The 72,089-nt window shown below is 36.5% G+C and overlaps 3 protein-coding genes across 4 annotated transcripts; 2 read left to right on the plus strand and 1 right to left on the minus strand.

The window, feature by feature from the left end:
- Positions 1-6,106: 6,106 nt before the first annotated feature.
- On the plus strand, positions 6,107-17,490 carry Rbm12b (RNA binding motif protein 12B). Its single transcript, XM_047529719.1, is given in 3 exon segments — positions 6,107-6,325; positions 9,857-11,255; positions 11,257-17,490. Coding segments are annotated over 2 exon segments (2,853 nt in total). The 5' UTR covers positions 6,107-6,325; positions 9,857-9,884; the 3' UTR covers positions 12,739-17,490.
- Positions 16,309-37,371, minus strand: Cibar1 (CBY1 interacting BAR domain containing 1). Its single transcript, XM_047529733.1, has 9 exons — positions 37,122-37,371; positions 36,354-36,588; positions 34,037-34,105; positions 33,156-33,257; positions 30,722-30,727; positions 29,071-29,175; positions 23,640-23,753; positions 18,579-18,698; positions 16,309-17,275 (listed from the first exon to the last, which is right to left on the minus strand). Exons 1-9 carry the CDS (start codon positions 37,145-37,147, stop codon positions 17,186-17,188), a joined length of 867 nt encoding a protein of 288 aa, XP_047385689.1. The 5' UTR covers positions 37,148-37,371; the 3' UTR covers positions 16,309-17,185.
- Positions 36,733-38,253, plus strand: LOC124967437 (translation initiation factor IF-2-like). Of its 2 annotated transcripts, none has more exons than XM_047529746.1 (2): positions 36,733-37,475; positions 37,610-38,253. In XM_047529746.1, exons 1-2 carry the CDS (start codon positions 36,924-36,926, stop codon positions 37,670-37,672), a joined length of 615 nt encoding a protein of 204 aa, XP_047385702.1. In that variant the 5' UTR covers positions 36,733-36,923; the 3' UTR covers positions 37,673-38,253. The 2 variants fall into 2 exon arrangements, with proteins under 2 accessions (XP_047385702.1, XP_047385707.1); XM_047529751.1 differs by having other exon boundaries at positions 36,733-37,431.
- Positions 38,254-72,089: the final 33,836 nt, after the last annotated feature.

The raw sequence follows: 72,089 nt of genomic DNA on the forward strand, positions 1-72,089 counted from the left end.
AGTGGTGGAGTACCTAGCATGTGTGAGATTTTGGGTTTGTTCAACCCTTAGCTCTGAGAAACAAAGAACTCCACTGATTTAAAATATGCAGTGTTGGAGGGTTACTGTGGCTCAAAACTGGGGGAAAAAAACTTTCCTTCTAAATATTTATTATTTGTTTTAAGCATAGAAAAATTAAAATGAGATCATTCCAACGTTTTAAAATCTTTAAATCAAATTTACAAATGCATGGACGTTGTCTTTCACAGTAAACACCCTTAGCTCGGCGTGGTGGTGGGGCCTGTAATCCCAGAGGCTCTGGAGGCTAAGGCAGGAGGACTGCAAGTTCAAAGCCAGACTCAGCAACTTAGCAAGGTTCTATGCAACTTAGTGAGACCCTGTCTTAAAATTTATAAATAAATAAACAAATAAATAAATGGCTGGGGATGTGGCTCAGTAGCTAAGCACACCCCTGGGTTCAATCCCTGGTACAATAAATAAATGAATAAGTAAAATAAACACGCTTGGAAGTTGTTAACTCCCAAATATTTTGAAATTACCTTCATAACCAGTTTATGGTCCATAAAAGAAAAATTTACTTTTTAACATTTAAATCTAACTTCTGTTTTATTGTATTTTGTATGATTGTTGTATTTTGTCTTACCCTTTCTCCCCAGTAAATTCACCTGGCATATTTTTAAGCCACCTTATTTATCAGGTGACTTTTTGCTTTTTCAAAAAGTACAGTTTTTGTAATAATGAGTTCTTTATTATGGTGTGTATAGGTAGTCTCAGTGCATGTGGAAAATGCATCTAGGAAAGTTCCATAATTATAACTATTAGTTACACATCAGTCCTTGCTCAAAAGACCAGCATTTATCCAATCACTAGTATCTGTCACAAGAAGTTTATGTTCTGAAAGAAGTTCTAAATGTTTTTGAGTAATTACTGTTTCTGCAGTAGACACTTAAAGTGGAAATCACTTATCTGAATACATATTTTAAGAAAATTTGTGAACACATAGATGTCGATGAAGACTAAGAAAGGGTGTGATCAGAATATCTGGGATTAACCTGCAAATGCTTCCTTCGGATGAGTTTTAAGTCTAGTCTTCTTTGATTAAGTACATATGGTTATATGTTCTATGGAGGGAATTAGGGCAATAATATGTATTTTTGCCTACTGTAATTAAAGTAATAAAAAGAGCTTCCATTCATAATGGGTTTCTTTGTGCCCCACACTCTGCACCATGTTAGGCACCTAACGGCATTAGTTCTTCTTCATAAGAACTTTTTTTTTTCATTATTAGGGATCAAATTCAGGGCACTTTACCACTGAGCTACATCCCCAGCTTTTTCTTTCTTTTTTTTTTTTTTAAACAGGGTCTCACTAAGTTGCAAGGCTGGCCTCAAACTTGAACTTGCAATCCTCCTGCTTCAGCCTCCCAAGTAGCTAGGTTTACAGGCATGTGTCACCACACCTGGCTCGTAATCACCTTTTGAGAAAGTACTATCTCTGCTTTGGAAAAATAGAAATGAAGTATCAAAAAATTTAAGTTTGGGGAAGTGAATGTAGAATTCACTACCCCAAAAATTGTCATCTTTGCACTGTATTAAATGGCTCCTGTATAGTGTATATTTAGAAACATTTTGGCATGTTCTCTTTGCTTTATTTTTATTTAATGAGATGATACTGCCATTGTAGCCCACATACCATGGAATTATAATCGTCTAAGACTTTGGACACCACACCTAACAAAAGAGCTAGAGAGTAGTCAAGAATTTTCCATGTATAACTTGAAATAGACAAACAGTTAAATTTGTGATGACTGTAGGTACTATAGGTTCATTTCTGTAAATTACAGGACAACAGAAAAGATTGTTAGCTAAAGCTGTTAGGCATAAATTTGAGACAGTATATAAATGGAGATTTATTTTTTGCAAGTAACCAAAGACCATGTAGTTAAGCCAGTTCATAATAGCATAATCAAAAACCAACATAAATCTTTAGGTAGGTGGCTGCTGATGTTTGTTCAATGATGTCAGATAGTCATCTCTGCAATTCTCTTGGCTCTTTTCTCTTAATCGAAGTGTGACTACTACATACCAGACCTCATAATTCAAATTTAAGATAGAAAGAAGAAAAGGAGCTGGACCAGAGACATTTTCTCTCTCTCCTTAATTGGGAAAACAAATATGTTCTCTATACTATATATTGTCCTAAACTTTTTAGACGCATCATTTCAGTATTCTCAATAACCATTTGAGCGGGAAGCAAAACTATCTTCATTTATCAGGATAGTAGACATGACTATTACCCAGTGGAAATATGAAAATGAGTTATTCATGATAATGGGAGAGACCAGGTGAATATAGTTTAAGGACAGCTTAGAAAGAAGAGCACCAAAGAAAGTAAGAGGATGGGTTTGAAGAGGATAGCTCATGCTATGAAATACCTAGTATTAGGCACTGCACCATGCCTTACCTGCAATATCAAAATTAACCTACTAAATAACCTTATGAAATATGTACTGTTATTATCTCCTTTCTATAGATGATTAAATGGAGGCAAAAATTAGAGATTAAAAAACTTACTAAATATTTAGCTTGTAATTTGTAGGCTCATACTTGGAATTCTGTTAGTTTAGCTTTGGAGGCTGCTTAAATATAGTGCTCTGCCTCCTAAGAGTATAAATGCTGCACAAAAGTGAAGGATGAGGAAAATAAAGACTCTTTGGATTTGGCAATATGATTATTAATTACCTTTTGGGTTGCAGTTTAATTACAGCAGTTGGAGTAGAAGAAAACCATAGAGCAGTAGTGAGGAAGAGCAGGAACCAGATAAAAACTATTTTGGAAGATTTGGCATTGAAATGAAAGCACAAGAAGACAGTGAGCAAAACAGAAACTTTTTTTAGGGATAAGTGCAATATGTCTGTAAGTGGGGAGGAAATAATTACTGAAGGAGAGATTTAAAGTAAAGAGAGAAATAATTGATTTTCTCTGGAGAAAGAAGGCTTCAAGGACTAAAATAGAAGAATGGGAGGAGGGAGAATCATTCTTAGAGTCTGAAAGAAAAGAGGATGAGTGAAACCCCAGGGTAAAGAGCAGAGAAGTTGAGTAAGATGTATTTTCTGTGCAATGAACATGAGTAAAAGTAGGAAATATTTCGAAGACATAGTGGCTAATTGGGAGACAATTCACTTAGAGATGAAAAATTCCAAATGAATCCTTAACTAAGTTAAACTGAACTAAGAGATGCATGATCACCAGGAAATAGAGCCTATGTGAGAACTCAGAAAGTAGTTTTTCTTGGTGGGGAGTTCAGTCATTTTTGAGACATTTATTGAGCTCTTCTATGAGATAGATATTTGTCAGAAAGAAGAGCACTTTGCCTCTGGGGCCTCATAGTATAAGCAGTAGATATGGAAACAAATCATTAAAATGTGTTGGGATAACTGCTCTTATTGAGACTGCAGATTTGAAAGATCAGTGGAAAGGTCACAGAGAAAATATTATAGAGCAGGAAAGGCAGAAGGACCAGCAGGAAAGACCCAGAGGTCTAAGAGGGCAGGCACGCTGGGGAACGACAGTTTTCTTGAGGTGTAGGTTTATATGGTCAGTGACAGGAGATGAGGTTGGAAATGAGGAAAGTAATAAAAGTGAAGGCTTATGAATGCCACATTTGTCCATAATGGTTTCAAGCTTAGAATTTTAGCCTAAGGAATAACTGACCAGATTTATACTTTAGAAAACATCCTAGAGAAAAAGTGTACAGAAACTTCTAAGTAACTGAGACCAAGTGAGGAAAGGCTGTTCATGTGGATATGAAGAGCTAGGAAAGGCAGCTGAAAACTGTAATAGCAAAATCTTTCAGGAGGGCAGGTGATGCTGCAGTTGTGGCAAAGTATCTGGGGAGGCTGAAAAGCTGTTCAGGCAGAAACACAGAATGGTCTTAGCTCAGTGTGGTCACTGTGTTTCAGGGTCTACTCTTGTATAGTTCCAGAAACTTTCTCTCTGCTCCCCCAAACGATTAGATTTTGATGTTGGTACACTAAAGGTATAAAAAACCCTGTTCAAAACCATAATACTATGTACTTATACCCAAATTACCTTGAGCTGAATTTTTTTTTACAATGGTAAAATCATCTGAGAAAGGCAGGAGGCACACTAGAAAAGACAGGCATTCACTAGTGTACTCTTTGGAGAAAATGTTTGTGAATAGAAAGGGATGGTCATCCCAGAACAATTTTTATAAGCCTGTTCAGAGGAGTGTCTTGTCTGAGTATTCTTGTCTAGGTAAGTCCTATAGTAAGTCTCATTAAGTGATGTTATTTTTGTTTTAATGGGTGAGAATACATGTATATAGCCTTAACTTTTGAGATTAGGTAACTACTCTCGTTCTATTTTCACACTTAGCAAACAACTCTAATTTGACTTCATATAGAAAGTATAAACAGACCAGAAAAGTGCTTGTTAGCCTGAGTTGATGTTGAGTTTGCTTTGCTAGTGTTTCTTCTTGTAAATGGATATTGACAATCTTGTTCATGTTTGTTTTATGGTGCTGTCCTTCAGGATCTAGAATCCTCTTCCTAATATAGAGTAATGGTCCCTGAAAACATACACCAAGGTTTAATTTGTGGATTCACCTTGTACTATCTATGTGACCTTGAACAAGCTATGTAATCCTCTATGCCTTAATTTCCCTTATCTGTAAAATAAAAAATAATACTATCTATCTCTGAAAGTAGTTTTAAGATTAAAAGGAGACAATGGACAAGCCTAGCATATAGTCAGCCCTCAATAAATAATAGCTTTTAAGGTCTGGCTCCTGAGCCTACAAGGCCAGGACTAAACCCTGAATTAACAAGGTACAAGATACCTCCTCAATGAGCCTACCTCCCCAAGGTGACATCTTGTGCTTCTCTGTGGATCACCTGACATCTGAAACAAGTCACAAGTACTTGTAATAGTCTCAGTATCATCGACACTTCTCACAATCCTAAGAGGTAGTTACTGTTATTACCATTTTAATTGAAGAAACTGAGGCACAGAGGCTGAGTGATTTGCCCAAGTGAGTAAAAGATGGCTCTCACTTAAATCATCTTTTATTCACTTTTTAAACTACCTCTTCTCTCCCAGTCATATTATTAAATTTAAGAATGGGTAATCTGCAGTAAGAGAGAATCACAACTATTTTTTCCTCCTATCTGTAACAATGTCTTTACAATGTAGTTTCTGCTTTCTTGGTGAGTTTTGATCCACCAATACACAAATTTTGTAGTTATAAACAAGATGGGTTGCTTTATTTACAAATGATAAAACCAAACACAAGGTTGTTCACCAGCTATTAAGTACAAGACATCACAGAACATGTCTATAACTAAATTTTTCATTTCTCAATTTTCAGGACTGGTTCTTCTATTCTTGTTTCAAAAATCCAGATGATGGGAACAACAAATTTATAAAGGTACTTTACAAGGTTATTAACATCTTCAAGATTGATTAAGCATGCATTTATTGAGCCTGTAGGTGTGAACTATACCTGGCAAACATCTAAGGCAGTGAAATTAATTCTGTGGCCTTTTAGAGTTTACAAGAGCCTTTCAGAAGCTTTCAAAAGTTAACACAGTAACTGCAGCACTGAAAGACAAATAAATCAGCAACTTTCCTCCCTGACATTTTTCCGTAGCTCCTGGAAAATTCGAACGTTTGATCTCTTTATTGCCACTGTAACCCACTGCAGTAGACTCCTAATTTTGTCTCTCAATTTTGCCTTCTCCAGGTCTAGGGTCCCGGATTGGCTAGAAGCTGAGCATGCGCAGAAGCTCCACAAGCCTGGGGCACCGCCTCCCTGCCCCTAACAACGGGAAGCGGGTGAGCCGGGCGCGTGCGCAGGCGCGGCCGAGGCGCCGGGGTAGTGGGTTACGCCTGGAGAGCGCATGGGCAGACAAACTGTACGTCCGTTTGTCCGGACGGGAGGGGAGAGTGGGCGCCATCTTCTCCGGGCTTACTGAGGGTTCTACCTGTTCTGTGGAGGCTGCAGCGAGGAGGAGTGCCCCAGCCCCTGGCTTTGTGTGTCCGACTCGGCAGCAGTGGTGTGTGTTTACTGCCAAGTGCGAAGCAGTCTCCCGTGGGGCGTCGGGGTGGGCAGGGTTGGCGACCGAGCCGGAGGAGCGGGGAAAGGCGGGGCCGGCGGCCGCGCCAGGATCTAGCGTAGCTGGTGCCGTTAGGGCACCCTCTCTTCTCGCTAAACACCGACTCTCCCTCTCCCGTCAGCCTCCATGTGGCGGTGCGTGTGCGCTTCCCAGTGATCTTGACACTGAAGATCGCGAAGGATCTCATAGGTATTTTTTTCTTTGCTATGTCATCGTAGTCAGTGGTGGCAGGATAACTCTGCAGGCCCTGCTCGTTAGGCTTGAGAGGGGCCAAAGCGTTTTAGTTAGATTTGAGTGCAGTCACCCAGTGGTGAGTTAGGGTGGAATGTTCGCCCTTGGGACGGCGTAAAGGAAAGGCACGGAGGTTGGGCGGTCCTGGTTAATTTGAAGGCTGATTTTGGCCGAAGGTCTTGGCGACAGCATCGGATCCCACGTAGCAACTTTGGCCTGGCGCAAAAGAAGGAAGCTCTGACCCTTGGGAGTGTGGACAAAGGCTTTGGGCTATAGAATCGATGCCTTCGGATGATTGCCGTTTGACGATGATGGATGTTTATGGGAAATCCTGTGCCCTGTGGATTCGTCTTCATTTACAGTTCCTCCTGGGGACCATGGCCTTTGGTTTTTATTTTAACCATCTACATTACAAAAGGCAGATCATCAGAAAAAAAAATTGTGGACTGGGTAGATTATTTTTTGCAGAAGTTCACGTTTAGAATTTGAATATGCTTCATCATTACTTTGGGTTTTAAGAAGTAGTCCCAGGCAAAGTAAAAGAATTTTCTCTCCTTCACCATGTCTGGAAGATGACTTTTTATTTGCCAGTTAAAATCATACGGATCTGACATAATACTCTTAAATTGAGTCCCCCTCATGTTTTCCTTTCAGTCTTGATTAGAAGCTGCACATTTCATATTGTTTAAAGTGGTGATTAAGTGGAGTGAAGCACTGGATAAAATAAGCAATTTAAAATCCGCTTGCCCTCAAATGAGCTTTTAGGGGTTCATTTCCTTTTCATAGAAGTTCTAAAAAAATCCCTGTCCTTAACCCAAAGTCACAAAAATACTTTTGCATTCATAACTAGAAAAATTTTAGGAGCAGGGTAATTTATGTTTTGCTTTTTGTGTAATGTGTTAATAGAATTTTCTGGAGAGTTTGCTTAAGAAAACAGCATATTGGAACTACTTGAAAACAACTCATTTTGAGAGCTGGTCTTTTATAGGTTGTCTCCTAGATTTGTTACTGTGGAGGGATAAATGATACATTACCCTAGTATCTCAAGGACAAGGAAGTTTATTACTTATATTTAACTGTGGCAAATTAGAACAGATTGTTTAAATAATGTGCTTGAATTGGAATTCATGGGATTTGTGCTTATGAAACTACTTAGCTAAGATTGTTTTAGTTAAAAAGATATTTAGGTAAGATAGCAAGTTAGGATATGTTATTAGAGATTTCTTGAGTTTGACTTAGTTCCTTGTAATGTCTCTAATTTTGCTTTGCTTGTAAATGAATATATGTTCTCAGGGTAAATCCCTTTTAAATTAAAAAAAAAAAAATCTGGGTACAGACAAAATGATGCTTGTTTAATGCTGCTTTGTAAAATTTAAAAAATTAAAAGTAGCCAAACCAGTTTATATAGGAGTTTTGGAATTTTAACATGGGCTAGTTTTTCAGAAGCCATTTATAGTTTTTGTTGAAGTGTTTGTTGTGGATATTGGTTTGTTGGAAAAACTAGATTTATATTTTTTTAAAAATTGTATTATGCAGATAGTAAACCTCACCAATATTTTTCAGACATAGCTTGTGCCAGAACTCAGTTAGCTTGTAGTATAATCCATTCATCTATGGATTCTTTTTAAAGGAATACCATCTTTCAGTCCTTAAGGGATATGTCCGTAGACTCTGGTGCTTAAGTAATGGGTGAAGCCAACATGTATTTACACATTAAAGACATGTTGATTACAATTATTAATTATAATTTGGCAGGTCTTAAATACTTTTTTGGTAAGACTTCATCAAGGTGTTAGCTTGGATATCCATAAAAGAATTAGATGCAATTTTTCTACAAAAATGCATGAGATTTTTCATTTGCTAATATTGGTAATCCCAATAATCCAAATTATTGAATTTGTGTTATATTTTTACATCTATACATTGTTTTCTGAGTTTCCTTAATAGAGTGCAGGATAGTGATTCAAAGTGGACTGATGATATTGGTGTGATAAGATTTATATTTAACTCAACATTCAGATCAGTTTTAATAGTTCTAGGATTATTGCATAAGGAATTTTTAATTTTAGGGTTATTGCCTTGATTATATTGGATCCTGAAATTTGGTTCTGTGTTTGGAATATAACGAACTTAAAATTGTGTCTAGTAGTATTGGTTTTGATTTATTGCTTTAAAATTTTGTTTCTGAATTTCAGGCTTTGGTGTTGTATTACTTGGTATTTATTGCATTATTTTGAACAGTGTGTTTATTTGATTTGGTCTTAGGTTTTGAGGTGGAGGAGAATGGCAAGAGAGTTGGACATAAATATGAATTAGATGTTTGGATTTTCATTGGGGGAAGTGTTGGAATATTTGTTGTTTTTAAATTGAGATTTTATTTGGATAACATTTTTGTTTTGTTTTTTTTTTTTAAAGTGGATGTAAGCAGCCAGAAGGGCTGGGGATATAGCTAGTGGTACAGTAACTCCCAGGGTTTGATCCCCAGTATGGGGTGGGGGCAGAGTGGATATAAACCTTCTGTACATCAAAATGCATAGACCTTAAGGATAGAATTCATTGAGCTTTGATAAATGTACATACCCTGTAACCATCACTGCACTTAAAATATTTAACATTTCCCTCATTCTATTTTCAATCAAGAAGTAGTATAATTTTCAGCACATTTTTATTTTAAAATACTTTGTAGATGTCTACATTTGGGTTTTGCACTTCCTTTTTGCAGAGGGATAATTAATGTTGCCTTAGAGTGCCCATAATTGCAGTTCCTTGTTTCACTTTTGATAGGTAATTCTGAAATGGATATCCTAATCAGGCATTGAGATCAATTACAGGGTTCAAAGATTAATTATATTTCATTTTCTTTCCACAGTTAAGTTGCTTTTACAGAATTAACAGGTCTCCAAGAAATAAGAACAGGTAAGACACCCAGAGTTTAAGGCTTTCACGAGGCTTGACAAAAATCATATAAAACAGAATAGTACATCTTGGTACTTATGGCTTCGTTTTGTCTAACCAGTGAAGGCCAGTGTTAGGCCACATAATATCATGAGTAGACATTATATACTGACCATAGATGGCTTTTCTAAATCTATAAAACTCATTGTGGTTGGTAAAATACTTTTAATCTCTTTCACATTTAGGAAACATGTTTTTCAGAATGAGTCTGAAAGTAGTTTGGTCTTGTTGTGAAGTAGCATTTGGCAGACTTACAAAGGACGATTTGATATTTTTGATGTTCCTATTGTATAGGATGGGTGATATGAAATGTTTCTTCAGGATAGTTGGTTTATTTGTATGTTTAGATGGATGGGAGAAAATTTATTCTTTGTTTTCTTTAAGAATTAGTTAAGATCAATATTTTTGTGAACTTGTATCTTGTTTTCATTTGTAAATGCTGAAGGAAACGGGAACCAGGTAATTATTAAGTTTAGTGTGGGTTAAGGTACTTCAAAAATAAGACTTGCTATTATGTGTACCTTTTGTCTGCAGGTCATTATTGCTGTGGTTTGAGCTCAGCATGGCTGTAGTCATCCGTTTACTGGGGCTTCCTTTTATTGCGGGGCCTGTGGATATTCGTCACTTCTTCACGGGATTGACTATTCCTGATGGAGGAGTGCATATAATTGGAGGGGAAGTAGGGGAGGCTTTTATTATTTTTGCAACAGATGAAGATGCAAGACGTGCCATAAGTCGTTCAGGAGGGTTTATCAAGGATTCATCTGTAGAGCTCTTTCTTAGTAGCAAGGCAGAAATGCAGAAGACTATAGAAATGAAAAGAACTGATCGTGTAGGAAGAGGGCGACCAGGATCTGGGGCATCAGGGGTTGGCAGCCTATCAAATTTTATTGAGGCTATGAAGGAAGAAGAAAGTAATTCTGGATATGGCTCTTCAATGAATCAAGATGCTGGGTTTCATACTAATGGTACAGGACTTGATGATTTAAGGCCAAGAAAGACAAGGCCATTGAAGGCCGAGAATCCATATTTGTTTCTACGAGGTCTGCCTTACTTAGTAAATGAAGATGATGTACGTGTCTTTTTCTCTGGCTTGTGTGTGGATGGAGTGATTTTCTTAAAACATCATGATGGCCGAAATAATGGTGATGCCATAGTAAAATTTGCTTCGTGTATTGATGCTTCAGGAGGTCTTAAGTGCCATAGAAGTTTTATGGGTTCAAGATTTATAGAAGTAATGCAGGGCTCAGAACAACAGTGGATTGAGTTTGGTGGTAATGCAGTTAAGGAGGATGAAGTCGTCATAAGATCTGAAGAACATTCTCCTCCAAGAGGAATTAATGATAGACATTTTCGAAAACGGTCTCATTCAAAATCTCCCAGAAGAACACGTTCTCGCTCCCCTCTTGGATTTTATGTTCACTTAAAAAATCTGTCGCTAAGTATTGACAAAAGAGATTTGAGAAATTTCTTTAGAGACACTGATCTGACTAATGAACAGATTAAATTTTTATATAAAGATGAAAGAAGAACACGATATGCCTTTGTGATGTTCAAGACTCTGAAAGACTATAATACTGCTCTTGGTTTACATAAGACTGTTTTACAGTATCGTCCAGTTCATATTGATCCAGTTTCTAGAAAGCAAATGCTGAAGTTCATTGAATGCTATGAGAAGAAGAGACCAGAGAAAGAGAAGCCTGGACATGTTTCACAAAAATATTCTCAAGAAAGCTATTCTGGCCAGAAGCTGTGTATATATATAAGAAATTTTCCATTCGATGTTACAAAAGTTGAAGTGCAAAAGTTCTTTGCAGACTTTTCTCTTGCAGAGGATGACATTTACTTGCTTTTTGATGACAAAGGAGTTGGTTTGGGAGAAGCACTGGTGAAATTTAAATCAGAAGAACAGGCTATTAAAGCTGAACGTTTAAAACCGAAGAAGATTCTTAGGGACCGAGGTATTGTTAAGACTTATATCTGAGGCACAAATGCAGGAGTTTGGTGTAAATTTTTCCTTGAAGTCCAGTGAGAAAATACAAGCCCGTTCAGAGTCACATGATAGAGATGACCATTCCCATTTATTTGACCCAAAAGACCCACCTATATACTCAGTGGGCCCTTCTGAAAACTTTAGGTATCAGCTAGAGGACTTGAGGCAACTAGATAACTTCAAGCATCCCCAGGGATATTTCCGACAGCCTGATAGGCGCCCTCCAGAAGACTTCAGACACTCTCCAGAAGACTTCAGATTCCCTCCGGAGGACTTCAGGCACTCCCCAGAGGGCTTTAGGCACCCTCGGGAAGAGCACTTCAGGCGGCCTCCTGAGGAAGACTTCAGGCGGCCTCGGGAGGAAGACTGGAGACGGCCTCTTGAGGAAGATTGGAGGTGGCCACCGGAGGAGGACTTCAGGCGCCCACCAGAGGAGGACTTCAGGCGCCCCTGGGAAGAAGACTTCAGGTGCCCCGTGGAGGAGGACTTCAGGCGTCCTAGGGAAGAGGACTTCAGGCAGCCCCCTGAGGAGGACTTCAGGAGACCCCCTGAGGAGGATTTCAGGCATTCCCCTGAGGAGGACTTCAGGCGGTCACCCCTGGAGCACTTCAGACGACCACCCCAGGAGCACTTCAGGCGCCCGCCCCAGGAGCACTTCAGGCGCCCGCCCCAGGAGCACTTCAGGCGCCCGCCCCAGGAGCATTTCAGGCGGCCACCCCAGGAGCACTTTAGGCGGCCACCCCAGGAGCACTTCAGGCGGCCACCTCCAGAGCATTTCAGGCGGCCACCCCCAGAGCATTTCAGGCGCTCCCGAGAGGAAGATTTCAGGCATATGCCAGACGAAGACTTCAGGGGCCCTCCAAATGAGGACTTTAGGCACCCTCCTGATGAGGACTTCAGGAGTCCCCAGGAAGAAGATTTTAGATCCCCTTCCGATGAGGATTTCAGGCAGCTCCCGGAGGAAGACCTCAGAGAAATTCCAGAGGAGGATCCTAGACTTCCTGACAATTTTAGACCTCCTGGTGAGGATTTTAGGAGCCCACCTGATGATTTTAGAAGTCATCGCCCTTTTGTGAATTTTGGTCGCCCAGAAGGTGGCAAATTTGATTTTGGAAAGCGTAATATGGGAGGTTTTCCTGAAGGGAGATTTATGCCTGATCAGAAGTTAAATTGTGGTTCAGGTAGAGTAACTCCTGTTAAGATAATGAATCTTCCATTTAAAGCTAATGTTAATGAAATTTTAGACTTTTTCCATGGTTATAGAATCATACCTGATTCAGTTTCAATACAGTATAATGAGCAAGGATTGCCTACAGGGGAAGCCATTGTAGCTATGATAAACTATAATGAAGCCATGGCTGCTATTAAAGATCTAAATGATAGGCCAGTTGGCCCCCGCAAAGTTAAGCTAATTTTGCTTTAGAGAGCATTTCTAAATTCAGAGTTTTCGTCCCACAGTATTGATGCAGTAAAATGCATTTTTTAGAAAAGTGTTTTATTTTTAGTTATATGGTGAAACATTTTAATTTTGACCTGTGCATAGAAAAACTGTAAATAGTAGAATGTGAACCTGGTTCTTTTGCTTGCAAATTGCCATTCATTTTTTTTTTTTCTAACTTAAAATTATATATGCTTTTTTTTCTTTGGTAGGGCAGTGTTCTTTAATTTTTGTTGATGTTATGGGTAAACCTCAGACTTGTATGGAGTTGTAGATGGGGAAAATACATTTTATATTCACTTTTATTTCATTCTGTAGTCAACGTATTTTACTGAAACTGTATATGGAAATGGTCAGTGACTAATTTTTCAGGTTTGGCATTTTCATTGCTACCTGCCTGCAGAATTCATGCCCTCTGGTCTGAGATATAACTGTGTTAAGGTCTCCTGTTAATTATAAATAGTTCAAAATGGACAGACTGTGAACTTGAAATTTACTTATGTAAAAAGCTTAGGGAATTCTTAAAGTTTCCATGTTCATAACTTTGCAAAGTTTTATAAAAATAAAAAAATTGCAACTGAAGAGACTTAACTAATTAACTTATTTGTATAAAAAAAAAAGAATTGCAGCTGGGTATTATGGTTTTTCAACAGCTACATTAAACTACATTTATGATGGGAGGGACCAAACATTCTAAAATATGTGTAGTTCAACGGTTTCTGCAACATCTTTTTAATCAGGTTGATAGATTAACATGAAATATTCAAAAGATAATAAAAATAAGAATGTAATTACAGGTGCAGGGGGACTCTCAGGTCTATGCTGGGAAGAATTTGATAGATGGATATAGTTTTTCTAGGAAGAAGTTACTGATGATTTATATAACTTGTATGTTTATTTTTAGGTTCTTGTTATTTTAGCTTCAAAACCTTGTGTCCAAAGACTTACTCCATATAAGATTGTAAGATTGATTTTTTACTTGGATATTTAACATTTAGTGTAGACATTTTGCAAATACTGGATTGGATTTTCTTTACCCATAGCAATTTCAATGACTGACATTTTTGGACCACTTTCTATGTGTTAGGCATGATAAGTGCTTTATATGCACGATCTCAGTATTCCCTTAGAGGTATGGGATTAATTATTTACCTCTGTTTCACAAATGAGATAATGAAGTTTAGAGAGTTAAGCAACTTGCCTGAAGTCACAGTAAGCCATGGAGCCATTTTCAACCAAAACAGACCACTGACTCGAGTGTGTTGTTTAATACTTTCACTGCCTCACTTAGTTAAGTAGTATTTTTAATTTCAGGAAGACCATGCTGGAAATATTTTTAAGGGTAAATGATATTTTCTTATCTTCATTGTCAGTTTAAAAAATGATAAAACTAGGGTGCTCAGACATTGTTAAACAAGGAGAAAGTAGCTTTAGGAGTTTTTATATATCCAGGGTTTCTCTTGGGATACTTTATATTGGCTTCTAATTCAAAATCTTTCATTTCATCCAACATGATTTGACTTTGCTTGGCCTTTCATAGTTTGTATAAATATAAAATTAATTTTCTTCAATTCCTTGATCCAGGGATTTTCCACATTGAGTAAATAAAATAATAAAATTCAAAGTTTAGGATATTATAGAGATAGACTTAAGTACTTATTCAGGTAGTACCTTTACATATCTCAGGTTAATTTTCATTGATAGAAATTCAACAGAAGCCCACTTAAATTTATGTGGTTAGTAGTGAATATTTTGTTTATTAGTAGAACAAATTACTTAATTTGGTTTTTAAAAAGCACCTCAGTGTGGCTCTTTAAACTAGGAAGTAAGGTTATAGATAGAATGATAAAACTGGAATATCTAAACCAAGCACAATAAACAAAATAGAAATCATATTTTAAATTGCTTCATGATTTTAGATGGTTAATTTTTATCAAACTTTCCTGAGGAATGGATGGAAGACTTAAACCCACTCCACATAACATTAAGCCAAAATAAAGCTTAAAGTGAAAAATCACCTAATATGCAATTGCTTTTCATACTGGGCTGGGGTGGGATGGTGGAGGTAGATGAGAGGCCAGCTATGGTAAACACAAGTTTGTATTTTGCTTTTGAAATTAAATGATGTTATCTGTAACTTAATATTTTTCAACTACATTATTAAAAGTTTATTATAGATAGCTGACTTGTACTGGTTGGGAGCCATTTTTGCCCATCTCGTTCCCACTTTGCCTCAGTGATATGTTGATAACTTAAATTGGCCATGGTAGGAGTTACTTATGCCAAATTGGTAAATGTAGCATACCAGGGCATTCCCCTCTGTCACTCCAGAGAACCAGTTTATTAGCACATCACAATTTTAAACATACAGTGTATTAAATCAATAATTGCCATTTCAAAACCAGTTTTCCTCTCTGTCCTGTCCACCAGTGTATTAGGTACACTGGAAGTAGCATATTAATTCTCTATGATGGAACCCGGTGGTATTTTGTCTTAAAGCCAGACATTTTGTCTAAAAGGTATCTAAAAAATACTAAATCATGTTTAGAAAGTAAACCGAATCCCATGATCAGGAGATAGGGAGTATATTTCTGTCAGTCAGGAGATAGGAAGTATATTTCTATCAGTTACTGAAAACATTGTTAAGTGCACTGGTTCTTGATCTACTTATTAAGTAGATGATCCTGTTGCCTCTATCTTTACATTAAGTAGCAACTGTTTAGTGGACTGCATTAGATACCGCATTTATATTTATGATGTGTAATTATATATGAATTACTATCACTTGATCAGGATGATCCTAACATTAGTATTCCTACTTTAAGAGATGAAGACCTACAGGCTAAGTAGCCTGTTGGGTTGATTACTTGCAGCAGGGAAGCTAAGAAAGGTTTTTACATTTTTAAATGTGGCTACATCTTAAGTGTTTACACAAGTAAGTGTATATAACCTTGGTTTTTGCTTCGTGGACCAATAAATGTGAAATACTTATCATCTGGCCCTTTAAGAGTAAGTATGGGGATGGGGAGATTAGCTCAGTTGGTAGAGTGCTCACAAAGCCCTGGGTTTGATCCCCAGCACTGCAAAAAAAAAAAAAAAAAAAAGAGTAAAGTATGCCAAACTAAGTTTAGTCTAAACAATGAAACTTAATTTTATACTGATGAAGGTATCTAAATTGGTAGTGTTCCTTTTCTTAGAATATTTCTTCAAGGTAGGAAGAGTATATGTTTTATTCCAGAATTATCTGTTGATTGCTTCATGAATTAGGTACAAAATGTTTTAGCTGTGCAGGTGAGGCACCTGTTGCTTAAGCAAAGTTAGTACTTAGTAAGCAGCAAGTGAAATACTATAACCCCATTTTTTCCCTCTGAACCACAACTCCAGATTTACTGAGACAATAAAAATCCAATGATAGCCTCAGTTTAACAGTATCCACTTATTTAGCATTTTAAAATGTTTTGATAATTTTCTGAAAACATTGAAATAATTTTATTAGTACTCTTCTCAAGAACCAGTACTTTGTTAAAAACAGAACCATGAATGACAAGTCAAAAAAGCTTTCTAGGAAGTCTTTATTTTTCTGTTGTAAATAACTGATTTTTCCAGTTACCACAAATGATTTTATAAATTTCATAATTTTTATGTCTGACTTGGATCCATGAAATAAAAGAGTAATTCCTCCCTAAAAGAAAGTGACTATATGTCCTTTCATTAACTTGATGACAGACTGGCAAAATTTTGGAGTTTTTAAATGATTCATGGTGTTCCAAGATAAGGCAACATTCCAACAAATTACTTGTCTTCCAAATTGCAGTACCACATATAATGATGTAGTATCATAGCACTTTTATTTTAAAACCACAATTAGGTTAGGTTTTTTTAAAGACTAAAATATAAGCTTTATGGATATTTGTAAAACCTGTTGTCATAGTGTCTCAGTACCTTTATTGTATTTGATTACATGGTTGTTGAAAACAGTAAATTTACTATCAAATGAAACATAAGGTTTTAATAAAGGTAAAAGAAAAGCTTTCTACTGAAGGCTTTGTGGAATAGAATTTGTAATCATACCTTTTCTGATGTTGAAAACAGTCTTAAAAAGAAGCTATGAGGAATTGTTAAATCTTTTGGTTTTTGTTATCTACTATTGCAGCTTCAGCTAGGTATAGTGAATCTGAAATGCTTTGAAATACATAATTTTTTTAATGGAACTTACATGAAAAAAATCACCACTAGGGTAGGGTATTGAAATGACTGGGGCATACTGTTTTTTAAAACCTTCATTTTTGGTCAGCATAAATTCCTTTAATTATTTTTCCATTTCTAGTAGGATTTCATTTTGAGGTGAAACCCATCAAGTGAGTATAAAGTCTTACAATTTAGTAATCCAGAATTTCAAGTCATTTAAGATGAAAATGGAAGTAAGGTTTACTTAAAATTGATCTTCTTCTGTAACATCTAAGTCTTCATCATCTTCATCGTCATCTGCTTGTTGATCCTTTCTTAGCCGACAGGTAGCTATCTGTTAAAAATTAATATTTTTGAAATAAAAATACTAATTAAAATATTTTTACATGCTTGGTATCTTTTTATATACCCTTATAAGGGTACATAGAAATTTATCATATACATGAAATTAGCTATTTGTTAGTTCTAGTTGGTTAGCTGCCAGTAAGTACTTCAGTAACAAAATACAGTCTATTACAAATGTTAAAAAAAAAAAAAAAAGTGTTAATTCTTGGATTGCAAAATAGCATTTGTAAATCATGGGGATGGCAAAAACAGAAGCATACTTCAACTAGATATCGCACAGAAATAAAAACATGGCACTGATATAAAAACAGTGGGACTTGAATGAGTTGAGAATCTGAATTCACCAGCTTATGCTGGGCATGTGCCTAAAACCTTCCTATGGGTGATTATAACTCCTAGGCAACACTTCTGGTTGTTTCAACTCTGTGCTCCTGGCATCCTGTATGTAATGCTAGGGATGCTGTTTGATTAATATCTTAAAATGACAGGACAGTACAATCCTCTCCCCAGGTTACCTAGTCCCAAGTCGATAGAGCTAAGGTTGAAAATCCTAGGATATTGTACTCTAAAAGTGCTGTACAAATGTTAGTTAACTTAGGTAAAATATTTAACTAGTTCCAAATAGTCAAAACTTAGTATGTAATATAATATTAAATTTATGGAATATATGTGCAAAGCACTTAATGCAGAGATAATAAAATATAATTTGGTTGGGGGAAGAAATACATAAATATAAAGCAGAAAATGAGTGCTTAGAAGAGAAATGAAAATAGAAGGTAATGAGTCAAATTTATGTAAAAGTTGTACTTGGAAAATATTTGTTCAGTTTTAAATTCTGAAGGCTAGCTATGGAAAGGTTATAGTCTCTAGACTAGAGTTTGCCATGCTATGGTCCAATCACTCTCAGGCTTTCTGGATGCTAGAAGAAATGAGAAAACTGGCTCGCTCTTTCTCTAAAGAGCTGTGCTTCTGGAGTCATGAAAATGTTCAGCAAAATTCATTTTTTGGGTAAATTCAAGAAATAATAGAATTAAACTGACTTTAGAATGTATGCTCTTCATATACAAGACAACAAATCTACATTAGCATTCTTCTGTCTCTGCCATCTCCGCTTTCAAGAGTTCTGTTTCAGAGAAGAATGTGACTATGTAACAGAATATAACAATAGTGCAGTTTTCCATCACTTACAGAATAGAAAATAGCTCTAGATAGAGTGAATTATATGACTGAAGGAAAACATTTTTAATGCTGAATAGCTCCAAAGGCAGCAGCTTAAATGTTTTTTAGCTCACCTGTCCTGTTCCAGAAACACACTTAGCTGACAGTGATCTCTGAAGAGGTGATTTTGAATTTGCTCTTACAATATCTAAACGAGATGAATAATCTTGTGGATACAGAGAATTTCGGAAAACCTATTGCAATGATAAAACAGTATTATAAAGGAGATATTAAATGAAAATTTAGACAGTCAAGTTAATCAAGATTTTTTTAAGCAACCCCCTTCATGGACAAAATTTGAATTATTGTGGATTTAAGAGGATAGTCTAAGAAGATGAAGGCTTAAAAATTGCATTGGAACTGTGTGTGATCATGGGGGATATAGGCAGTAATTAATTATGAAACAAAAACTTGAGTGCTTTTACCAGGAAATTGCACAAGTTCTGGTCCTCAAAGAGTATGCAAGCTAGTAAGGCAGTTGTAGCTCATACCTTTGATTCTTTTTGCTCTGCCTTTTCTCGACTCATCAATTTAACTTCATTGCAGCATTGCTATGGAAAATCACATAAGAGTAAACTGGAGCCACTATTAATTCATGGATTCCAGCCTCATTAGGATCTGGAATGCCAGGACCTGTCATGGCATGTTTTTATTCCCTAAAGAGAGTACTTCCAAATCTTAGCACTCTAGTAAACTTTCCTATCTATTTTTTTCCCTCCCCCATATCGCTCACATACACACTGACAAGGTTATCAGGTGTGAATTTCTTCAACTTCCATTTTTCCTCAAAGTCTTCAGTGTATCCTTATTTTAAAAAGCAAACATCATCCTGATCCTTTCCAATGTTTATTTTTCCCTTAGAACTTTAAATGTGCAAAAATATTCATTTTTCAGAGCTCCAGATTAGTTTTTTTTTAAACTTCAAGGTATGGTGGGTGTTACTCCTTAAATTTTTCTCAAATATTCTACTTCATCTCCATTTTTTTAGCGAACCATAATTGGGCTTTCACTTTCCACAAAAATTGCCTTTCCCAAAATCACCAAGTTTTTTTTTATCTTCATCTTTCTTGTCTATTCCTGAAGCTTTTCTTTTCCATGCACTAAAAACCTCTTTATCGTGCTATCTGGCTAGATTTTTGAAAACTAGATTTCTTCATATCTCCTTTCTGTTGCTTATGCCCTTTCCCTTAGGCTACTTTTTTAAAAAAATGAGTGTTTCCGGCTGGGGTTGTGGCTCTGTGGAAGAGGGCTTGCCTAACATAAGTGAGGCACTGGGTTCAATTCTCAGCACCACATATTAAAAAAATAAAGGAATAAAACAAAGACCTATCAACATCTAAAAAAATTTTTTAAAAAATGTTTCTCTGGAAGATCTTATCTATAATGTTTAATTAATGGCCAACCCTTCAATCAATTCTCTGTATACTCCACATACACTCTTCTGATGGCCACATTTCATGCTTCCAACTCCCTCCTGTTCTAGACTAGCACTGTCAAATAGAATTTTCTAATTTGATGGAAATGTTTAATGTTGTTCTGTGCTGTCCTAAAAGGAAGGTGCTGGCCATATGTGGCTACTAAGCACTTGATATGTTTATGTGGCTGAGGAGCTGAATTTACACTTTATTTGACCTTAAATAAGCCATATATACCTAGTAGTTATTATATTGAACAGTGAAGCTCTACAATCAATTTTATTGTGAAAGACATTAGTCTTTCTACATTACCTAGTAGATTAAATTATAGGCCTTTCTCCCTAAATATCTTACCTGAGTACTTCAATTTTACAGATTATAGAATTTTCTTTATAGCCTACTTAGATTTGCCTGAAGACCAAAAAATGTATTATTTCTCTATTTAAAAACATTTTGTGGTGGTTGACTACTACAGACCAAGTGCTTCATTCAGGTGACATCCAAGGCTTAATAAACTCATGGGTCATCACTTGTAGTCAACATACTTGCATGGAGAACATGATGTTATACTGTGCCTTTGCAATGCCAGCTCCTCAGCTTGGGATGCCAGCAAACTGATTCATCCTTCAAAAGCCAAGTCAAATGCTGTCATTTGCTTTCCCCTATTCTCTGGCCAGTAGCTCCTACTGTTCTTATTCTCAAGAATAGTTACATCAGTTTTTAATGGTGTAAGTGTTGCTACAACTACTGCAGGGAACCCTGTTTTCTTTTTGCAAGTCCTCACAATAGATGTTAATTTCATTCACTTGCCTAAAGAATTAATTTAACATAAACTTAAACCCCATTTTGTGGGGGGGAAAAAAAGGAGACCCAAATCAAGCGATCTCTCTACACATTCCTTTAAACCTTAGAGAACTGCTAGACACAAAAGGAAACTTAGAAGGCAAGACTTACAGTTTAGGGCAGTTCTGGTATACTAATTAAGTTAGCAGGTTTCTAAGGACTAAATTCTATTTTGATGCCAGAAAGAAAACTGGCATCCAGGTATGATATAAAAACTGGATGACTTACTAATCAATTGATATTTGGAGAAGATATATTTTTGTTTGAACATTAATTTTTTAACTTTCCTAGCAAAGATGAAATAAGCAGAAAATGGAAAACATGGAACTTTTGGGATAAGTTTAAAACAGTTAAGTATTATAATTAGTCTCCTATGCAAAACAACTGGTCTGCTGTTGAACAGATCAACAAAGATTAATTTATTGGCAATAATGCATTTTCCAACATGATCCAAGATCTCTTTTAGGCATGAATCTCAAGATCTGAAATGATTGCACAGAAGTGATTTTTGAAGGGAAAAATGGGCCCAACATTACTTATGTGAAGAACAAATAAGGTAAGATAGTTTGAATGTAACCAGAGTGCCTAACTGCAAAACGTTGACTGATGCTGGAATAAAATCTCAGTGGTTCTCAGAAAACATGGATTACATGGAATAACAGTGAATTATTTCTCTGTCCCTCCCTGTGTATTTTCTGTATTTCAAGAGTCCTTGTTATTTATAGGATCCTTCCTCCTCTTGGGACCTACTGGATATAATTTTACTTCCCTTGGACCCACAACTCAAGACTGTTCCTCTCCACAGCTGGTGATGGCAGAATAATAACAGGGTATGCTTTTGGTTCATTGAAGGAATGCTTGTACCCTGTACTGGGTAAACTATTTAAAATACACCACTCTATATTCATGAGAGCCTGCCTCAGTACTGGACAGTTTTTGCCAGTTTCTCAAGTTTCTGATTTTTCCTTGTCTCTCAAGTTTTTTAATGGAACTGGTTACATTTAAAAATTTAAACAGCTACACAGTATTTGTTTTAATGTTTGAACTTCCTGGTATATTTTAAATTCCTGTGATCAGTTGGACCATTTTCTGAAATGCTAAATCCTCAGCACTTAGAATGATGCCTGCATTATCATAGGTGCTCAATAAGCTAAAATAGAGGTGCTACAGTCTCCATTTTAGGAGGAAAGCTAAAAGTGTTAAGTTTTATTACTCCACTAGAAAGTGGAGGAAGTTGATTTTCAAAAAACACATCTGCCACACACCCTAGTTGTTTTTTTTTTTTTTTTTTTTTTTTTTTTTATGAATCTCTTCCACAGACTACTAAGAGTAGTGGTAAGAGGAGTTATAAAGGAAGTATGTAGGGCCCCTGGAATAAGAAGGAAAAATCGTAGGAACCAAGGGATTTGAAGGAACTTTAGAATAAGTTCAAAAGTGACATCAAAGAAGTAGAAAAAGACTGAAAATTCTAAGAAAGAGTAGACAATCATTTTAAACTACCCCTTAGTACAGTGTTGTGTCTTGCAGGAAATGACTCGTGATTCACCCAGAATCATACTTCTGGTATTATGGTGTAGAGAGGATTAAAAACAGTTTGTAGTCAGACCTCTGAATTTGACTCCCAGCTCTGTACTTAATAAGCTATGGGATCTCTGGAAAATTTCTTAACTTCATTGTGCTTCAGTTTTCTTATCCATAGAAATGAAGACAATAAGTATTTTTATTAAAGGTATAGGAAGATTAAAATAACTAGCATAGCTAAAATGTATGTCAGCCCAAAGTAATCTCTATATAAATATTTGCTATTTTATTTTATAAATGACAGATAAAAACTTGATAATCTGTTTTTGAAAACAACATGAAAAGGTGTGAAAGAAACATTTAGTATTTGAAGCAAGTTACACTTAGGAAGACCTCTTTTGACAAATGGAATAATAATTATGATCATGTATGCATAACTAACATAAATCAATTTGGCATTAGAAACATACACATAATAAAACATGCACCTTTCTTCATTTTAGTTAAGCTGTTCCCTGGTTTTACTTGTTTACTGTAAACAGTTGCATAATCAAACAAGAAGACTGAGAGGATATGTCTTTATGGATATTTAGATATTTTTAAAAAGCAGGGGAGGGAGGTCAGTCTTCAGAATCCTCAAATAGGAGACACTCCCAAATTCAGTCATTTTTTTAATACAGAATTCTGGTTATATCTTGGGAGTACAAACTTTTTTCACTTCTACATTAGAGAAAATATGTGTAATGTGTACCTTGCATGTTTTCTGTCATTTAGCAAAAACACTTGTGCCTTTTTTTCTTCTTTTGAAAGATAAGGTAGGGCATTTATTTCATAGCTTAAAAATTTACACAAAGCCAGTTGGAATTCTGATTCTGGTATTTACTACCAGAAGTGGTCACAGACAATGAACTTAAAGCCTCTAAGCCTGCTTCTGTAGTTGTAAAATGAGAATAAACAGCACCTACCTTATAGGTTTGTGTGAGGATTGAATAAGAAAATACATGTAAAGCTTTGGGCATCACATATGGCATAAACACTCAAAATGTTGCTCAAATCAATTGTTAAGTACTCTTTAGTGGGCTTATATCACCAGCCAAGATGATGCACAATTTTATCTCATGTAATAGTTGGATGTAGATTATGTTTTACTAGTCATTAATAAATTGTCTTGGAACTTTACTGTGGTTAATTCAAAAAGTTAAATAAATGGAAAATGACAAAAGTCAGGTATTTGGGACTATACATAATAATCACCATTGCAGTGTTTTAAATTTTAAGATATTTTTAGTTATACAAACTAATAGTATCTTTTAAACATCTCCACATTAACAGAACTGAGCTTAGACATAGTCCTACCTCTAAATCTTCATCCTCATCAATCTTTTGTATATTTTGGTAGGCAGCAGTGTAGACCTCTAAAGCTTTGCCATGAAATAACATTTCAATTGTGATAAATTCTGAAAATATAGTCTAAAAAAAAAAAGATTTGAATTTAGTCAGTTAAATTGTTTTATGAATTTAGTTAAGTACTTATTCCCCACTATAATCTTAACAAATTTTATGAAAGACCAAGGTATCTTGTTTTTCTATAAGAGAAACGAAATACAAGATACCCAAAATAAAAGTTGTGAACACTTTTTGTGGCAGAACCTTAAAATTATACAAAGTGTCTCCTGGATCACTATTCACTTCTCATTTTTTTTTTTTTTTTTTTTTTTTTGTCAGTTCTCTTTATCAGTTATCTCAATACCTGGTAATTGACAGCTCTGATGATAAAGGTCTGACTAAAATGTGTGCCACCAGGTTTTCTGATACATGCCTTTAAGTATTCCAGTTAAGTTTTGAAGCTGGTATTTTAATTAACTCCAACCCATGAAAAAGAAGACCGTATTGTGGGATAAGAGATGGATAATTATGACCAACAATGACTCTTATTTCACTTTGTATAGGTCACAGAGGGCTTTGGTGTACTGACCTAACAACTGACTATTATAATTAACAGCATTATGTTAAGTTAGTTTTGGATTTGATGCTAAGACTCTCCAGATACCCAAGGATGCCTAAGAGGTGGAATAGCTTCTGACCAGGACTGGGACTTTCTTAATTGCTAGTCTCCCTAAGATAGTTGCTAACCAGTAAAGAATGAGTGCCTTTAAGAGTGTGGAAACTCATTCAGGGAAAACAGCAGAGTGGAAGTCAGTGAGTGACAAGCCAAATCACCTCTTTTTCATGTTCAAGAAGTAAATCAGCTAAATTAGAAAGTATTATTTACCCACTAATATTAGAACCTCCATATGATTTGATTTGCAAGCAAGATGTTTAACAAGTTATTAAAGATATTAATAGGCAAGTAGGGGGAAATGAAAACTTTTCAGAGTAGATGCTGTTCAAAAAAGGATGTCAATAGGACTTTCTATCAATTCAAAAAGAATAAAGTTATATATATCTACCTCATGCAAAACAATCACCAGAAAAAATATTAAATGTATATAATATTCTAAAAACTCATAAAAACAGTAAAAACAAGCAAATACTTATGTAATCTTGGGGACAGCAACATTTCTAAGCATGTCACCAAGGCAGAAACCAACAAAACAAAGGTTTAAGGTGGCAAAAATACCATAAGCAGTAAAATGTGAAATACATTTGCACCACATTTCTTTAGAGAGTTTTCTCAATATAAAAAATTGTTTAAAATTGGGAAAATGGCCACATCCAACAGTGTTGGTAAAGAAATAAAATGTATCATTAGATACATGAAAAAGTACTCTGCTTCAACAGTAATAATAATGAAATCATAGATACTGATTTTTTTACCCATCAGATTGACTATTATTCAAATATTAATCATTGCTGCATGTATACTTATGCAAGGTCTAATAGGAAAAGAAACTGTTCAATCTTTGTGGACAAGAGTTTTAAAAATAGGTATTATAATTTAAAGTGTGTGTTTTTTGAACCAGGAAACTCTACTTCTGGCAACTTATCCCAAGAGAATAACTGGACCAGCATAAAGGTTGATATGTAAGGTCATTTAGTGATAGAATGCCAACTGCAATAGCAAAATAACCTAGATGTTCATTAGGGCTGGTTAAACTAATATCCATATTGCAAAATACTGAGTAAATCAAGAAGGAATGATATAGATCTCTACTTTTTACCATGAGTATGTCCACAATAAATTTTATGTATGGAGCAGTTAATAGTGCCTTCCTCATAAGGATGTTGTGAGAAATAAATGAGTTTATCTATATAAAATGGTACCTGGTATACAGTCAGTGCCTAAGAGATGTGTGTTTATTAATCTTATTACTATATCTCTTGTATATGTGCATAGGATAAAGTCTGGAAAGATCTAAACCAAAATGCTAGCATTTTTTGAATGCTGAGATTCCTGTTCTTCTCTATAATTTTATGGAAAAAAATCATGATATTGTGTTTATAATAAAAGGAAGCTGTTAAAATTAAATTTATGTTTCTTGCTCACATCACCCACTTCACCACATATGGAAAACTAACATACAAAAAACAAAGGAAAATTTAAAAGTGTAACTACCCCATATTTATGGATTAGAAAAATCAGTCTTTAGATGTCACTATTCCCCAAAAGATCTACAGATTTGATGCGGTGGTTATTAAAATTTCACTTGACTTCTTGGAAAAATTGATAAGCTATTCTACAATTAATACAGATCCAGAGTAGACAAATAAATCTAAAAAAAAGACTCACACAACCTGATTTTAGAACTTACCACAAAGCAATGTTAAGACAGTGTAGTACTGCATAAGTATAGTCTCAGATCAATGAGAAAGAGTGTGAGTCCAGATGTAAAAACATCAACTTATTTTCAACAAGAATATGACCACTCAATTAGGAGAAAGTGATCTCCTCAACAAATGGTGGTGTGACAATGGATAGTCTAATGAAAAAGAATGAAATTTAACCATATACAAGAATTAAATGGATGAAAGACTCAATACAAGAACTAAAATTATAAGACTATATAAGAAGAAAACAAGGATCATCACCTCAGATTCAATACAACACAAGCTGTGTCAGTAAAACACAAGAAATCAAAGTAAGCTGGACTAAATCAAAATTAAAAATTTGTGTTTCACATAACACCATCAATATAGTGAAAAAGCTGACTGGAAGAAAATAATCTCAAATTTATATAATAAGGTACATGCATCCAAAATACATTAAAAAACCCATGACTCAATTATAGAATAGATAAAAACAACTTAAAAGAATTAGAATAGGGGCAAAAGATTTGAGTAGCCATTATTTTATACCCAATAGTAGTATAGGTGCAATCAAGAAGCCTGATGAATAGGTAGTATTGAGAGAATGCAGAGAAATTAGAACCCTCATACACTGCTAGAGGGAATGGTACAATGGTGCAGGTACTTTGGAAAAGTCTGGCAACTCTTCAGTTACCATATGATCCCACAGTTCCACTCCTAGGTATATATGCAAGAAAATAAAATGTCCACAAAAACCTGGGCATGAATTTTTATTTATATCAGCATTAATCTTAATTGCCAAAGAGTAGAAACAACCCAAACATCCACTAACTGATGAATGGATAAACAAAACAATATCTATATAATAAATGGAAGGTTGTCTGGCCATAAGAGAAGAACCGATGCATGCTACAACACGGATAAGCCTTGGAAGCATGCTAAGTGAAACAGTCACAAAATACCATGCATGATTCTTTTCATGTGAAATGTCTGGAATAACCCAAACCATACAGACAGACAGATTTTGGGTTGCTTAGGTGTGGGAGGCAGGCAGGGAGGGAGACACTGACATGTATAAGGTTGAGGTGATGAAAATGTTCTCAAACTGGTGATGGCTGCACATACAAAACCAGTATATTTTATAGTTGGAATTTGAAGTGGGGATTGAACCCAAGGTGCTGTGCCACTGAGCTATGTCCCCAGGGCTTTTGAGACAGCTCCTTGATAATCCTGTTTCAGCCCCTTGAGATACTGGGAGGACTGGCAGTGTGCCACTGTGCCTGGCTTATCTCGACTTCTAAAGGTGAAGACGACTTCTCCCCCATCCCAGAACTATTAGAGGACTTCCTTTTCAGGGGCATGATACTGCAGGCAAGAAGAGCTTGAAGCTCTTCTTCGTGCACACTCCACTGTGCAGTCCGTTTCCTATTTCAGGAAATCCCAGGTAGCAAGAATTTTCTCTGGGAATTCTGCACGCATTCTCAGTGCCCCAGTATTTTACTAAGCAATGCTCAAGGAATTAACACCTGTAGGGTTAGCCAGCATGTAGGTGGAACACAAAGGTGAGCCCAAAGATCAGAGGTGAATTTTCATGGGTAAAAATTTTTTTGCAGGCACAAGGAACAGTGGTGGAGTGAGAAATTCAATTCCCATTACTAAGGAAGCCCTTAGGTGGCAGGGAATCAGGCATTCCTCCCATGTGTCCATTCTCACTTTTCAGGTTAGAGCTAATTATCTTAATAAGCCTCATCCCTCTAGTTCTCAAGAACAATTAACAATTGTAGAAGTTCATGCCCTCCCCTTATTCTCCCAGCTTGGTAAAGGCATTTGTCACAGAGCAGCCTCCTTAGGCTCTTCTGTGAGTAGCAATCTGCCAGGATACTAGCAGAGTGCAAAGCTTACGACTAAACTGAGAAGGTAAAGTTCTGAAATCCTTTCAAACTATAATAGGAAATTAAAGATGCGAATGAATGTTGTTTCAAGGATTTCAGACAGGAATTATATAACTGGCAAATAATGCTTATTGATAAGATTATAGTTTACAAAAGCAGGAAAGCTTTTCTAATAATAAGTTAAAAAAAAAAACCCTTATTAAAACTTACTACTGAAAAAATTTCAGAAAGCCAAAAAGACATCCTTAAGTGAATTTTTAAAAGTATATAAAATAGTTATAAGCAGTCCTTCTTTCCAAAATATATAAATAAAAAGCCACTGAAGACCTGTTAAATTTCATGAGTCTGAAAAAAGTTTCTGTCTGTTGATGTGTTACAATAAATAAGGCAATGATTGTGATTTTGTTGAATAAAACACCTTATTGTGGATACAAATTTATATGATTTGGCTATTACCCTGTTTTCCTATTTAATAATTGCTATTAGAAAGTCTTGTGCTATAGTTATTAATGATAGTATATTACAATGGAAAACAGATTTTTTAAAAAAACCTGCTTTATAGCTCATTTCTGGCTGTGGTGCTCTGGGAAAATTTGTATCTCTGCTTAATTTCTTTTTTAAAAAAAATTTTGTACTGGGGAGTGAATCCTTGGGCTATATTCCCAGCCTTTAAAAAATTTTTTTATTGTGAGATACGGTCTCACTATGTTGCTTAGCTAACTAAGTTGCTAAGGCTGGCCTCAAACTTGGGATGCTCCTGCCTCAGCCTCCTGAGATGTTGGGAGTATAGGCTTTCTGCTTAATTTCTTAACACCACCTAACTTTTGTGGGGCTGTTGTGAAGAATGAAAGATAATTTACATAAAGTGCCTGGAATGGCATCTGATACATAAAAACATAATGTTACTGGGAGGACTGGCAATGTGCCACCTTTAGAAGTCGAGATAAGCCTTGAAAACAACAGTCTTTGGGATAAAAAGTTGAATGTCTAACCTTTGGTTGAAATGTAGTCCCTTTATATACCATTATTTTCACATTATATGTTTTGATCTATAACATTTTTTTTCATAGAGTATGGTCTAAAAAATAGTAAATTTTTCATAAGTTTAAATAAAAATGAAGTTATAAAACTTTTTTTTAATTAATTACCTTTATATCCTTTATTTTCTGTTTTTCAAAATTGTCAATAGTTTCCTCCAAATGACGAGTTGTTCGGGTAGCATCCATTGTAGCTCTCTGTAATTCAGTTTCTGCCTGTAGAAGTATTCCCCAACCAAAGATATAAGAAAACCCAAATCAAAATCCATTCAGTTGAGCCTAGTGGTGTTACTATTGTAGTACTGACTTTTGGCATAACAGTGTAAATTGTTAAATACTATATTTCACCACATATAATAAAATGATTTATATAATAAGACATGTAGAATAAAGAATTTTAAATCTATTAAGTGACATGATTCATGATTTCAAACAAAAATACTTTCCTTGTATAAAAATCATCTTTTTCCTATCTTGAAAGATTTACTGTAAGACCGTTTTCTATATTTTCTGCTTCCATTTATTTCACTACCTATGCCATTTATCATTCTAACCTTCCCCCCCCCGCCCCCCCGTTCCCCTTACCACTTGATTATCCCCAAAAGAAATGAAGGGATTTATTAGCAAGTATTTCCAATTCTCTCAAATATTATCTCAATTTAAAAAAATAAGGTTTATCTCAAAGGACTATTGTATGGATTTAATGAAACCATCTTTTTAAAGGACTAAGGAGAGCACTCAGTAGAAGGACCTGTTGCTATGTCAGTTTCCACAACTGAGTCTAATTTTCTTTTCTTCCTTCCTTCCACAACTGAGATTGTAATTTTCTTCTTTCTTTCTTTCCTTCCTTCCTCTCCCTCCTCCCTCCCTCCCTCCCTTCCTTCCTTCCTTATCATAACACTGAAATACTTAAGGCTAGCAAGTATATAACTAAAATGTCTTATCACATCACCTTGCTTAGTTTTAATAGTTCTCCAAATGTTCTAATTTCATTATCTAATCCAGTGGAGTAGTATACACACTACAAACATCTTAGACACTAACATTACACTATTTCTATATAGTATATACTTATTACATAAATATGTACACTAATAACTAATTTAGATGTCAAGTTTAATGCTTTGCTTTTATACATGCTGAGATGTCCTACAACTACCTAGTTCTGTACTGTGTAGTCAATATGGTAGCCACTAGTCACATATAGCTATTTACATTTAAATTAATTAAAGTTAAATAAAAATGTGAAAACTGGTTCCTAGGGTACTCTAGTTGCACTTCAAGAACTCAACAGCCATATGCAGTGGCAAAGTACTGTTTGAATGCTGGATATTTCTAATTTAATCATGTATTTCTCTTTTAAATTGGTGCATTATAATTATACATAACAGTGGAATTTGTTGTTACATATTTGTACATGCATAACATAATTAGTTCAATTTCATGTATATTTCTTTAAGCATCTCTTTCTTAAGGACAGTAGTTGCCCAAAAACATTTAAAATGTTTTCTTTAGCAGCCCAACTTTCTGATTAAATTCTAATAAAGTTGTTTCTTATGTTAGAATTAGATTTACTCAAAAGTCTCATATATAATCATTTAATAACTATGGGAAAAATTTGCATTTGTCATTAAAGTTCTGTGACATGTAATATTGTGACATTTAGCCATTGGTTTCTTTTTCAAGGAAATGCATAAATTGAAATAAAGTAAAAGGTTTTACTCTAAGGATCCATTTCTTGATACACCACTTTATTACCCACCTGTGACTGAAATTTTTCATAAAGGAAAAAATACATTTCAAAGAGAATATAACAAAATTTTCAGTAAATTAAACTCATGTATTCGTATATACTATATATTTTTATAATTAGCAATTATACAGTTTCAGGATACCAAGCACTTAAAAATACGTTCATTTACCATATGGAATATAAAGTCTTTTTAACCTTAGAAACTCTCAGCTTAATCATAACTAGTATTAAAAAGATTTTTTTTTTTTTTTTTTTTTTTTTTTTTTTTTTTTTGCTGGGCTTGGGATTCTGTCATCACAGAAAGTGTAAAATAGAGCTCCTCAAGGTTTATAATGGAAAAAATATCAGTATTTGATGTCTGTTAATGTTTTGCTAAGAATATTCAAGCAAATTAATTCCTAATATTATTACATATGACTGATTCAGTTCTTGTGACTGCTTCCTTTTTGATTCATATCTTTTCCCTCCCCAAATATTGATATTTTCACTTTAAAATATATAAGACATGTAGAGCTCGCTAAACTAGGAAAGCACTGGGGACAGCAGCCATAGCTGGGACCTCTATCCTGGCAACTTCTATTCATTTTTGAAAGTCTGAAATAAATTTGAGCACAGTAACTTATCCAGAGTCACAGAGCTAGTTTTAGGAAAGTGAATATAGATTTTTTAATATTTCTTCTTTTCACTGCAAATTCTTCGAATTCTGAAATGTACCAATTTTAGTAGAAAATGCTATTAAAATATTAAGATACAGCTATCTTTATATTTAATGGAATCAGTCAAGAGTTTCAAATGAATTATAAAAGGGGGAGGGAGATTGGTGTTTTTCAAACTGTGTTACAAGAAGCTTGTTCAGAAGTCACCTGGGGCTGGCCTTAGTGCTGAGCAGGCAAAGCCCTAGGATTCTTTATCTTCTACTAGAGGGACTTCATTTATTTTACATTTTTAACTTTAGCATACTTCTGAACAGAGTCAGCTGAATTTTAAGGATGTATCCTGGTAAAAATACTATGATGTTATGATTGAACATTATATTCAATAAATGTATTTATAGATTGCATTTATTTTCTAGTCTTAGGTTGTCAAAATCCATAAATTGTAGATCTTACCCAATGAGTAAATCAATTCACCTGTAGCAGTAATCTCTTCTATTGTTGCATTTAATCCTTCCCAAACTGAAAACTTAAGTTAGAAAAAAATCTTTAGAAATGATTTTATTTCTGTATTAGTATCAATATTAATACTCCTGATTTAATTGCCAGTTGCTTAGGATTACAGGTGTTATATTTTACCTGCCTTCATATGCCCCTCCCCCACAAGAACAAAACAAAATTGATCTCTGGCTTAATTCTTAAAACACTGGTGCTCTTGCCTGACTTCTGCCTTGATTTCCAGGTGTCAGTCATAATTTTCCATTATTCTCTGGTTTGACTTGCTTAAAATGGATTCTACAATCTCTAGTTTGAGATCTTAAGCCTCAACAATTGTCTAGATGTTCCTGTCAGAGCCTCCAAAGGATACTTCCAGCCCTAAGGCTGCCTATTTTTCTTTAGTACAAGGTTGGGCTTATGTACCTTTGGTCCAAGGGAAGAAGGACCAGGCAACTGGCGCAGCCCCAGATCACTGCTCAAGGGACTCCCCTCAGGAATGGAGGTGTTCTGGAACCTCAAATGCCCCCAAAGAGCCACTCCTCATGTGGTTTCTGGCTGAGCTGGGTAGTAACAACCTTAAGGAAGTAGGAAGGAGACACATAAGGAATGGGAAAGAGAGGTAGCAGGGATAAGTTAGTGCTTTCTACACAGTCCTACCTATCCCCTATTCTTGTTGCTGGCACTGAGCAACTATTTTATGTTTTTGTTAGTCATGAACAAGTACATTCTAGGTTAGGAAATAGTAATGTTTACCACAAGAACCTTGTTTCAGTAGATACTCCTATTTAGACTCCTTTGTGTCCAGATGTGGACCTCAATATACTCTGAAACTCCTGAGGGTCTTTGGCTGAAAGTCATAATTATGGTTTCATACAAGTTTCTTTTTAAAGGATGATGGGAATTATTGTAGGATTTTTTTTCTCTCCTTTTTTCAAAAGTGGGGCAGAAAGGCATTGATATATTAGCATTAATGATAGGTTTTTAATTTTATAATTAATGTTTAGTAATCACTGAAAAAAACTCAAAAATTTGAATGTACTCTGAAAAGTCTGCATTTATGAGTGTTTTTTTTTTTTTTTAAAGTCCATTGTGGAAAAAATATAAGAGTGGTATAATCGCTTTACAATGAGCTAATTTCTATAGTGAGAACTCCTAAATAACAGTTTTTTTCTTTTCAGCATTATATTAAAAGTCTCCACACATTTAAAACTATAAATGTATAATTTCCATACACATTTACTTTTGTACTGCATACCTTACAAAACACTTTAAGACCAAAATTCAAAGGATACAATTATATGTCGATCAGATGGGTTTCGTTGACGTGTTCTTTCTAATTGACTTAACTGCTTAGCTTCTCGATTCTTTGCTGTTAGTGTTGCTTTGAGGTCATCCTGCAAATAAGCATTTTTTTGTTAATTTCTGATTTAAGAAATAAAACATTGTTTTATGAATGGAAGAATGCTTTTATTTTTATTCAGGCACCATTATCACAGGAATTATGAATACTAAAGGGTATGTCAGAAAAAGAGGGAGAGAGGGGGCATGTGTGTTTCTTTAATAATCTCTCAAAATAATGACAATTTCAATGCAAAGCTACAACCATAGACTATATATATGTATACTTTTGACTGGTGGTGGTTACATGGGCATATACATTTGAACACTTAGAAACGGAGGGATTTTATTACATGTAAATTATACATTGATTTTAAAAATTTTAAACATTCATTTAGTAAAATAATTTCTGTCCATATAGTCTTCATGACTATAAATATTAAATATTTTTACATTTCCATAGTAATGTCTTAATCTGCTGTAGATTCCTTAGTAAACTCACTAAAAATATTTCTTTTTTTTTTATAGTGGGGTAGGAGATGAGTATCAAGTCACATCATTTTTGTAGATGGACACAATACCTTTTTTTCTTATTTATTTATTTTTATGTGGTGCTGAGTTTCAAACCCAGTACCTCACCCGTGGCAGGTAATCTCTCTATGACTGAGCCACAACCACAGCCCATTATTTTTAAATAGCCAAGAAATTTATCTTTCAGAGTATGTAAACAGAATGATTACATGTTACTTTGTACTTTTTATTAAAAAGATACTTGGAAATCTCATGTCCTTTCCCAGAATACCTACTAATAGGATAAGAAAATGGATTTACTTACCCGTTTCATTCTTACAATGGTTCCATAAGCTTTCAAAGGTTCAACTACTTTGGCTTCAAGTCTTTCAACCTATTGAAAATTATTATAAAATGTAACTGAAAAGAAACATATAAAGATATCAAATTTTAAGTGCTGAAATAAAATGTTGTTTAACTTGAAATAATTACTGTACAGATTAATAACTTTTAAATTTTAAATTAAAAACCACTTTTTAACCCATCTTTATGAGTAAAACAATAATCACCAGAAATTTTTAAGATAGAATCTAAACTCAAACACGTTAAAAACTGGTAAGCTATACAGTTAACAATAAAAGCAGAAAAATATCCAGTATACAGTATGACAAAAAAATGTCTGAGATTTCCAAGGAGCTGATTCATGTCACACAATCTTAGTGTTTTACCTTAAAGTAGTAGTTTTCAGGTACCTTTTAAGACATCTCAAATTTTAATACAGCCACCATTTTCAGTTGTTTAACATAGTATTAGACACTTTATAGATATTAGTTCTGAATTATAATACTTCAACTTTCCAGAAAATTGAAGCTGAAAGATACTGCATACTGAAAATAATCCTCAAAAGCAAAAATGCTTAGGGATTACTATATTAGCTGCAATTTTTTTCTGAGCCATTTGTGAATTATCAAACCCTAGATCACAAGTGGTCTATATTGCTGATCAAGCATATTGCTGAACTCTTTTTTTTTTTTTTACCTAGAATTGAACAGTTTTTCTTAAACATTATAGTTTTAATCACATAAAATAATTGAATGATTCTTTTACTAATAACTAGTAGAAGGAACTGAAGAAACTTTATTTTAAACCAGCAAGTACATACATAAAATATAGTGTAAGAAAAAAAAAAACACTTGGACATTAAAATTTTGTGAGGTAAGGCAAATGACATTTATTTAAATACTAAAAATGAACATATTTTTATGGTAGAAAAGCTTTTTTTGGACACACGTTTACCTAATGTAAAATCATTTCATTTCATATTGATTTTCCTTTAGTTTCTATAAACCAAATGTATAAAATGTTTCATTTTAAAAGATTTTAGGAAAATGAAGGAAAAAAAAATCAAGTTCTCATAGAACATTTAAATATTTGGAATTCCAAAGTCAAAACCATGAATAATCAGGGCAGTGTAGTCTATACTATTTCTATAATCCATACACTGACTATACAGGGTAAGGATTTCATAGCCTTTTTTTTCCTCTTCTCCTTTCAGTTGCCTACCTTTTGTCATTGTTCATTAGCACCTCCACCATTTGGTAAGCAAGGAAAATAAAAGGAGAACAAAATAAATCAATTCACTTTGCTATTTGATAAATAGCATTGAAGTTTTCTGGAAAGGGGGAAATTATTGACTACAATAAGATTTTATAATTATCTGTGATTGTAAATTAGTTTTGAAACAAATCCCCAATTATGTATTCATGTATAACTCAGAGTGGTTTATTACCAGAGATATGTTCAATGACAAGAACTCAACATTTTCCTAAAAAGTACCCAAGAGGTTTCTACTCAAATTTTTGTATGTATAATGATGGGTTCAAATATTGTTATATTCATTTTATGTTTGATAATTGAAATTTGTTTTAGGCTTTAAAAAAAGAACTAAAAAGCACTGATGAGAAGAAAAAAAAATGGAGTTCTAACTAGGCAACTGCTGACAAGTTAACTTGTGTTTTGAAACAAAATAAATACAAGTGAAAGTGCTTATAAAATATTAAAAGGAAAACGGGGGCTGTAGAAAGAAAACAATCACAAGTCCCTGGCCACTCAAAGCAAAACACACAAACCAACCTCATCTCACATTGTCAATTTCTTTGCTTCTATGATATAAATCATAGCTTTGCCATTTATTAGCTGTCTAGATCATGAAAGCATCAATATCTTGCCCATTTAGTAACCATTCACTCATTCACATGCCAGTCTCAACATTTTCCATCTTCATCATACTTTAAAAAATGTACTTAGGTGCACACAAGACCCAAGTCATACTTTTTCTTCTCCAAAGGTACTAGGTTTAAAACCCTTTGTACACCGACATCCCTTCGCCAAAGATGGCAAACGAAGTGGGGGAAATTCAAGAATTCAAAGACTCAAAGTTTAGTTTAAAACAGTAAGATAAATCACAAAGAAACTTCCCTTTAATAGACTCACACAATGTTACAGACAAGAAAATATGCATTTATCATCAAGTATGTGTTTGCCACTGCAGTTAGGTAGGTTATAATCAAAGTCTTCAGGGTTCCTTCATCCTCTACTTCCTGGCTCATTCATATCAAAGTCGCTCTGACCTCTTTCCATACCTCTGCTTGCCGATAATCCTGAAGTTTGGCAAACTCATCAGCAAAGTTTTTCAGGCCCTGCTTTAAATGTGGGGTCTCTGTAGAGGCATACACGTTGATTTCATTCACCAGGAGGTCTGCTTTGTCTCTCAGTCTGGCAGTTTTCCGTACATAAGCAGCAAAGATTTGGCACAGCTCTCCAAAATGCTTCTCCACATTTGTGACAGCATCTTGCAGTTGTCTGGTTTGAGCGTCCCTAGAGAAAAAGGTGACACAAAAAGCAAAACATTCTCAAGATGAGATGGCTTCGCGTGAATCTGATATGCAAACATTCTCCCGGCAATCTGCAGCCTGGAGGGGAAACCCCCTCAGTGATCCCACGGTCTTCCGGGCGCACTGCGCTCCGCCAGGGCCCCTTCCGACCCTGGCCTCCCTATCCAGACCCTGCAGGCCCATAACCAGGCCCGGACCACGCGGGCCTCACTGCAGCGGGGTTGCGACTGCTTGTGCCGCTTCGCGCTGCGCGGCCCGGGCGCCCGGCAGCTCCTCGGGCTTCGGCCCCGCCAGCGGCCGTGAGGGACCGGGGCCGGGATGAGCGGTGGGAGGCGGCCGGCCCTGCCGCGGGCCCTCGCTGCAGCCCGGGGAGGTCGGCCCCAGGGCGCCGGGAGGGCCGCGCAGCCGCCGGGCCGGCTCGGAATTCCGCGCGGAGGGCCCTCGGAGAGAGGCTCCTTTCCCTACCCGAGCCCCCGCGTAAGGGCGGCCCTGGGCAGCGAGGCCCCGGGCTGTTACCGGTTTTCCAGGCTGCGCCTCAGCATCTTGCTCGCGAACCGCCAGGGACCCTCGGCCGGAGCCCAACGACGGGGGCTTAGAGACTCCGGAACGCGAGCCGCCGCCTCCGGGAGCCCGAGAGCCCGCCCCGCGCGCCGCCGCGCCGGCCGGGGCGTTTCTATGGAAACGCGGCGCGCGCCCCCACGGTCAACGCCCGAGGCGACCAGTGCCCAGCCCCAGCGCGAGCGGGCAGCGGGGCGACGCGGGGCGACGCGGGGCGACGCGGGGCGGGCGCCGGCAGCGGAGGGGAAGCCGGGACCTTTCATCCTGCGTGAGCGCCGCTCTTACCAAACCCCCAGTGCCCAGTTCTTCCAGTTGGCTGTAGGCGAAGGAGAGAAAGGCCAATCAACTGGTCACCAGGAGGGAGACGAAACGGAAGGCCGGTGGGGTCCAGGCTCTGCTTATGCTAAATTGTCTTACACTCTTGTCTGCTTTTCTCCGTGTTGAAGGTGAAACTGTGGACTCTCGGAAGGTGCCTTTGGAAGGAGAAGTGCTTACCACCTCATCTTTAACCTTTCGTTTACTCAGCAAGTAATTACTGAGTTCCTACTTTGCGGAAAAGATTCTTAGACTCTGGGAATAATACAAAGATAAGAACCAGGAGTCCCCTGTTTGAAGGGCCTGAGAGTTTGATGAGGATCCAGACATTTCAACTGAGATAAAGAGACACATTTTCCCCCTTTGAACACCCATGTCCTTTCTATCCTCTTGGCATTTGCTTAAGGTGCTCTTCCAAATAAATCTGAGTCTAAATTCAAGCTTTATTTGCCTCAAGAAAGCCCTCTGGGCTTCTCCCACACTTGGCTCATCCAGGCAGCCTGGGGGCCCTTTGCAGTGGTACACTTCGCTGATTTTTTGCTGTTTCTTAACCTTGAGCTCCTTAAGGCAGTGGAAATATGGTTTTACTCTTGTATCTCTCAGGACCTCGGTGTGACAAGATAAAAGTGTATTTTGCACAAAGGGATGTCCCTAAGACCTTTATTACCTCACTTTTAGAACTCCTCTTACTCTCACGTTACAGTGTGTACCTCTCTTCTCCCCTTGTTCAGTCAAGTTATCTGTTCAATGCTTGCTGTGTTCCAGGTACGATGCTAGGCTCTGAGAATGGAGTCATAACCTAAAGTCAGAAGAGTCAGCCTTTTATAGAGCTCATAGTCTTGGGGGAGGGATAGATGCTAATCAAACAAACAAATATATGTAATTAAGGTATGTGTTACTGTATCTGCTTTTGCTGTGTAATAAGTCACCACAAAACAGTGTCTACAACAATCGTTTGGTTAGCTCAGGATTCTGAGTGAGCTGGATTCTACTTTGGTTCTGTTCAGCTTGACTCTTTCCTACCTTTCTGGTAAGCTGGTGGGTCATCTGATCTTGGTGTGTCAGCTGATTTTGTTTGGTGCTGTGGTGTGGTATAGTTTGTACGTGCTACCTAAGGATTCATGTGTTAGAGGCTTGGACCTCAGTCTGGCCAGTAGGAGGTGGTGGACCCTTAAGAGGTAGCACCTAGGGGGAGGACCTTGGGTCTTTGGGGCCCTGCCCTTGGAAGGGATTAAGGAATTTCTGGTGGGATTCTGGTTAGTTCTCTCAAGAGGGTTGTTATAACAACCTGAGTCTGGCCTCACCCTGATAGGATCTTTTCCTCCTACACATGCTGTTGTCCTTTAGACTTATTCTGCCATGAGTCATCCCTAGAGGTGAACCAATTTGGGTGCCTTACCCTTGAACCTCCTGGATGACATGTTTGAGTTGGCTTTTTCTTGCTGTGACCAACATACCAGACAAGAACAACTTTTGGGAGGAGAAGCTTATTTTGGCTCAAGGTTTCAGAGGTTCGGTCCATGGTAGGCCAACTCCATTGTTCTGGCCCAGTGAGGCATCCAGAATGCAAACAGACAGCGGAAAGGGCCACAGGAAGATGGACCTTTTCTGGAGTCACCTCCAGTGGCCTGTTTCCTCCAGCCATGCCATACCTGCCTACAGTTACCACCCAGTGCATTGAACTAAGATGGATTAATTATGTTACAGCTCTCAGGATCCAATTAGTTTACCTCCTAACATTCCTGCATTAGTATAGGAGCTTTTGGAGGACACCTTATATCCAAACCACAGCAGACTGTGAACCAAATAAACCTTTATTTTTAAAATAAAATTAGGCTGAGTTATTTCATTATAGTAATACAAACCAGACTAATACAGAGGGCCTCACATGTCTTGGGGTAGGCAGCCTGCTAGTAGGGGCAACATGTTTCTCATTCTCCAGCAGGATAGCCAGGACTGTTCATGTGTTTCAGGGTTCCAAACCAGCGAGACAGGACAAGTCCCCCTCCATGAGTGCCTTTCAAGTCTCTCCCTGTGTCACATTTGCTGATATCTTTTTGTTTGATGCAAGACATGTGGCCCAGACCAGAGTCAGAGTGAGTAGGCATGGCACTTGTTAAAGGTAAGGGCGGTTGGCAAAGAGAAGGGAAGGATTAGTGGCTACTCTTGCAATCTAACACAGGCACCAAGAGAATACATCCTTAAAATGAATGAATAAAGAAACTGTAGTATATATACACAATGGAATATTATTCAGCCATAAAGAAGAATAAAATTATGACATTTGCAGGTAAATGGGTGGAGTTGGAGAATATCATGCTAAGTGAAATAAGCCAATCCTCCCAAAACCAAAGACCAAATGATTTCTCTGATAAGTGGTTGATGATACATAATGGGGGCGGGGGTAGGTAAGGGAAAAATGGAAGAAGGATGGATTGTGTAGATAGAAATGAGGGGTGGAGAGGGGGTGGAAGAAGGAAAGGTAATAGAATGAGACAAACATCATTACCCTATTACATGTATGAATATGCAAATGGTATGACTGCTTTGTGTACAACCAGAGAAATGATAGTTGTACTCCATTTGTGTACAATGAATCAAAATTTTAAAAAAGACTTAATTGTAGAGAACAAAGTAATTGGAATTCTCTCAGCAACTGGAAGCAGAAACTGGTTCTTTTTACCACATTTCCAGAGTTTAAAGATGGAAATAACAATATTGGACACCAAATTATCAATTACTACAATATCTGTGAAATCCTTAATAAATATTCTACCAAAAAAAAAAAAAGCTTTGGTTTGAATTAGTCAAAGAAAGACTTCGTTGAGAAAGTGACATTTGAGCTGAGATCTAAAGAATGGGAAGGGGTTAACGAGGTGAAGAGGGAGTTGTCCAGTGAGAGGGACAGCGTAGGTAAGTTGTCTCCTCCTTCCTCAAACCCATTCTCATTTCTATTTCTACCCAGAATTCCGTGTCTCAGAAATGGGACTGCCTTCCAGCTGATCATTTGGGTCAAAAACCTAGGAGTCACCCTTCTCTTCCCCACCCACCCTGGCAGTTCCCATTTGCTCTACCTTCAAAACATATCCTGAATCACTCCTCCTTCGTTGCTTGTACATCCCCATAATCCAGGCTACTATCATTCACCCTACTGCAACACCTCCCTCCCCCATTATTGGTCTCCTCACATCCACAGTTACACACAGCAGTTCATAATTAACATGTAAATAAAATCATGTCACCCTTCAAAGCTCCCTGTATGCTTTAAATAAAAATTTGAATCCTAATTCTGACCAGTATCTCATCCCCACCTACCTTCTTACTGCCCCGCTGTGACTTTCTGCTCCGAGCATGGATCAAGCTTATTTCAGAGTCAGTTTTAAGTTTGTCATTCTCTCTGCCTACTGTACTCCTTCAGGTCGTCACACGGATGGCCCCTTTTCATCATTATGGGACCGTGCTTCAAAAGCACCTACAGAGTGAGGCTTTCTCTGATTATCAAATTGCTGTCACCCAGTTTTGTTTCTCTTGAAGCACATATCACTTTCTGAAATTAACCTGTTGGTTTATATGCTAATATGTTATTTCAGTTTCCCATGACTAGGATATTCCCCTTGAAATTAGATACTTTGAGGTCTTATTCACATTGTATTCCTAGTACTACCACAGTGCTAGTCCCACAGTAGAAATTAGACAATTACTTGACTTTATCAATGAATAAATGAGTGAGTGAAGATCCCATTGTAGAGGGAGCCTCTTGTGTGTGGTAAAATGGAAGGAAGCCAATAAGGCTGGAATGGAGGAGGCGGCTATGGGATGTAGTTGGAGGGGTTGGCAGGGTTCAGATAATACCAGCCATTTTGACCATGGTAAGGAGTTTGGGGTTCTTGAATGAGTCAGGGTTCTCCAGAGAAACAGAACCAATAGTGTGAATGTGTATGTGTCTAATATAACATATAGTTTTTTAAAAATATATTTTTTTAGTTGTATGTGGACACAATCTTTATTTATTTAATTTTATGTGGTGCTGAGGCTTGAACCTAGTGCCTCACATGTGCGAGGCAAGTGCTCTACCACTGAGCTACATACAGCCCCAGTCCCCATAGAGTTTTGTTATAAGGAGTTGACTCAAGTGATTAAATAAAGGCTGAGAAATCCCAAGATCTTCAGTCCTTAAGCTGGAGACTCAGGAGAGTCAATGTGAAGTCTCAAAGACCAAAGGCCTGAGAACTAGGAGAACTGATAGTATGAGTTCTAGTCTGAGATCTGGAGGCATCCAGACCCCCAGAGCCTATGCCTCAGTCCTAGTCAGAAGCCTGAAAAAGGCTGATGTCCCATGTCATGCAGCCAGTAGGAGCAGTTCCTCCTTACTCAGTCTTTTGGTTCTATTCAGATCTTCAATTGACATTAAAGAGGGCAATTTGCTTTGCTCATTCTACAGATTAAAATGATTATTTCATTCAGAAATACCCTCAAAGTCATACTCAGAATAGTATGTGGCAAACATCTGGGCACCTGTGGCCCAGTCATGCAACATATAAAATTATCACAATTCTTATTTTAGTGTCAGTGTGAAGGTATTGACCTATTGAGCAAGGGCTAGCTTATTCGTCAGGTAACATAAAGCTTTTAGCAAAAACCTCATGTGCTGTATAAAAATTGTTGAACAAATAGGTATTATGAGTCTCCACTCAATATACGAAATGAATGTACTTTAGGAACTCTTCTGAGATCTGGGGTCCTTGATCTTATTCTCCTATCAACAGGCATTTCAAAACGTGTATCAGCACAATTGCTCTCAAGTCTTTTCACTACTCAGAGACCATGTCTTTCTTATGGTTACATTTTCTCTTAGGACACATCCATCTGATTAAAGCAGAGCTGCAGACTTGGAAGGTTGAGTACTTTGGCCAAGATCACATGGGAGATAGTAGGGAAACTGGAATTAAATTCTTTGTCTTCTTTCTCTAATGTTCTTTCCACTGCAGCAGGTACCCTCCATTCTCTTTTCATGCTCTCTCAAGATAGATTATGTTTAGCAAAGTTCTTAACAAAAATAAATGACATTCTATATTTGAAAGAAGGAAGGTATACAAAAGTGCTATTCAGATTTAATGCAATTCCGATTAAAATTCCAATGACATTCTTCATAGAAATAGAAAAGTCATGAAATTTGTCTGCAAAAATAAGAGTGTGAGAATAGCCAAAACAATCCTTAGAAAGAAAAGTGACACAGAAGACACCTCAATACCAGACCTTAAATTAGACTACAGATCTATAATAACAAAAATGGCATGGTATTGGCACAAAAGCTGACATGAAGATCAATGGTACAGAGTAGAGGACACAGAGACAAACCCACATAAATACAGTTACTCATACTAGACAAAGGTGCCATAAACATGCATTGGAGAAAAGATAGCCTCTTCAACAAATGGTGCTGGGAAAACTGGAAATCCATATGCAGTAAAATGAAATTAAACCCCTATCTTTCCTCCTGCACAAAATGCAAAATGGATCAAGAATGTAGGCATTAGATCAAAGAACCCCTGCCTACCAGAAGAAAAAGTAGGCCCGGTTCCTCAACAAGACTTCTGAAGCTCAAGAAGTAAAATCAAGAATCAATACATGGTATGGTATTAAACTAAAAAGCTTCTTCACAGCAAGGAAATAATTAAGAATATGAAAAGAAAGCCTATGGAACTGGAGAAAATCTTTGCCACCTGTACCTCAGATAGAGCATTAATCTCCAAGATAGATAAAGAACTCAAAAAACACCCAAAACCCCAAATAACCCAATCAATAAATGGGCAAACAAACTGCATAGATACTTTACAGAAGAAGAAATAGGATTGGTCAACAAATATATGGAAAGATGTTCAACATCTCTAGCAACATCTCTAGAGAAATGCAAATCAAAACTACACTGAGATTTTATCTCACTCTAATCAGAATGGCAATAATCAAGAATACAAGTAACAGTATATGTTGGCAAGGATTTTGGGGAAAAGGTCCACTCATACATTGTTGGTGGGATTGGAAATTGGTGCAATTATTATGGAAAGCAGTATGGAGATTTCTCAGAAAAGTTGGAATGGAACCACATTTGACCCAGCTATCCCACTCCTTGGCATATACCCGAGGACTTAAAATCAGCATATTACAGTGATGTAGCTACATCAATGTTTATAGCAGCTCAGTTCACAATAGCAAAACTATGGAACCAACCTAAATGCCTTTCAACAGATGAATGGATAAAGAAAATGTGGTACATATACACAATGGAATATTACTCAGCCTTGAAGAAGAATGGAATTATAGCATTTGCTGGTAAATGGATGGAACTGGAGAATATCATGTTAAATGAAATAAGCCAATCCCAATAACCCAAGCTGAATGTTCTCTCTGATATGTAGATGCTAACACACAATAAATGGGGAGGAAATATAGAAGTTCACTGAACTAGTCAAAGGGGAATGAAGGGAAAGGAGGGGAGATGGAAATAAGAAAGACAGTATGAATTGGACATAACTTTCCTATATTCATATATGAATACATGACCAGTGTATCTCCACATATGCACAACCTCAAGAATGGCAAGTTATACTCCATGTATGCATGATATGTCAAAATACACTCTACTGCATATATATCTAAAAAGAACAAATAAAAAAGGTAAAAAAAAAAAATGAAAACAGAGGCTGGGGATATGGCTCAGTAGTAGTTCTGGTCTCCAAATGGGAACAAGACAAAACAAAACAACAAAAAAAGGAAGTGATATTTCAGATTCCATTCATTTTTGGATATAGAATTCCAAAATCTCAGGGAATTATTATTTCAGGTTTCAAACATTATAGGCCTTGAATTTTCTTACACTACTACATGATGTTTGAATATTATGAAAACAGCATGATATTATTTTATATAACATTTATGAATTCCAATTTATTTGGAATGACTTGAGAGGAGTCTGGGGGAGGCAAAGAGTTAACATTGATTCATTTATTCAGCATTTGTTAATGAACTCTTGTCATGTACCAGGTGACGAAGTTCCATTCCTGAACTCAAGTTCTCTGAGGAAGGTGGAAGGAGATACCACACAAACGACTGGATCCTTCTCTGAATTCTTTTCCAGGCTGTCTTCTTTGGGACTTTAGAAGTGATGATACAGTTTAAATTAGATTATTTTGTTTAAATTATTATTATTTTGCTACTCTGAGCTTTCTCCTCTCTTCCCCTGGTTCCATTTTAGAAATGAACAATTGGGAGCTGGGAGTGGAACTCAGGGGTATAGCCCTTGCCTTGCATGTCCAGGGCTCTGTCTTCAACCCTAGCACCATACACAGACACATACATAAGGCAGATGGTAACAAACAGGTTAAGTGACCAATCATGCTAGATTGTGTTTATGTTACCAGTGGGTTCATGCCGAACAATATTACTTCAAAAATGCAACTGTTCAGTGATAAATTGACCAAGAAAATTGTCTTAATATTAATGCATAGAGGTAAAACTTTTCTCCAATAAGTTTTAATTTTTTTTTTGTTGGATTTTGTTTACTTTTTTGCTTTTTAAAGATTGTTGTAAGAGGGGCTGGATATGGGGGCTCCCTCTAGTGGTGAATTTAGTACATACACTTATTTGGTCCAATACTAGAAGCTAAGGGATAGAACAAAACTGCCCTAGATGTCTCTTTTATGACAAGTATTTAGGCAGAAATCACTGGTAATTGGTTCTCTGTAATAGAGAGAGAATATGATTAAGTAATTAAGCACATGGGATTTGATGGACTTTGATGTCTAATACCAGGATTTAAGGTCTGATGCTGTCCCTCTCTCAAGCATTAGAATACATCTGGAGCATCTGGAGTTTATGTTGACACACAGCTTTCTCTGCCCAAGTCCTGGATTTTCTGATTCAGTGGGTCTGGAGTGAGGACCAAGAACATGCATTTATAGCACTTTCTCAGGTGATATTGATTCTGATGATTCCGGGACCAAATTAAATCTTATGTATTGCAAGGTTTAGCCATAGAGTGTTGTGATGATTAAATGGAATATTAGACATTAAATGCTCAGCATACTACCTGACATAGTAAATGTTCCAAAAAGGTTTTTTCTATTAATATCATAGTGTTTCCTCATTTGAAAAATTCAAAATATGAGGTAAAACTTTTAAATAATGTTGTTGAGCTAATATTGTAACCTAAGTTGTATCATTGATTTTATTTATCATTAAGGTATTTGGGCCTGGCACTGTATAAGCACTTTTAGTATACCTGTTACATTTCTCTAATTATTTATACGTTAATCTTTTTGCACATTGATTTGAAAAATTTATACAGAATAAGATAAAGACACAGATGGGGGTGTTGTGTCAAAGAGACCCAGGAGTCACTTGAAAGAGTACGACGGAAGTTGAAATGATTGAGCAACAAAATAGTAATGGAAAATAACCCAGAGTAAAAGGTCAATATCCCTGAATCCTTGCTGAAATGAATCAATGATTGAATGAATGAATAAATGAGGAAACGGAAAAGAGACAAATCTCCCATGCAGAAGAATTGCAAACAATTTTTGTAGACACTCTGTCCTTAAGGAGATGGAGGAAAACTGCCTGATTCTTATGTGTGGTCAAAAAAAAATTACAGCATGGAAATAGGAAAAAGAGTAACTTTGTGGCTGGGATTAAGGCTCAGTGGTAGAGTGCTTGCTAAGCTTGTGAAGGCCCTGGGTTTGATCCCCAGGACTGACAAAAAGAAAAAATAGCTTCATAGTGGAGAAACATGACAAAAACTACCTGAGCAGGTGGTCAAGATCAGTACTGAAAGTGGTAATTATTGTTACTAGTATGTAACATATGTAACCTTTGTATGACATGATAAAAATGGCATCTCACACCTGTGGTCTTCCTCCCGCAAGCCCCTAACCCCAGTATAATCAAGAGAAAAACATCAAATAAATCAGGGATATTTTATAAAAACCTGACTTGTATTCTTCAAAAGTGTCAAGATCATAAAAAACAAGGAAGATTTGAAAACTATTATGACCAATAGGAGCTTAAGGAGAAATGAGAAGCAAGTGCAATGTGGTATCCCAGATGAGATTCTGGAAAAGCAAATGGACATTAGGTAAAAACTAAGGAAATGTGAATAAAGTATGAAAAAAATAAAGCAAAGGTTTTTGACTTTTAGACAAAAATTGATACCTGTTTATTAGTAGTTGAGGCTCTCTGCTTCTCCCTGTTTGATAGATAGCCACATCTTCTCATGCAGTGCCAACTATGTCCCTCAGACACCATGGTGGAAGTTGGAATAGATATGGTCATATTGGGCTCCTGGTCATCAGAACTGCTTTCAATTCTGGCAGGTGAATGTTGTCACATCAATGACCCCTTCACTGATTCCAGTTATGTAGTTTGCATGTTCCAGTATGATTCCACTCATGGTAAATTCAATGGCACAGTCAAGGTTGGGAATGGAAAGCTTGTCTTCAAGGGACCCCATCTCCATCTTTCAGGAGTGAGAACCCACCAACATCAGATGGGGTGATGCTGGTGCTGAATATGCTGTGGAGTCCTCTGGCGTCTTCACTGCTGTGAAGAAGGCTGCTGGAGCTCACCCAAAGAGTGGAGGCAAAAGGGTCATCAACTCTGTCCCTTCTGCTGATGGTCCCATATTTGTGATGGGTGTGAACCATAAGAAGTATGACAACTTCCTCAAGATCATCTGCACCAACTGCCTAGCCCCCTTAACGAAGGTCCTTTTGACAACTTTGGCATTATGGAGGGACTCATGGCCACACTGTAGGCCATCGCTGCCACCCAGAAGACTGTGAATTGCTCCTCTGGGAAACTGGGCTGTGATAGTCGTGGGGTTGCCCGGAACATCATGCCTGTATCCACTGATGCTGCCAAAGCTGTGGGCAAGGTCATCCCTGAGCTGAATGGGAAGCTCACTGGCATGTCCCTCTGTCTGCCCACCTCCAACATGTCGATCATGGATCTGACATGCCCCCGGGAGAAAGCTACCAAATATGATGACATCAAGAAGATGGCAAAGCAGACATGAGAGGGCCCCCCAAAGGGCATCCTGGGCCATGCCTTGCACTATGTTGTCTCCGGTGACTTTAATGGTGACATCCAGTCTTCCACTTCCTTTTTAATTTTTTTTTATTTTTATTGTAAACAAATGGGATACATGTTGTTTCTCTGGTTGTACATGAAGTAGAGGCATACCATTTGTGTAATCATACATTTACATAGGGTAATGTTGTTTGATTCATTCTGTTATTTTTTCCTTTCCCCCCCACCCTTCCCACCCCTCTTTTTTCTCTATACAGTCCCTCCTTCCTCCATTCTGGCCCCCCTCCTCTGGCTGAGTAATATTCCATTGTATATATATATACCACATTTTCTTTATCCATTCATCAATTGAAGGACATCCAGGTTGGTTCCACAATCTGGCTATTGTGAATTGAGCAGCTGTGAACATTGATGTGGCTGCATCTCTGTAGTATGCTGATTTTAAGTCCTTTGGGTATAGGCCAAGGAGTGGGATAACTGGGTCAAATGGTGGTTACATTCCAAGCTTTCTGAGAAATCTACATACTGCTTTCCAGAGTGGCTGCACTAATTTGCAACCCCACCAGCAATGTATGAGTGTACCTTTTTCCCCACATCCTCGCCAACACCTATTGTTGCTTGTATTCTTGATGATCACCATTCTAATTGGGGTGAGATGGAATCTTAGGATAGTTTTGATTTGCATTTCTTTTATTACTAGAGATGTTGAACATTTTTTCATACATCTGTTGATTGCTTGTAGATCTTCTTTTTGGAAGTGTCTGTTCATTTCCTTAGCCTATTTGTTGATTGGATTATTTGTATTCTTGGTGTAGTGTTTTTGCATTCTTTATAGATTCTGGAAATTAGTGCTCTATCCGAAGCATGAGTGGCAAAGATTTTCTCCCATTCTGTAGGCTCTCTCTTCACATTGCTGATAGTTTCCTTTGCTGAGAAAAGCTATTTAGTTTGAATCTATCCCAGTTATTGATTCTTGCTTTTATTTCTTGTGCTATGGGAGTCCTGTTAAGGAAGTCTGATCCTAAGCTGACGTGTTGAAGATTTGGACCTACTTTTTCTTCTATAAGATGCAGGGTCTCTGGTCTGATTCCGAGGTCGTTGATTCATTTTGAGTTGAGTTTTGTGTAGGGTGAGAGATAGGGGTTTAATTTCATTCTGTTGCATATGGTTTTCCAGTTTTCCCAGCACCATTTGTTGAAGAGGCTATCTTTTCTCCATTGCATATTTTTGGCCCCTTTGTCTAGTATGAGAAAATTGTATTTATTTGGGTTTGTGTCCGTGTCCTCTATTCTGTACCATTGATCTACCTGTCTATTTTAGTGCCAATACCATGCTGTTTTTGTTACTGTTGCTTTGTAGTATAGTTGAAGTTCTGGTATTGAGATACCCCCTGCTTCACTCTTCCTGCTAAGGATTGCTTTAGTTATTCTGGGTTTCTTATTCTTCCAGATGAATTTCATGATTGCTTGCTGTATTTCTGTAAGGTACATCATTGGGATTTTAATTGGAATTGCATTGAATCTGTATAGCACTTTTGGTAGTATAGCCATTTTGACAATATTAATTCTGCCTATCCAAGAACATGGGAGATCTTTCCATCTTCTAAGGTTTTCTTGAATTTCTTTCTTTAGTGTTCTGTAGTTCTCATTGTAGAGGTCTTTCAACTCTTTTGTGAAATTGATTCCCAAGTATTTTATTTTTTTCGAGGCTATTGTGAATGGGGCAGTTTTCCTAACTTCTCTTTCTGAAGATTCATCACTTATGTATAAAAATGCATTGGATTTATGAGCATTGATCTTGTAACCTGCTACTTTACTGAATTCACTTATGAGTTCTAAAAGCTTTCTGGTGGAATTTCCCGGTTCCTCTAAATATATAATCATGTCATCAGCAAATAGGGATAGTTTAAGTTCTTCATTTCCTATTCATATCCCTTTAATTTCCTTGGTCTGTCTAATTGCTCTGGCTAGAGTTTCAAGGACAATGTTGAATAGAAGTGGGAAAAGAGGGCATCCCTGCCTTATTCCAGTTTTTAGGGGGAATGCTTTCAGTTTTTCACCATTTAGAATGATTTTGGTCATGGGCTTAGCATAGATGACTTTTACAATGTTAAGGAATGTTCCCACTATCCCTATTTTATCCAGTGTTTGGAGCATGAAGGGATGCTGTATTTTATCAAATGCTTTTTCTGCATCTATTGAAATAATCATGTGATTCTTGACCTCTTAAGTCTGTTGATATGGTGAATTACATTTATTGATTTCTGGATGTTGAACCAACCTTGAATCCCTGGGATAAAACCCACTTGATCATGGTGCACTATCTTTTTAAATATTTTTGTATGCAATTTGCTAAAATTTTGTTGAGAATTTTGTTCATTAAGTATATTGGTCTAAAATTTTCTTTCCTCGATGTGTCTCTGTCTGGTTTATCAGGGTGATATTGGCTTCATAGAATGAGTTTGGAAGGGTTCCCTCCTCTTCTATTTCATGGAATACTTTGAGGAGTATTGGAATGAGCTCTTCTTTAAAGGTTTTGTAGAGCTCAACTGAGAACCCATCTGGTCCCGGATTTTTCTTTGTTCGTAGGCTCTTGATGAACTCGTATTTCATTACTTGAAATTGATGTATTTAAATTGTGTATGTCCTCCTGATTCAGTTTAGGTAATTCATATGTCTCTAGAAAACTGTTGATGTCTTTGAGATTTTCTATTTTGTTGGAGTATAGATTTTCAAAATAGCTTCTAATTATGTTTTGTATTTCATTTGTGCTGTTGTGATATTTCCTTGTTCATTCTAAATTTTAGTAATTTGGGTTTTCTCTCTTCTCTTTGTTAGTGTGGCTAAGGGTTTATCAATTTTGTTTATTTTTTCAAAGAACCAACTATTTATTCGGTTAATCTTTTTGATTGTTTCTTTTGTTTCAATTTCATTGATTTTATCTCTGATTTTAACTGTTTCCTGTCTTGTACTACTTTTGGTGTTGCTCTGTTCTTCTTTTTCTAGGGCTTTGAGCTGTAGTATTAAGTCATTTATTTGTTGATTTTTTTCTTCTTATATTGAATGTGCTCCATGGAGTAAATTTTCCTCTAAGTACTGCATTCATAGTGTCCCAGAGATTTTGATATGATGTGTTTTTGTTCTTGTTTACTTCTAAGAATTTTTTTATTTCCCTCCTGATGGATGGAAGTATCCATTCATCATATAATAGTATATTATTTAATCTACAGGTGTTGGGGTAGTTTCTGTTTTTTATTCTGTCATTTATTTCTAATTTCAGTTCATTATGATCTGATAAAATACAAGGTAGTATCTCTATCTTCTTGTATTTGCTAACATTAGCTTTATGGCATAAAATATGGTCTATTTTAGAGAAAGATCCATGTGCTGCTGAGAAGAAAGTGTATTCGTTCTTTGTTGGATGGTATATTATATACAAGTCCGTTAAGTCTAAATTATTGATTGTGTTATTGAGATCTATGGTTTCTTTGTTCAATTTTTGTTTGGAAGATCTATCCAGTGGTGAGAGAGGTGTGTTAAAATCACCTAGTATTATTGTGTGGTGGTCTATTTGATTTCTGGAATTGAGAAGGATTTGTTTGATGTATATGGATGAACCAATGTTCGGGGCATAGATATTTATGATTGTTATGTCTTGCTGATTTGTGCTTCCCTTAAGCAGTATGAAATGTCCTTCTTTATCCCTTCTGACTAACTTTGGCTTGAAGTCCACATTATCTGATATGAGAATGGATACTCTGACTTTTTTGCTGTGTCCATGTGCATGGTATGTTTTTCCCCATCCTTTCACCTTTAGTGTGTGGATATCTCTTTCCATGAGATGAGTCTCTTGCAGGCAGCATATTGTTGGATCATTCTTTTTAATCCAATCTGCCAGTCTACATTTTCTGTTTGATAAGTTCATGCCATTAATATTCAGGGTTATTATTGAGCTATGATTTGTATTCCTGGTCATTTGGCTCATTTTTGTTTTTTGACACGACTTGGTTTCTCCTTTATTTGGCTATACCTTTAGGATAGTTCATCCCTTTGCTGATTTGCATCATTGTTTTTTGTCTCTGCCTCATGGAATATTTTGCTGAGAATGTTCTGTAATGCTGGCTTTCTTTTAGTAAATTCTTTTTGCTTTCATTTATCATGGAAAGATTTTATTTTGTTGTCAAATCTGAGTGTAAGTTTTGCTGGGTATAAGATTCCTGGTTGGCATCTGTTTTCTTTCAGGGCTTGAAAAATGTTGTTCCAGGCCCTTCTAGCTTTTAGGGTCTGGATTGAAAAATCTGGTGATATCTGTATTGGTTTCCCCCTGAATGTAATGTGATTCTTTTCTCTCACAGCCTTTAAAATTCTGTCTTTATTTTGTATGTTAGATATTTTCATTATAATGTGCCTTGGTGTGGGTCTGTTGTAATTTTGTATATTTGGAGTCCTATAAGCCTCTTGTACTTGATTTTCCATTTTATTCTTCAGATGTGGGAAATTTTCTGATATTATTTCATTGAATAGATTGTTCATTCCTTTGGTTTGTTTCTCTAAGCCTTCCTCAATCCCAATAAGTCTTAAATTTGGCCTTTTCATGATATCCCATAATCTTGTAGATTCTATTCATGATTTCTTACCATCTTCTCTGGTCAACTTTGTTTTCAAGATTAAATATTTTGTCTGAAATGTCTGAGGTTCTGTCTTCCAGGTGTTCTATCCTATTGGTTATGCTTTCTATGGAGTTTTAAACTTGGTTTATTGTTTCCTTCATTTCAAGGATTTCTGTTTTTTTTTTCCAGTATCTCTAACTCTTTATTGAAATGATCTTTTGCTTCCCGTATTTGCTCTTTTAACTGTTACTTGGTGGGATCATTCAATGTCTGCATTTGCTCTTTCATCTCATCATTCAATGCCTGTATTTGCTCTCTTATCTCATCGTTTGCTTCTCTGATCGTTTTAATTATATACATTCTGAACTCCCTTTCTGACATTCTTCTGCTATGCTGTCTTGTGTTTTATTGATATAACATCTAGGTTTGTTTGGGACATTTTCTTCCCTTGTTTTTTCATATTGGTCAGGTATCAGTGGAACTCTGAGATATTGTAGATTTCCTCTATTGGCTTATAGTGTCCCTGTAGATTTCCAGTATATCACCTCCTAGCCTTCAGTAGCCTGAAGTCTTGGAGGAAGTTGATAATGTGGTGCTCCACAAGGAAGCTGCCTCTCTAGGGTTGATGGCCTTCAGGTGGGGTATATTCCCTGCTAGTGGGCAGAGGTACCTCCACTTGTTGACTGATGGTCTGCCAAAGGGGAACTAGACTGCGGGCTGAGGCATGACTGGTCTGGGCTGGCTGCCCAGGCCAGGGGAGCCTAGTTGTGCGCAGAAGCCTCTCACTGGGCGGTCCTGCTCAGAGAATCTGCCTGTGGTCAGGGCCTGCTGCTGGAGGGAGCTTGGCTGTGCGCAGAAGGCCAGTCTTCCACTTTCAATGCTGGGGCTGGCATTACCCTCAATAATCACTTTGTCAAGTTCATTTCCTGGTATGAAAATGTTGCTGTGGCGCCAGGGTGATTGACCTTAGCCTGGCCTGCAATGAAGAGCCCCTGGACCACCCACCTTATCAAGAACATGAAAGGAATAGAAAGACTTTCAGGTGTTGGAGAGTTTCTGCCTCAACTCACAGAATCCCCCCTCCTTCCAGTTTCCATCCCAGACACCTGAAGATGGCAAGGTGCTTAGGGAGCCCTACTTTGTCACATACCATCAGTAGTCTATTGAACTTAGATGTGGGGTGGGTTCAGGGAGAGAGAAAGAAAGAGAGAGAGAAAGAAATCCCATTAATACTGAAAAGCGTATTGAGGAAAAAATATCAATGCTATCTTAATAAAATGGTATGTTAATATAGGTGAAGATGTCTGTCTATTTTTATCTGTGTATCTATCTACCTGAAGGCAGAGGCAGAGCATATATATGTATAACATGTATAGTAAACATAAAGGCAATCTTATAAAAATAGGAATTTTATGTGTATTTCTTTCTGTATTTTGCCTTGGGCATTATGCAATTAATTTACTTTATGAAATATGTCAAATATATAGAAAATAGTTAACAGACACCTCTATACTAACTGGGTAGATTTTTCTGTATTTGCTTCAGGTTTTTAATAATCAAATTCCAGATTAAGTCAAAGCTCCATTCCATTTTCTTCAGGATAAAAATTACTCCTCTGACCCCTAGTTTTTTCTCATGATAGTTCTTTACTTCAAGTTGGTGTGTGTTCTTCTCATGTCTGTTTTTTGTATTTTTGCTTTATATGCATGTAGGCATTAATAATATCATTTTAAAAAACTTTTTGTAACTGGTACAATATTTTACATACCTTTTTGGAATTTATTTTTTTAAAATACAACATGATGTTATAGAAGTTTATCTGTATTGTTACATTTAGTATAGTATGATTTCTATTGTATTAATGAATCACAGTGCTGATGTTGGTTGTTTTCAGTTTTTGTTATCACAAAATAAGCTGTAGTGTGTAAATACTTGATTTTCTTCAGGGTAGCTATACAGATTGTCTTTTCATGTTGTTTGCAATAACTTTTGCAGGACAGGAGTTTTTAATTTTAGGTTTTTAATTAAGTTATATCAAGTTAGAATTTTTTTTTGTATATGTCATGAGGTAAGGATCTAATTTTATCTTTTTCCATATGGATAACCATTTATGCCAAGTTAATTTATTGAATTATTCATCCCCAGCTGATTTTTATTACTACTTCAATGTTATAACTAGTTTATATGCATAGGTTGGTTGGTTTGGGGGCATTCTATTTCATTGGCCTGTTTGTCTATTTCTGTGCCAATACTAAACTATTTTAACTACAGATAAAATATTCTGAAGGATTAAATGACTCAAGACCAAGAGAAACTCGTTGGTAGATTTATAAGATAAACCAAGTTGGCTTTACAGGAATACCTGTGTTCTGGCATGATTTGTCAGACTCACTTTGTACCTTCTCTGCTGATCACTTGGAATAGGAAGCACCATTTTAAACTGAAAATTCCAAGTTCTTCATTTAAGCAATCTCTCTGAGATTGTTTTGGGAATAGTTAGCCTGCTGAATAAAGAGTTGAAGCACCCATTTTGTCTATTAGCTTAATGGTCAATGAAACAGTATGTTTACATTTTAACAACAGAATATTATAGTAGAAACCTGGGTTAAATCATAGCTCTTTGTGCTTTTATACTCTTGACCAAAAGCCTAAAATTCTACAATAGTCTATTTGAAATAATATATTTTACTTGTACTGGAGACACTTAAGATGTATAATATTGACAGGGTTAGTCTAAAGGGAAGAAAGGGTATATTTCTTCAGATTACCAGTTTTCAGATATACTTCTCATTGTGATAGCAGAAGCTAATAAACAGTGTTTATATGACAAATGCCATGAAGTGAAAAATGCAGAGATTTATTATAGTCTAGATCTATGTTGTGGAAGTAAGTAAAACATTTAAACATTTTTGAAACATGTGCTAAAAAGAAATAGATTTTTTTCATGTCCAGATATATATTTTTTCATGCCCAAATATATTTTTTCATGGTGGGCATGGTGGTGCCTACATATAATTATGTTTACTTGGGAGGCTGAGGCAGAAGGATTGCAAGTTCAAGGCCAGCCTGGGCAACTTACCAATACCATGTCTCAATATAAAAAGGGGCTGGGGACGAAGATCAGTGGTACAGTGCCCCTGGGTGGTTCAGTCCTCAGTACTGTAAGGGAGAGGGAGAGGGAGAAGGAGAGGGGGAGGGGGAGGGAGAGGGAGAGGGAGGGGAGAGTGAGAACCTAAAATTCTTTCCTAAAAAAATCCCACATATTTTGTGCTTTAAAAAAGTAACCTGGAACTTGTAAACCCACTGTTAGACCCTATCGGATATCTTCCACTTCTCCATAGTGATGATCACAACTATAAGTAAATATCAGGTTGGGTCCTGCTGATTTGTGGACTGCATCTGTGTAGATACCATGGCTATATGTGAACATATCAGAAGGTGACCAGGAGCAAATGTAATAGATGCTCGATATATTTTGCTTGAACACATATTTGCTAAATATAATTATATGTTTTTCCAATTTGTAATTTGCCTCTTAACTTTATGTTTTCAAAAAAGCAGACAATCCATTTTAGTGGTTTTTACCACTGTAATTTGCTTTTATATTTTTGAAAGCCTTTTTCCCAAGTTGCAATAATTAAACATTTACCTTTTCTCCCCTATAACTTGTATAAGGTTTTATTTGAGGCAAATCATTTTTAACCCATGTAAAACCTACTTGTTCTAAATTGTGATGGAATAGTGTTATATGCTTTCCTGAAGTACTTATCATTCATTCTCAGTACTCTTGATTTAATGTATAGCCTCCTTTATAATTTGGAACCTCATGTATTTCTTTTCTTTTTATTGGTTTCATAGAGACTTCTCTAAAGTATGTGCCTAGAAATGGAACCAGAATCTTAACTTATAATAAAAGAGATCAAATAATGGCATTTTAACTTTTTATTTAATTTTAAATTATAGACTTTATTTATTTTAGTTTTGTTTTTAATGGATACATAGTTATACATAGTGGTACAGGGTAATGTTTTGATATATGTATATATTATGTAATAATCAAATCAAGTTATTTAGCATATCCATCTTCTCAAACTTGATAATTTATTTCTAGTTATTTTCCTCTCTTCTAGTTATTTTGAGATATATAATATTGTTAACTATAGCCCGCTTACTGTGCAATAAAACAACACAACTTAAAATTGCTTTTTGACCCTATTCTGTTCTAGCACAGAGCATTGCTTAACTGGAAAAAATTGGGGTTCTGTTAATACAGAGGGGGGAATGAATCTGGCCTGGACAATAGTGTTTTCTGCCATTCCTACTAATGTTCATATTCTTTGTACAGACTTCCTGCTTCATGGACTTTTCTGTTGTTTGGGGAGTTTGTATTCACCTGGAATTCTTTTCCCAAAGCATCAGGAGTTCCTAAAGATCATTTAAGGTGGTTCCTATGACTTAGGTTTTACCTTCCATTCCAGGTAAGATTTGATTGTGAGAACATTACTGACCAGGTCCAGGCCACTGGGCTGTCAGCATTGTTCCAGAATGAAGCTGCTATCTTTACTCCAAGTACAGACGACTAGATCAACTGGGATCGTCTTGCATAGCAATGGCGGGTTGAGTCTTTTAAACTAACATCCTCCTTGATTCAGTACCTATTCTGCATTACTATTGTCAATGAAATCAGAAGACTTCTAGTTTCTTCTCCAGTTCAAAAGCTGAGAAAACCCCACTTGGGGAAGACTTCCCCATCCTGAGTTTGAGCTAATGATTTAATTCACAGTCTTGTCTTGGAGTTTTAGAGTTAAGTTCTGGTTTTTCTTGTCCATATTTCTGGATAGTTCTGCATGTATCTCCTGGGGCATTGGCTTATACTCAACTTGTCTCTTTTCTCTAGACCTACATTTAATTTGTCTGGAGTCTCCATGCTCTAGAAAAATTGGTATTTTTTTGGGGGTCACTTATAAAACAAGACTGTTAATGCACCACTACTTAACTATATCAATTCTAACCTTCAGAGTCAACCCATTATAGCTCTTGGGTTGCTATTTCAACCTCTTTTAGAGATGAACTCTGGTCACTCTCCTTCGAAGGATTATATGACTCTTGGCAATATGAGTATTGAAATTCTTATAGGTGTCTAGTTATCAAGGATCTGAATAAATCACGCCTCTCTGAGTAGTGCCTTGTCATTTGGGCCTTAAGTATCCTGGAACTAAGATTGGTTAAACTGAAAGCTATGGGAAATCAGCAGGTCTACTCTCAGCTGGCAGGTTGTTGAATTCTTTTGCCTTTCCTTGTGGGCAAATTATTCAAGGAGTTTCCTTATGCAGACTCTGACTCAGTCACTCTGGAATAGCCTCTCACACTCTCATTGCTGTTATTTGATAATGGAAGACATCTAGGGAATTTGTATACCTTCCTATTTGTATGTTAGACTTTGGTGGATTCTGAATTCACTTTCCTCTGACTCTTCTTAAAATGATCACAAAATCCACTGGCGAACAATGAGCTAGTTCAGAGTCTTTGTGGACTTATTTTTTAAAAATTTATTTATTTTGATTCATTGTACACAAATGGGGTATAACTGTTGTTTCTCTGGTTGTACATGAAGTAGAGTTGCACCATTTGTGTAAACATACATGTACATAGGGTAATGATGTTTGTCTCATTCTGTTATTTTTCCTTCTCCCCTCCCTATCCCCACCCCTCTTTTGGACTTATTTTTTTTAAAACCATTGAACAGAATTTTATTTGAGTTCCTTTTTTATAAGGTATGTACATAAAATGAGATTGGGTACAATAGACCAAAGGCTAACTAGAGATCACATGTTGAAGGTCAACAGGCAATGGTTTCTACCATCACATCCCCTTCCCACAATATTGGAAGAATCTCTACTTGGCCTCCCAAACTTGCCTTGGTGTCAAGGGTCCACCCTGATCTTTTGTATTTCACAGTTCTGGTGACAGCACTGTCAATCCTTCTGTGTACCATTGCCCTATGACTTACCAGTGCTGGTTCCTTTGTATGCCCTGTTAAGTTCTCCTTTGCATAAAGTTTCTCTGAGAACTGATTGTCAAGTTGAACAACATGGCTACTCTATCATTGTTATGGTTTGGATATTAGATGTCCCCCAAGAGCTTCTGTGTTGCTGCAGGTATATTTAGAGATGAAATGTTTAGATTACAAGAACTGTAACCTAATCAGTCTAATGGACTAATTGGGTGGTAACTGTAGGCAGGTGGGGATATGACTTGAGGAGGTGGGTTACTGGTGGCATGTCTTAGAAGGGTTCATCCTCACTACGGCCTCTTCCCTTTACTCTCTTTCTTCTTCCTGGTCGTTGTGAGCAGAGCAGCTCTCCTTTGCCACTGCCATTCTGCCATGATGTTCTGCCTCACCTTGGGCTCAGAGCAAGACTTACCCTCCATGGACTGAAACCTCTGAAACCATAAACCAGAATAAACTTCTACTCCTCTAAGTTGTTCCTGTCAGGTATTCACAGGATGAAAATTTGACTAACACAACAGCCTCTGTGTTATTGTAGTCATTTTTCTTATTCGGTCTCAAAAATGTCTTTTGGTAAATATTTCTTTTCTGTTGGCTAGAATTTTGGATGGAATAATTACCACAGATGCATAATTATATATACATAGATATTATATATATGTATGTGTGTGTATATATATATATATATATATATATATATATCTGTGGAAAAGATTTCTCTCTCTCTCTCTTTACACACACACATACACACACACAATTCCTTTTCTATGAACATAAAAACATACAATGACACAAATTTATTTGAAAATGGGATTACACTACACAGAGTGTCTTGTAAATTTAAAAAGATTAGTAATGTATCTTGGAAATTGTTCTATGATGGAATACCTGCATCTATCTTACTTTGTCTAATGGGTATATAGTAAGCAGTGGTGTGAACTTTCCACTATGCATTTAGTCATTAACCTATCATTGGATATTTAGACTGTTTACCAATTTTTTTGGAGGTGGGTACCAGGGATTGAATTCAGGGGCACTCAACCACTGAGCCACACCCCCAACTCTATTTTGTATTTTATTTAGAGACAGGTCTCACTGAGTTGCTTAACACCTCGCTTTGGCTGAGGCTGACTTTGAACTCAAGATCCTCCTGCCTCAGCCTCCCAAGCCACTGGGATTACAGGTGTGTGCTACTGCGCCTGGCTGTTTATCAATTTTTGCTATTAAAACAATACTGAAGTATTAATGTGCATAAATGTGTGCATTTCTGTAAGACAAATTCCAAGACATTGAATTGTTAGGTTTAATAAAGTATAGATTGGTAGTGCCAAATTGTCCTTCAAAAAACTAGGCATTTCCCTCAGTACTTGTGTGAGAGAGATTATTTATATTTTTATCTTAGTGAATATTAACTATCCTTTAAATTGTTGCCAATAGTGAATAATGCTCTCACTATTTAAATTTGAATTTCTTTAAATAGTGGTGAAGTTGAGCATCCTTTGAAGCACCTCATGTTTTGGGGCATTTTAAAATATTTTATTTGGAAAACAATTTCAAGATTACCAAAAACTGCAAATATAAAAAGAATACTTGGGTTCTCCATGGCTAACATTTTATCCCATTCACTTTATCATTTGCTCTCATTGTATATGTGTACATGGCTGTGTGTGTGTACATAATTTTTTACCAAATATTTGAGGGTTACAGCTATTATAACCTTTTAAATCTTTCTGTGTTTATTTGACAAGAATATAAATACTCTTACTTAATCTCAATGAATTTACCAATTTCATAAATTTACATTGATTTAATACTTTAATCTACCATTAGTATTCCAGTTTTGTCTGCTGACCTAATAATATCCTTGATGGCATTTATTCCTGTCCAGTAAAAACTCCAATCTAGGGTAAGTTATTGCATTCAATTGTCTTCCCTCTTTAGTCCTCTTCAGCATGGAACATTTCCTCAGCTGCCTTCTTTAAGAATATGTAGTTCCCACTCTTCCTGCTCCACTTTTTTCATAGAATGTTCATCATTTTGCACTTGTCCAATGTTTTCTTGAAAGAGATTGACCAATGACATGCATAGTTGAAGGTTTTTCATTTTCAAAATACCATGTCTGGAGGTACATGTTGGCCATCTCTCTCTTATTGGTGATAGTAATAGTCCCATACCAAGTTCTCAAGGAGTTTCTCTCTCTTTTTGGTGCCAGGGATTGAACCCAGGGATGCTTTACTACTGAGCCACATTCCCAGTCCTTTTTATTTTTTATTTTGAGACAGGATTTCATAAAGTTGCTTATGGCCTTGCTAAGTTGCTGAGGGTGGCTTTGAACTTGCAATCCTTCTGCCTCAGTCTCCCAAGTTGCTAGGATTACAGGTGTGCTCTGCCAGCTTCAAACTGTAAATAATATAAAAATTATTGAGATATTTTATTATGTCTTAGAAATTGGCTGTGTATTTAGTAGTCCATCTTAATTTCAACTATCCAAGTTTCAGGTGCCCTAGGGCTACATGTGGCTAATGGCTATCATATGGTCCAGAACTCAAAAGAATGTATGTATTTTGAATAGTGAAGATCTAGAATGATAATGTAGATAACCTATCTTTATGCTTTGGATTACTCAATGTCAGTTGCTATAGGGCAAATACCCCAGAAAAAGGTTTCTTCTCTCCATTAGACTTGAGTTTGACATAACCTCTGGGTTGTGGGTCCAGATCTTTATATAGTTTTACATAGAATTGCAGAATTTTGAGATGGATAAGATAATACAGTAACCCTTTAGTAAAAACATACATATGTAACTACTTGCTTCTCATGCTTATTGTATCAAGAGCTAATTGTGTTGTTTTCAATATTAGACCATAGATGATATGTATATCTAAATCAATCTCCATACATCTTTTGTAGATTGATAAAAATAAAATCAAAATAAAATTGCTTCTTCTTAGATTTGAATAGAGAAGCAAGAGAGGCAGCTTTGATGGAAATAACATTCAGATTTAACTTCTTAATTTGGTTAGTCAATAGGGAACATTTTTCTTGGCTGCTATTAAAGGCAGAAGGTTTTAATCAGATACCATTTCAAATTAGTGGGTAAAGATAATGTAATAAATGATCTTAGGACAACTGAACACCCATCTGTAGAACTATAAAATAATAAAGTTGGTTCACAGTTTACTCCTATACCCACGTAATGCCATGTGGAGCTAGAACATTTTGTCTCATGCATTGTTGGTGGGGTGCAAATTAGAGGGCATTTTGGCAATATCAATTTAAACTGCATATTTTTACTTATAGATATTTATCTAAAATATATGTTCATACATGTGCACAAAATAATATGTAAAATATAGTTTACTGTAGCTATTATTTATAATAGCAAGAAGTATTATATATCTGGACAGTAGATTAATATGTATATTTCTTTAAAAATGGAATCTCTCTAATGTGCTGATATATTTTAAAATTCACTCTAAGATATGTCAAGAGAGAGAAAACATACTGTAGATTAGGAGTTGGCAAACAATCCAAGTTGCCTCCTGTTTTGTTGTAAAGAAAGTTTTATTGGAACATACCTTCTCCCAGGAGAATTTATCATATATCATATATGGGTTTATATATATGTGTTTTCTTCTGGCCCGAGACTTACTACTTTTCTTCTGTCACCCCAGCTCTGCGGGTCTCCCTCTGTTTCTGGTATTGGTTTGTCTGACACACTGATGCATAAAAACTTTTCTTCTAAATTTAACAAAAGACTTTTTTGCTGCTTTGAACTTTCATTCAGAATAGAATCATGGTTATCTCCTTGACATCTTCCTCATGATTTGCTCTGACTCTGTTTTGTATTTACTGATTCCTTGCTTGCCTGATTTTGGTATCTATCGATTATATCTTGGCCTCCCTTGCTTGGTGGCAGCCCCTCTTGATCTCCTAACTTCTCAGTGTTCAGCCATGCCTGGTTAAAACCAAACAAAACCAAATAAAAACCATATTAAAAATTACGGTCCTTATGTATCTAAGAGTGTCTCCTCCAATAATTACAGCAATAAATCTTCCCATCATAAGCCCCTATGTTCCTCTGTGTCCTCCAGACGGTTTATTCTTTTGTGGTTCTGTTTCAAGCTGTTCCTGAACTTGAACATTCCCTGCATTTTCTGCCCAGAAAATGCCTCTCATCTTACCTCTTTTGTCTCTTTCTCTTGGAGAGATGGACACTCTCTTGTTTGCAATTCCCAACATATTATTGAAATCTTTTACTGTTTATTATATTGAAATGATTTATTTTATGTTTCACTTACTCCTTGATAACAAATTGCACATTAATCATTTTGCAATTGTGCCTTGAATATTAGTCACAGAGTGAGTCTACAAGGTTTAAAAGGTTTAAAAATTTTGAAAAAATTGGTTCATACCAATTATATAGAGATGGGTTTTATTGTGGCATATACATAAAAATGTAATTTGATCAGTTTCACTTCCCAGAATCTTCCCCACCCTTTCCTCCTCCCTTCCCCTGGCCCCTCTTCCTTGTCCTTTATGATTTCACTTTTACTTTCATGGCATCCTTTTTTTTTTTTCCACTTTAGCTTCTATATATGAAAGAAAACATACAATACTTTATTTCTGAGTCTGACTCATTATGCTCTAAATTGTGGTCTCCAATTTCATTCATTTTCCTGCAAATGACATGATTTCATTCTTCTTTATGGTTGAATAATACTCCACTGTGAATATCATACTACGTTTTCTTTATCTACCCATCTACTGATGAACACCTAGGCCTATTCCACAACTTGGCTATCGCGAATTGTGCTGTGATGACTGTGGGTACCTCATCTATTTCTAAAGTATGCTGATTTTATTATTTTGCATAAATATCAAGGAATGGTATAGCTGGATCATGTGGTAGTTCTATCTTTAGCTCTTTAAGAACCCTCTATATTGATTTCCACAGTGAATATATTAATTTACTTCCCCACCAACAATGTATGAGAGTTCTTTTTCCATATCCTTGTTCTTCATATTCTCAATGATTGCCATTCCAACTGGAGTGAAATAGAATCTCAATGTAGTTTTGATTTACATTTCCCTAGTGGATAAAGATGTTGATTTTTTTCCATAAAGTTCTTGGCCATTGAGAATTGTCTGCTCAGTTGATTTACCCATTTATTGATTGGGATTTTTAAAAAAAATGTTGAGTTCTTTATTTATTTCAAATATTAATCCTTCATCAGAAGAGTACCTGGCAAAACTTTTCTCCCACTTTGCAGGTTGTCTCTTCATTTTGCTGTTTGTTGCTATGCAGAAGCTTTTTAATTTTATCCCATTTACTGATTCTCGCTCTTATTTTTTGAGCTATTCAGGAAGTATTTACCTGTGCCTACGTGTTGAAATGTTTCCCTTATTTTTTTATTCTCAGCATTGCAACACAAAAGAGTTTGCACTGTACTTTAAAACTCCTGGCACCCTTATGACTTTAAGTTTTCAAGAATATTAAGGAAATTACCAGCAGAAAATTCATTCAATAGCAAATACTTATTGTCTACTATTCTGGAAGTCTGACATGGGTACTGGACATATATCAATGAGCAAAACAAAGATCCCTGAACTCTTTTTAGTCATAAGATACAAGCAAAGAATAACAGACATAGTAAAGACACAGTTTTATAGTACGTTAGAAGGCAATAAGTGCTACAGCAAAGGAGAAAGACAGAACAAGTTCAGAGACTAGGAGTGCTTGTCATGTGAGACAACTCCAATCCCCTTGTTGTTGCTTTTTATTAACGTCCAACATTTGAGTCACACTGTCTTTTGAGCTCATTTAATTCTCATACCAACCACATGAAATAGGAATTATTCTTATTCTCATACATATTAGGAAATGAAGATGAGAGAGGTTCAGCTAAGCTGGTTATGGATACACAGCTAGCCTGTGGTAGGGCTGGGATTTGAATCCAGGCATTCTGATTAAAAAGTTCAGGATCTTAACCAATATTAATTAGTAAGTGGATATCTATAGGAGGTAACAATCCTCCAAATTCTTCACTGTTTGAATACTCAGAATTTAGACAGTTTTACTGATAAGGAATCTCCTTACAGCCAGGGGGCAGCAAATGATTGCTTTTCAACTATGCTTATTTCAAATGGGGAAAAAAAAAATAAATGCTGTGATAGCTTTTCTGTTTAATTGTAGTCAACAGGCCCCAAAATAAGACAATGGAAGTCTTCCCTGGTCTTTTCTTTATTCTTTTAGAATAAAATTAATTACTTTTATGCTAATGTTAACTTTTAAAATATTGCTTTAAAATAATAAATTTACACAAATTAATATCATCTTGATCTGAATGTTGATCTAAATATAAAACATTGCTGATACCTTTCCACTTCGATTTTATAATATTTTAAGATGCTAGAATATGCATTTTCCTTAAAAATATTTTAAATTCTGTTTTCGCAACTAGAAAATGGAATAAAATGGGTATGTATGCTAATATATTTCTAATTAGTAATAGGACTTAACATTCAAGCATTTAAAATATTTTTACAAATATTAAAAAGGGAAGAAAGTAGTATGAAAATTGACCACCAACTTACATATTATTTTATGTTTTCTAAGTTGTAAAACAGAATACAGACCATATATCTTAAATAGAGATTTGGGGGATAGCTTTCGAGCCTTTGAAAGGGATAGCACATAGGAGAGCAGAATGGGGCACTTGGTCTTTAAGGAATGTTAGTTAATAAATAGCAACTCATTAATTCTTACATAGTTTAATGGGGAAGGCTTAGATCTAATTTCTCCAAATCAGACGGAAAAAACTGGAATTGTGACAGGATCCCTAGCATCCTCCTAACTATGAGTTTAAAGGTGAAGAGAGTCATAATTCTTTATTTGCCATCATGCAGACGCTAATCCAAAGCGCAGAGGAGCATAATTGCCCTTGGAGGGGGCTGAGGGTGACAGAGGGTGGGGGCAGACGCTGGGGTACACGGCACGCCCTGGGCTGCTGGGCAGCGGGAGAAGTCCCAGCCCCGGCTCAGCTCTTCTTCGGTTGGGTTCTGCGCTGCCCGGGCCTAACCCACCAGTCTCACCCCTCCCGAGGGTCTCATGATGAGCCCTAAGACGACCCTGCTCCAAAGCATCTCCTCTCACGTGACTACCACTGGAGATCATTTCTCTTATTTAGACTAATCCTCTTACAAGTCATTTTTCATGATTTTAGAAGAGTAGCCACAACGCTTTAAAAACAGGAAATACACAAAACAGCAGGAAGGGAAGCAGAGAGGACGTCACTCTACATGTAGCGAAAGCTACACGGGTGCTCTCCCAGCACCTGGTAACCTTTGCTTTGCACCAAGTGGGAAAGAACTCTAAGCAGCCGCGAAGGAAAAAAAGACACCAAAAAGGAAATATGCTTGAAGGAATCATGCCACCAGCCATTATTCATGCTAACTTCTTTTCTTGGTGGAGTTTCTTCACAAGAGGGAAGATGCAGCCTTTTTCCCAGTGCCGGTTCTCCAGGTCTTGTAAACCCTTCCCTTGGGCCCTTCCCTGCTCTGCCTGCTCCTGAGGCCCCTGGGCGTCATTGCCGCATCCGTCCCCAGATGCCTAGTAATCGCCTGATTACTTGTCTTAGCCCCCAAGTTGAGACAAGGACCGTGTCCCGTTCATAATTGAATCCCCCAGACCCTAGCACATGCCTGGTATAGGTTTTCTGAAAGAAAGGGAGTCCCTGAGGGCAAGGAGGATGAGGAAGATGGGGCGTGGGGAGACAGGCATGGATTCTGGAAGACAGGGTGACTGTGGTAAAGGAAGAGACCTGGAGTTGGCGGGGAGGGAGCCACAAAGAGAGGGATGCATCTCATGATATTGCTCAATGGTTGTCTTTTGCCCAAGTGAGAGAAAATAATGATCTTGTGGACTCTTGCAGATTCTCTTCTGATGCCATTTCCCTCACCCTTCCCACACCCATTTGTGGGGCATTAATATTTGACAAAAGACCTTCCATTTTTTTTTCAGCTAACAAATATATGAACAAGCCCATACCACATATACCAAGGAAAGCACTACCTACAGGGAAGTATGTATTTAGCATTCGTCCAAACATTTTTTATGCTATAAACATAACGCTATAATTCATCATATCCATCTTTCATTTATTTATATGTATCTATAAAAGTTTTAATATTTGCATGTTTCCCCCTTTTTTTTGGTCCAAGTTGGTCCCCTGGGTGCCACTGCATTGGTGCACATACTTTGTGCAGATGGCTCTCAGATTCGAAGTCACCCTGCCTCACTCTGCTTGCTGAGGCTGCCCAATTATACTTTTGTTTCCTTTTCTAAACTGCTATGGAATGATGCTTGTGCCTTTCTTCCAACTTTTAAAACCATCTATTTGGTATTTGTTCTAGAAAAATCTGTATTCAAAGCCTCTTTACTAGATTTGAAGCTCTTTGAGCTTCTTCAGCTTTGAGTGCTTAACTTTGCACATGGCAGGATTCCTACTGCTAGGCCCTTGCACTTGTTTGATTTGCTGGGAGTGTTTTCTTCCCACTCTTCTGCATGGCTGGCTTCTTCAGTCTCTTGAGATCTTCACTCAGACCTTTTCATTGTCTGAAACCCTCCTGCCCCACAGCACATTTCAAATCCCCTTTTCCTGCTTTATATTTTTCTCCTTACCAAAAAAAATTTATCTAGCATTCTGCATTTTTTGCTCATTTATCTGGTTTATTTTCTGCCTAGACTGCAAGTTCCATGAGGACAGAGGTTTTTGTCTCTTTTGTTCATGACTGTCCCTAGTGCTTAGCACACAGTAGGAGACCAATAAGTATTTAATGACTAAAGAAACAAATAGATAACAGCATTCAATAAACATAGCAGAAATGAATCAGAGTATATAGGTGCTGGATCTGAGCCTAGAACTAATGTCAAGGGAAATGAGTGTTTTTTTCTTTTCTTTTCCAACATGTGTGGAAAGACACTTGCTAAATTAATTCACATTTACCTGGATCTGCTATGTTTATGAAAAACCAAATAATTGTTTCATTGGTGTGTATATATAAATATATATGTATTTAAATATAAAAGCGGATCTATAAAGATTTCCAATCTATTTTTGCATAGCAAAGGGTCTTTGTCTCCTGGATTGCCAGAGAAATGATTATGCTTCAAAGACATCTGTTCAGCTCATCATTTTTGTTTCCTCCTGTGGCTTATACAATTGAGTCCATTGGTACATATTTGTTTACATAATGTGGCATATGGTATTGGTCAGTTCTGGCCATAGAAATGTCCTGAAGATTTGCAGTAGCATTGGGCCTCACAATGTGGTTTTTGTCATTGAAAAATTAGATTCCTTTTCTGGGAAACAACTGAGTACTGAACATGTTGACAAGAATTATGAATAAAGATATTTAGATTTCTCATCTTGCTGCAAAATAGTTTGTTACAAGAAGACTTAGAAAGTGAATACTAAAGGAGTAGTTCTTTTACTCGTTGAAAGTAAGGTTGAATCTGGGAAAATTTGGGCAACTTGGAAACCAGGACAAAATGTGGAAAACACTGGGATTTTTGGAAGAATTTATAAAAGTATAAAATAGAATCTTTTCACTTTTCATTCATTTGAAAAGTCCTGCTCTGTAAGGGGTTTGTATTTTTGTTTTGGAGTAAATAAAAAATAGGAGAAATGTTGGTTTTCTTTACATGGTTTTGTTTCTAGAGCAAAAATATTTAACTTTTAAATTCTGATCTCTTTTATTTAGTCATTTCCCCTCAACTTTAATTAGAATTCTTGATTTTGTCAAATAAAAAACAAATCTGGACTTAGTAAGGAGAGGTTTTATTCAAAAGAATTATTGCAAGAGGGAAAGAGACTATTGCAATAGGGAGAACACTGTGACCATAAGGTCTTGGAGCCTTTCAAGTGTAAGGGGAAGGCTGTTTTCTTTATAAGAGGAGTGAGTGAGGCTAGAAAGAACTGGGGTAGCGAAGTAAGATGAAAGTGGGGCACATAAGATAGTAGAGGAGGAGAGAAGCTTAACCAAAGTTTGGTTAACAATTATTTTGCTTTGCATTGATGAAGGGAACAAGAGATTCAGCTAACCATTTATGAACCAAGGAATGGTAATTTGGAGGGTCTGCATTTGACTTTGTCATAAGTAAGCAAGGGGCATATGTAAGTCTTATCCAAGTCTTACAGAAAGGGTGGTTCTTTGCAGTGAGCCATTTTGCAGTACACAAACTTAGGTGAGGATCATTTAACCCTTTGTGTCTTCCAGCACAGGTAAAATTTCACATTGTTAGCTTCTAAAACTTATAAGGATTTAGAAAATACTCTGGCTTTGTTCTCTCTTTTTTATAAAAGGATTAATATGAAAACTTTCAGGTGGCTGTTAATTTTGGCATTTGAAATCTTTCCAGGGTATTTCTTGACAAAAAGGAGAATATATATATATATTTAATTCAAATTAAAACGTGGAACTAAAAAGGTGTCTTGGAACTTTAAACTTGTAGGTAAACTGTGTCGATGGGATACAATTTGCTGGTTTGTGTGGTAGCTGACTTGCAGAAGCATTGCATAGTTACCAAAAAATAAGAATATGAAATGTATGAGAAGATATATCTTCTTTGGAACATTGATTAATGAAACTTAATATTTAGAAAGTTTATCATAAAGGTAAGCATTCAACATATCCTGAGTTACTTACATTATAGAAAAATTAAAGAGTGCTTACTGATCTTCTAAGAAGTTTCATTCTACAATGAATGACAGTGTTATGACAGAAAATTGCATAAAGAGAGAAAGAATTAAAATAAAAAGGAGTTTTATTTGCTTATATATAAAATTTATGTTGTTGTTTTTTTTTTCAGAAATGTACTGTGCTAGATACATTGATTTAGAGATAATTGTCCATTTTATTTTCTCTTTTAGGTATGTAGTCATATTAAATTCTAATTTTCCTCAAAATGGTTCAAAAATGAGCAAAATGTAGTATTTTATTAAAGTTGCTGAAATTCTAAACCTGTGCGAAACAGAAACAGACTTGGGTCAGGGAAACTTGTGAGGAATGCTTGGTAGGTGTGACCACCTTACAGGAAAATTTATTCTCTCTGAGCCCTATCTGTGAGGAAACCTAGCACACCATCTGGATTTTGTCACTCACAGGCTGGGTGACCTCAAGGGCACACCAATTTTCCTCCTTCAGCTTCCTCATCTGTTTAATGTAGAGACTAGATGGGCTGTAAGGATCACTTTAGTTATACATTTTCTCAAAACCAGAAATCTCTTGATTTATAAAGGAATTGAAAAATTACTGGATCATCAACAATGACAGAAAGTTGCATAAAGATACATGCAAGTGTTTCTACATTTGTAGATGGTTTCCAGTTCAGGAAGATTTGCAGGGGGTTTAATTAAGGAAGACAACAGGATAGAGAGAGGAGAAAGAAAGTAAATGGCATAGGAGAGACAATTTCTCTGCAAAGAGCCCTAAGTGCTCAGGGGAAAAATAATTCTTGCTCATGACACTTTCCCTAGTCCCCTGCCTTCCTCCCTCCTTGCCTGGTATTTTTACAGGTTCAGTGCTCTGCTTGGTGGCTCCCCCATTTCCATTTTTCTTCTCTTCATCCTCCTCACTCTCTGCAGAGTACTCTTGGTCTCACCAGGCAAGCTTCATTCTAGTTTGCAGGCTGAACTGCACCTGGGCATAACCTTGCCACCTTCCCCCCGGGGCTCTGCGCATACTGAATGAAATGGCTTCCATTGCTGTTTCATTTCCAGACAGTAGATGTTGCTGGTTTACTGTTTAAAAGGTCTTTCCTCTAGTCCATTTATCAGTATTTGCAGGTTTCATATATCAAATTCTATGTTGATCCACCTTAGAGTTGGATACGTTTGATTTTTACTTGTTTGTAATCACGTCTTCTAGGCAGTAATTTCACGAATTTATGTAAAAAATGCAAACAGTGCTTCCCCATTTTATGTATTTCAGTAAAAGAGTCATTTTCTGATTTTGATGTGACTGGTGGGAGGGACTAGCTCCCTGCCTTAGAGAGCTTCATTAAATCATGCCACCCTCCATGAAGTATTGAGATGACACCTTTTGGAAAAGGGAATTTAAAAAAAAATCTGTATAATTAACAATAGCTTCCAGCTAAACTTTTGCAGTTCTCGTAATAACATAGTTTTTGAAGAAACTTTTAAAAATTGTATCACCCATTTGATTTTTATGCCTGTATATATTTCCCTCTCTTTAAGAGCCAGGAGACAGCCTTTAATCTTAAAGGATGTGACCGAGAGTCAGTTTTCTGGAAACAGTTTTCCATTTTTTCCCTAGTGCTGTACCAGTAAGCCAAAGGGAACATTATATAGCAGATATACACATTTTCACGATAGACATGTGAAATACACTGTCATCGAAAATAATGTAAAAATTAAAAAAGGTGCCTTCTTGAGTAGTGTCTTAAGAATTTTCATGGAAAACAAGATTATGAAGAATTCAAAAGAAATTTGTCTTTTCACTAATAAATTATAATATTTTACAATTCTAGTAATTGATGGTTCTGATATCCAATTTCATTTATTTCACTAAATGTAGATTTTAAAAAATAAACTCTGTTTTGGGGAGTGGGGGTGGGCTTAGTATCTGAACAAAGGCCATTTAAGCCCAAAACCTTAATGTATAAATTGGAATAAAGAGGGTTTTAACTTTCATTAAAAGGTCTTTAAAACTCAGAGCTTTTCACAAACTGTAAATCACATTGACTTTTCTTGGAAATGTCTTCACTTGAAAAAAAAATCCATCAGTTCTTGGGGTTGTTATTTAAGAGGCTAACTGACATATATTTTAGGAGATAGGTTAAATTTTTAATGAGTTCTATGATTAGCATTAAAAACACTTGAAGATTTCTCATACATTCTCAGATCTGGTGATTTCATGCAGGTTATAATCGAGAAATGATCTCTGACATCTATTGCAACAAGGCGGTCCTTCATTTCACCGTTTCCTTCTTATTCTCCAATTACCTGAATGCCTTAGCATTGTGCACAATGCCTCTCTGACCTGATGATGGATTTGTGTAGCTGTCAATCCTAGATTTATTGCTTTGTTTGGGAATGAGCTGTTTGAGTAGCACAGGCCCTGCAGATCTTTCAGAACTAGCAAAAACCGTTCATCTGAGGCAAACTATGAGTCTATACTTCACATGCCTGCAATTTTGACATGACGCAGGCTTTTTATTCTGCATAAAGTTAAAAATTCAAAATGACAACATGAATTTCTTAAATTCATCCTACCTTTACTACATTACTGTCTGACAACAGTAAACCTATGATTTAGATTTCAAACTTAGTGAGAAATCATCTACGTGAGCCAGAATACACAAAGCAGCAGTTGCAACAATATCCCTCTACAACACATGTTAGAGAGAACATCACAAACACATTGCCAAAATTATTAATTTTTCTACAAGAAAAACACATGAAGCAAATCTTCCTGTAGAACTAATACTGCATGCCTTGAAAATCACTCTACTAGCAATAACATCTAGCTGTTGAATTATATGTTCAAGACATTGGAATTCTTGTTAATTCATGCTTTAACTGTTTTATAACTCAACTGCCTTGAAGAAAACAGATATCTTTAAAAACTATAGTTCTGAGAATTCAGAGACGTTTCTGGGAGCCAGACTCAGTTTCTTATAGCAAAGAATGAGACAGGAAGGCTAAGGATGCAGGCAGTATTGCCTCTTTCCCTTTCCTTTCGTTTTTCATAAGCACTCATTGTTTGATAGAACAGTTTTTTTCAAATGTTCTGCCCTCCAGTTTCACCCTCCCAAACATAAACCAATCTTCTGTCTTCCAAACAATGATATGTCTCAATTTTATTTCTGTTTCTTCCTTCGGGC

The sequence above is a fragment of the Sciurus carolinensis genome, chromosome 1, assembly GCF_902686445.1.
Source record: "Sciurus carolinensis chromosome 1, mSciCar1.2, whole genome shotgun sequence".
NCBI lineage: Eukaryota > Metazoa > Chordata > Mammalia > Rodentia > Sciuridae > Sciurus > Sciurus carolinensis.

What these genes read in the sequence shown, in the direction of transcription:
- LOC124967437 (XM_047529746.1), top strand. Translation starts at nt 36,924, where the DNA reads ATGAGCGGTGGGAGGCGGCCGGCCCTGCCGCGGGCCCTCGCTGCAGCC. An exon ending in CCAGTGCCCAGTTCTTCCAG is followed by an intron (nt 37,476 to 37,609) that starts TTGGCTGTAGGC and finishes TCCGTGTTGAAG; the next exon opens with GTGAAACTGTGGACTCTCGG.
- Cibar1 (XM_047529733.1), bottom strand. Translation starts at nt 37,147, where the DNA reads ATGCTGAGGCGCAGCCTGGAAAACCG. An exon ending in CCATTGTAAGAATGAAACGG is followed by an intron (nt 33,258 to 34,036) that starts GTAAGTAAATCC and finishes GCTTATTTGCAG; the next exon opens with GATGACCTCAAAGCAACACT. An exon ending in GTGTTTCTGGAACAGGACAG is followed by an intron (nt 17,276 to 18,578) that starts GTGAGCTAAAAA and finishes AATTTTTAACAG; the next exon opens with ATAGCTACCTGTCGGCTAAG.